The sequence below is a fragment of the Carcharodon carcharias genome, chromosome 3 (assembly GCF_017639515.1).
Source record: "Carcharodon carcharias isolate sCarCar2 chromosome 3, sCarCar2.pri, whole genome shotgun sequence".
In the NCBI taxonomy this organism is placed as follows: domain Eukaryota; kingdom Metazoa; phylum Chordata; class Chondrichthyes; order Lamniformes; family Lamnidae; genus Carcharodon; species Carcharodon carcharias.
The window spans coordinates 92,211,391-92,283,479 of NC_054469.1; positions in this window are offsets into that span (position 1 = coordinate 92,211,391).

The window sequence follows — 72,089 nt, forward strand, 5'->3', positions numbered from 1 at the left end:
TGGTCAATCAGTGGATGCCCTTTGGCCCATTAGGAGTGTCACATGTGGTGAACATGTGACAGGCCTTCATTAATGGAATGTCATATATGATACAGCTGTGCCTCCTTCACTTTTCCTGCAATCCCAAATTCTACATTCCTATGTGTTATTCTTGAATTGCAGTGACTGTGATGTGAAGCCACTGAGTTCTGAATAGCCCTTTAACAGTGCAAATGAAGCCATTGGTTTTCAGTGGCTTTCATCGCAAGGAGGTCTTCCTCCTTTCTTTCCAGGCAGGCTCCTGTTCACTGCTGTGGCAACAAAAGATTAGAGGGTGACCCCAGGAAGGCTTACTTGTGTTCGCCATTTCCCCTCACTGCCATTCCACAGCCTTCCCTCCTCGTTGCCCCCCTTGTGTTCATCAACCCCACCCTTCCCTCACAGCCCACCCCTGGTTGAAGTGCTAGTTTCTGAAAGTGGAGGCCTGCATGAGTGCCACGGCACAATTATGTTCTTCAGGACAACGTAGACAAGGAGCAGAAGCAGACCAGCTCTACAGCCCCAGCAGTGCAGCGTTCATCGCAACAAGCCAGGCGCAGTGCTCTGGCAGGTAGGCTTATTATGTTCCACTCACCTCGAGGTTACCAGTGAACTGAAGTCTGACTTGTCTGCGCCACCCCTTTTCAAATGGGTTTGAGACCGACATAATTTCCCGCTGGCATGACACCAGATCGGAAGGCCTGACAAGATTCTGGCGAGCAGCTGTTTTAATGGGCACTTATGACATGTTAATGAATGTAAATAGTGTTCACGTCACAAGTCAATGGGATAACCAGCATGCTATAAACCCACCAGCAGGAGAACTACAAACTGTTCTTACACTGGCGGATTTGTGACTTTTTTGTCTGCCGCTGGATTCTCCGCTCCCGCCCGCCATGAAACCCGCTGCAGGCAGGATGGGAAAATTCCGCCCCTGCAGTGGGACCTGAACCCACAATCTTTGGGCTCTGAGCTACATTGAGATGCAGTACTGATGCAGGGAGTAAATGTAAGGCATGGGCATCTGGAAAATATTTAAAATGATTAAAAAAAGCTTTTTTATTTCCATGGAATAGGAGGAGAAGAATAAGTGGTGTTGAAATAGATAGTGGAAGTGGGAGGGGAAAGAATTCATGCAGAAAACACTTCAAGGTCCTGAGGCTGAGATTAAAGTGGAGACTTGCATATACAATAGGATTTGCACAAAATAATTAAAAAATATGGCTTAAGAATAGCAAAAGAACATTGTGAATTAAGTTCTTTAACTTGTAATTTATTATATTTACAAATAAAAGAAAAACACGTTTCTCAGAAACTAAGATACTAAGCATTGATAAAGAAAAACTTTGGACCAGGCTGATTGTCTTTTCTGGCCCTCTCCAATCCTCAGGTATTCACTTTTTTCAATGCTAGTAGATGCAGAATTTCACATAAGAGGCGAGAGGTGTACTCCACCTGGAGATTATTTACCGCAGGCAACTAACCTTTTGTGACAAAGAAGATTGGCGTTACTCCAGCTAATGCACGAGCTTTGGCAAAATGGCCTAATGGCAATTGGCAAACAGTCATGGTCCACTCCTAAGTTTTGAGAACATTTTTCTCCTCTTTAACTTGACAACAAATCTTTCTTTTCAGTCAACCTTTACCCTTCTCACAAGGATCCTTTATATATTTTATATTTAAAGCCTTTACACCAAAAGTCATATATTCAATATTATTTATATATAAAGTACTAGTAAAATAGATAAATTGCAAAATAAATACAAGTAGTCATTAACCTTTTTTGATGCAACAGAGTTGTGATTCTAAAAGGCAGAAGTTTCTTAAGCAAGTGGCTTTCTTCCCATCTAAAATAAATATTAGCCTTACCCCCTACTCCTTATGTAGAACTGGTCTGCTCTCAGGTATCAACTCATGAATTAAAAGATGGACTTGAAGACTAAAGGGCCTTTGAAAGATCAATAAACCATGTATTCTGACTGGAACAAAACTTTACACAGATATAGTGTGCCTCTGAAGAACTTTTAATGTTGTTAATGTCTTGCAGAAATTCATTAGTAGCCAAGAGGGAATTGCAGCAGCTTCTAACAACCAAGACTGGATTTTTGCACAAGGACTTCACAAATGCTTATTATATTTTCACTTGTTTTTATTTCCTTGAAAACTATACATGCTGAGTTCTGTGTTTATCAGAGTGCATTTGTTTTGGAAAAACATAAATATATCAGCCTTTTTAGTAATTTCTGACAAAAGAAAAGCAGAACAAAAACATTTTGACAGCAGCGGGACTGGTTTAAACTAGTTGTCAGAATGAAGTTTTAGTTCTGAGATTTGATTTGAGTGATGTAATATGCTGAAAAAGACAATGATGCAACGCACATCTTGGAAGAAATCACAGCTCCCCGCTCCGAACCAAACTGTACAAGTCCTGTCACTTTATTTCAACAAATATTGAAAGAACTAAATAACCAAGAATAAGGACTCCGTGCCAACATAAATCTGTCAACCATTTATCAATGTTTAAGCGTTGGCGCCACAAAGGCATGTGCAAAGGATTAATTTATTTTTCAGTTTAATTTTTTTGTTGAGTATATAAGTAGCAATGAGCTACACCTTTAATGAGAAAGGTGAATGGAAGGATTGTATTAAATATAAAGTCTTGGGATGTGTTCTCAATGTCACATCTGTATAACCTCAAATAGATCTGCATGGGAATTTGTCACATAAAGACTCAACGTTATTTTAATGACTTGGAGGATCCAGAGGAAGGTCCAAAAGAAGTTATATTATTTGCAAAACATGTCAGCAGACACAAGATCGCAAGGAATAGGAACAGAAACAGACCATTTGGCCCATCAAGCCTGCTCCATCAATCAATATGATCATGGCTGGCCTTGGGCTTCAGTTCTATTTTCCTGCCCACTCCTCAAACCCCTTGCAACTTAATCTTTTGCTAAAGCACTATCTGTCATCATCCTCACTTGAAGCAGACACCGGGACAGGAATAAACACTCTTTCAAAGAATTTCTGGTGTGTAACGACCACGTAAGGGGAAGTGAAATGACTCCCCTATTCTCCCACTCTAACCGTAATAGGGTTCTTTTTGTGAATTTAGAGAGGACGTGCTTTTCCAACTGCAAGAGCCAAGATAAGTATGCTCTCAGTTTATAAAAAAAAATAGTCAGGCAGGTTTTCTTATGTTAAACAAAGAACATGATAAGTTTATTGAAACTATTTCCTGAATTTAAAAAAAAGACCAAGTAAGACACACCACCATTCACATTTCACGCACATTCGCATTGACACACACAGACACACACAAACTCACACATTGCAGAACAAGAGGATAGACTTAAGGGTTTTTTATGGTTTGTGAAAAAGATAAAACAATGGAGTATAGGGTTAGCCGTTCTTTCGATGAAGTGATTGCGCGTTGCAGCCATTTTGTTCAGTTGTCTTTCTGGGTGCTGTTGTATGAAGCAGATTTCCATGTTTTATTCTAAAAAGACCTCACTTTTCAATACATTTCCCTTCACAGGATGGTGACTTTGCAAACCCGGGCACAATACTTACAAGAGAGATAGAGAGAGAGCAAACGTCTTCACAGCCTGTTTCAGTACAGCATGGCTTTCATCTCTTTCCTGCATTGTAAACAGCCCCTTCCCGTACCCCACTGGCTGTATATTCCAGAGAAATTCCATTAGTCCATGCCTGCTGCAATCATTGTTTTAGAACAGGTAATAGCATTTTGATGCCTCTTCTCAGGAATATTGTAAAGCCAACAAGAGATGGGGTCTTTCATTCTCCTCAGGGGATGAGTGCCTTTTATTCCCATTTGCAGTAATGCAAGTTGTACAATGTAGCTGTCTGGAGAGCCTCTATTGTCTTTAGAAGGTTTCAGTTTTTAAAAAAAATTCAGCCAGAAGAAGAAAAATTAGAAATTGCATCTTTAAAAAAAAAAAAATTCTTGTAAAAGATGATGTGAACAAGAAAGCACAGTGAGTAATGATGGCACTTGAAGAGAAACAAGGTAGAAATTAATTTGCTGAATGTCCAACAAAGGTGTTTGAAAATAAGCCTTGTCGACCTCTTTGCAGGCACTTGGTTCCTTGCATCATAGGAGGTGGTCTGGTTACTATGGATGAATCAAATTCCCAGACTTGCCCATCCATCTTTTCTGAGGCAATAATAATCGACCAAAGGCCTGAATTTTATCTTTGGTGGGCACCCACAATCAGCGGGCCTGGGTGCGGTCGAGAAATGAGCCCCCTACTGAAAAACTCACTGCTGCCGGGGTGGGGGCAGGCAGACGGCAGACATGGGTGAGCGCGATGAGAAAGCTCCCTGAATGCAGACAGCTGCCTCAGGGAGCTGCAGACCTGAAAATGCTAAGATCTCTGAAGGCAGAGGGGCATGTTAGTGGGGTGATGAAAAAGGCATATGGGACACTTGCCTTTATCAATTGAGGCATAGATTACAAAAGTAGGAAGATCATGTTGGAGTTGTATAGAACCTTGGTGAGGCCACAGCTGGTGTACTGTGTGCAGTTCTGGTCGCCACATTATAGGAAGGATGTGATTGAACTGGAGGGGGTGCAGAGGCAATTCACCAAGATGTTGCCTGGGATGAAGCATTTAAGTTATGAAGAGAGGTTGTATAGACTTGGGTTGTTTTTGTTGGAGCAGAGAAGACTGAGGGGTGACCTGATTGAGCTGTACAAGATTATGAGGGGCATGGACAGGGTGGATAGGGAGCAGCTGTTTCCCATCTTTGAAGGGACAGTCGTGAGGGGACATACGTTCTTTGTGAGGGGCAGGAGGTTTAGGGGGAATGTGAGGAAAAACTTTTTTACCCAGAGGGTGGTGACGGTCTGGAATGCACTGCCTGGGAAGGTGGTGGAGGTGGGTTGTCTCACATTCTTTAAAAAGTACCTGGATGAGCACTTGGCAGATCATAACATTCAAGGCTATGGGCTAACTGCTGGTAAATGGGATTAGGTAGGTAGGTCAGGTGTTTCTCACATGTCAGTGCAGACTCGATGTGCTGAAGGGCCTCTTCTGCACTGTGATTCTGTGATTCTGTGAAAATAAAGGTTTAAAAAGCTGCAAAAAAAATGTCCATGCATCACAATCATTTGAAAATATAGCTGATGAAAACAATGTCCACAGATACTTTTATTTTATTTCATAATGGAAATTTTATCCCACCCTTGGATGAGGATTGATGAAAAATGCAAAAGCCGTCTGGCCGATTCACCCATCCACCTTCCATAAGGTTTGATAGGACATGAAAACCAGAGTCAATTGCACCATTAATGGGCTTGATTGCCCTCTTAGGTGTCAGCGAACATGTCTCCATCTTTTGTGCGCACCCACTGAGATAAATATCGCGTGAGTGCACTGTGATGTCAGGACGCTTGCCTGACATTTATCACATGATTTTACGCCCGAATAGATTGGGCGCATGCCCAACTACAGAACATAAAATTCAGCCCATTAAAGTCCAACACTGAGGGCCAGCCAGTGTGAAATTGCAGTCAGGGGCCAATCGCGGTCAGGAGCCCGCTTCACTCCCAGGCCTGCCAATCGCGTGCGTCCACCAAAGGTAAAATTCAGGCTGAGGACATAGAAATAACAATCATTCTTGCAGCTGAGTCCTCATATGTCAGAGCTGCCATAGGATCATCTCTTATGAATGCTTCCAGTAACTGTACAGAAGCTTTGGTTTCCAGATTCTAAGGTATGATTCTGGCCAACTTCCGATCACTTGGTACAGATATAGAGAGTCACAAAAGTGAGACAGGGTGCTCACTCTTTTTCACTCAGTTATCAGTGGGCATGCTAAGGAGTTGGCCTATATTTTAGAGTTGATTTTCCAGGCAACTTTTCTTGGTGGAAACATTGAACTTTATTTACAAGGTAGTAGCAGCAAACTACATTTGTGCATCTCACTCTATAACTAAAGAAGAACTCCCTCCTAGAGGTTTCCCACGCTACAGACTGATTGGTTTACATACATCATGTAATCTTACAGCACAGGATTAATCTTAAAGCTACAGTCCTACCTTTATCAAAACTATAATTACTACAGCCTACAAAAGTTGCATGGGTATATTATCACCCAGTTTGACATTCAAATAAGCAGCAGTCCTAGGATATCCTAAACAAGTGACAGTAGGTGCTACCTCTGAAAGAATAAAGTCCCATAATAATTCAAACAAAGTGAATTTCTTGCTCTGATTTTCATACACCAGGGTCATTTGTATCTGCCATTCATCAGAACTACTCCTTTAATGAATGGAACACTTACTATTGTATTTTTTAAAAAAGCACAGATAAATTCAGGAGATAAACACATGCACCACTGTCACTGCACAACTGAATGGCATTAATTTACTTCTGGTTTCTTTCAATGTGCTGTAAATAAAGATACTGAAATTCCAGCTGGGACTATAGGCAGGAAATGGAAGGATTATGTGACAGCATCCAGAATTAGGGATTAAACAGAAATCTGATGGAATTCCACTAATTTCTTGAAGTTTCTTATTTTCCAGTGTAAGGGGGAAATAACTGAAACCGATGCTCCTCCCCCTATCAAGGTTATGTATTTGGGGAGCTCCCAGGCTATTTGGAATTCTGCCCTATGCAACCATTTAAGACTTGGACAGAATTTGAAAATTGTCTGCAGAAATGGCACCAAAAGTGTTCCAGACTAGGGTCATTGATCTCAGAAGACAATGGTTACTTTTGTCACCTGCCAGCAAATGGTGTTGAGAATATTGGGAGAATACCTTTCTCCTTGGCTTGAGAAGGGCCTCCCAAGGATGGATAGGAGTGGACTCCACTGAAGCACCCTTCAAATGTTAACGGCCTGCCCCAAACTTGTATGATTTCAGCCCTGAAATTGGTCTACATCTGTGGACATAAGCAGACAGGAGTTCCACTCGACAGAACTTCTACCGGCAATGTGCAACTTCTAGATTTTTCTCCCCAAGTGTCATATAAATGACTTGGATGAGGAAGCCAAATGCAACATTTCCAAGTTCGCTGGTGACACAAAACTGGGCAGGGTTGTGAGGAAGATGCAAGGAGGCTTCAGGGTAACTTAGGCAAGTTGTGTATGTGGGCAAACACATGGCAGTTGCAGTTTAACATGGATAAATGTGAAGTTATATGCTTTGATGTGAAAAACAGAAAGTCAGAGTATTATTTAAATTGTGATATATTGGGAAATTAGATGTACAAAGGAACCTGGGTGTCCTTGTACACCAGTCAATGAAAGTAAGCAGGCAGGTGCAACAAGCAATTAGGAAGGCAAATGGTATGTCGGCCTTCATTGCAAAGGGATTTGAGTTCAGAAGTAGGAATGTCTTACTGTAGTTATACAAGGCCTTGGTGAGACCACACCTGGAGTATTGTGTGCAGTTTTGTGATCTCCCTATCTACGAAAGAATATACTTGCCATAGAGGGAGTACAGCGAAGGTCCTCTAGGCTGATACCAAGGATGGCAGGACTCTCGTATAAGGAGAGATTGGTTCGACAGGGCCTCTATTCACTAGAGTTTAGAAGAATGAGAGGGGATCTGATTGAAACATATAAAATTCTAACAGGACTAGACAGACTAGATGCAGGGAGGATGTTTCCCCTGGTTGGGGAAGTCTAGAACTAGGGGCCACAGTCTCAGGATATGGGCAGGCCATTTAGGACTGAGATGAGGAAAGATTTCTCCATTCAGAGGGTCATCAACCTGTGGACTTCTCTACCACAGAAGGCTGTGGAGGCCAGGTCACTGAATATATTCGAGAAATAAATTGATAATTTTTTGGATAATAGGGGCCTCAAAGAGTGTGGAGAGAAAGCAGAAATAGGGCACTGAGATAGAGGATCAGCCATGATCATATTGAATGACAGAGCAGGTTCGAAGGGCCAAATGGCCTACTCCTGCTCCTAGTTTCTATGTTTCAATGTTTCAAAAGCTGAATTAAACCAAAGGGGTGTATTTTCTTCCAGCTATCAATGTGAAAAAGAAAGTTGATGCAAGTTTGAAACAAGTTTCCTTATTTTGTATTCATGCCAAGTTTTTCTCTCACTTTTATGGCCAGAGGAAGATAAAGTTGAAAGTAGTTGACTACAGAGATACTCCCTTTTGGTGTCTGGCAGAACCCTGTAGCATTGAAGTCCAAGAAACTAGTGAGATGAACTGTCACTGGTAATATATTGCAAGCGGTTGATTTTTCCTACTTGAGCACAATCCCCCCACCTTACTTGGGATTGCAAGTGTTTGGGGTGCAAATTGCAGCAAATAAACCCTGGCTTTTACAAGAAGTCATACTGTGCTAAATGGAACTGAGATGCTGAAACACACACCATCCTGGACTCTCAAACTTTGGATTCCCCAAGGATGTGAAAGGTACCAAAACAAATAAACCCTTTTTCTTTTTATAACTTTCTTTTCAGTGTGGTGTTTGAAATCACATGGTATTTGTATGATGTTTTGAGTGAATAATTCATCCAACTCTATTCTGCGCAAAATACAAGAACCTAAAAGTTGAGATCATGGTCCGTCACTATCAGGAGTGCAGTATTGTAAGATTTTTACCTGCCCATTTGTCACTTGTCCTCCAATCCTGGAGTTGGGGACATTTAAATAATAGTGATTGGTGTTCCAGTAGCACAACTCCTGGCTCGAGTGGCTGCTCTGTTTCCCAGTAGTCTGTTAAACATTCCACTCCATTGAGGGTTAACATACGAGTTAACATAAGGAGCATCTGGTACTGATGTAACTATGATGCAATGTCACATGACTAAAAGACTGATGTCTGGGAGAAAGCAGAAGTACAATCTCGTGTTGAGTACTGTGATGTGTATTGATGTAAATAAATGAAAATTATTCTTCAGAGTAACAGTCTATGGTAGCACATGTTGGGTAACAGACAGACCCAAGACAAAACATGATGGCAGCAAACAGGGCATGAAGATCTAGAAAAACCCCATGAGAAGACTGCAGACCTGAAATGCCTACAAATCCTTGAATAAAGGACAAGAAGAAAAAGGATTGAAGACTCCCCTGAGAACAGAGGATCATGGGTGCAACAGGTGCAAGCAGACACACAAAACTAGAGTCCAGATAGCAGTGCATACAGTTCATAATTTGCAAGTCAAACTATTGAAGTAGCAACAGATCCGGAACTTATGGTAAGTTTGGAGTTGACATTGCCTCTCCCAGAAATGTTCTGAAGCATTGAAGGCTTGCAACAGGCTCAGCACTGGGACAATTGGAGAAAGAGATTCTCTAGATACAGAACAGATTCAAGTTTGCATAAGAAAGACCAGAAGGATCAGGTGAGTTCTTTAAGGGGGGTGGGGGGCATAGCAGACAATGTTATTGCAAGACAGGGCATCAATAAGGTTTCAAGCTCATATGAGAAAGTCCTCCAGGCATTCGGTTCGTACATCAGTGTTCAAAAAAATCTGATCATTGATTGAGTGAAATTTAATAAGAGGCAAATATCAGAATCCATGGATACATTTATAAGGGACCTGCGCAGACATGCAGAGAATTGCGACTCTGAGATTCTCAGAGATGAATTAATATGCGATCGTATAGTGTTTGGGGTCTTAAATAAAAGCCTATCAGATCTTTTGCAAATGAGGGAAGATTTAACTCTCACAAAGGCAGTACAATAGTGTGACAGACTGAGCTTAGGAAGCAAAATGGAATGGTTGTTCATGGGGAAAGTGATGTCCCTTGGAAAAGAAATGAGTGAAGACATTCATTATATTGGACAAAAAAGACAAAGTGCAGCAAAGCAAAAGCCTGTGAAATTGGGGAGAAAAGCACGCCAACTGCCATCATGAGATGCTCTTGATGTGGCAGTAAAATCCTACACAAGCTGGAAGAATTCCCAGCAGGGGGAGCCGAATGTGGGATGTTAGAACATATTAAAATAGCCTGCAAATCCAAAGTACCATTTTGGTCATAGGAAGAAAAAGATAACAACGAAACCAAGTAAAATCCAAGACATGGAAGAGCCACAGGACAAACAAACAGCCTTCTTTGGAGAAGTTAACAAAACAGAAAATAATTATTTTAGCATTAAATTAGAAGTTGATGGTCACCTCACAGAATTCAAGCTAGATACTGGGGCAGATACTGACGTTGAATGGCTTAAATATACACATTACAGGCATCCTCCATCAGTTGCAACGTGCAAGAGAGACATCATTACAATTAATAGGCCAATACTTGACAAGATTAAGATACAAGGATAAAGAAATTGTGGAACCTCTGTACATTATACAGAACCAGGAGACATCATTACTGAGCAGAAAAACATGTTTGCAGCTGAGGCTTATTTACAAGGTTGGTGAAATTGCTGATGAGCAGTCCAGTAATGTATTCAGGAATGAATTTCCATCCCTATTTTCAGACTTAGAAAAGCTGAAAACAGAATATCACATAAACCCAAGCCAATATGTGTCTTCACAGCATGGAAGGTCCCTCACCCACTCTTAGACAAAGTCAAGAGCGCGAGTGAACACGTTACAAAAAGGGGTAATCTCTCCAGCAACCATACTGACAAAGTGGTGTTCTGGAATGGTCACAGTCCCAAAGTCAAACGTTTCAATTAGAAGCTGTGTGAATTTGACTCAACTAAACAAGTCAGTTGAGTGCAAGATCCACCCGACATCAATGGATGAAAATCTCACCAAATTAGCAAAAAGCATCCCCTTCACAAAATTTGACACTAACAGCAACTTTTGGCAATTGCCTCTGGACAAAAAAATCCAGATAGCTAACAACTTTTATCATCCCATTTAGTCACCATTGTTTTAACAGATTACTATTTAGAATTGCTTCTGCACCTGACAAAGAACAATGTCTCAGACCCTGGATGCATGGAAGGAGTAATGTGCCATGTGGACAACATTCTTGTACACAGTTCATCGGGGCAATAACATCACTGTTGGGTGAGAGCAGTCCTCAAATTCCTACAGCTGACCTGCAGGAAACCAAAGTCATTAGTAAATATCCACAGCCTCAAAACATCACAGAATTATACTATGAACACCATTATGTAGAGTGCAATGTGTCAAAAAATTGGCTTGAACAAATATAACCCATTGATAACTGTCTCCTATGCTTAAAAAAAAAGTCTGGACAAGCTAATAGAAGTGCCAATCATTCAGGCCCTTTGAAGTTTCAAAAACCACAAACCACAAACTCTTGAGGCCACTTTACTTGTGTCCACAAGCATTGTGAAATTGACCGCAGAGTTCAGAAAGCCTGAACTGTCAATCAAACAATGTTTCCTCCAGGGAGTAGCTGTTCTAGTATTCTAATAGCTGTATGGGTTCTCAGTCAAGTATATAAAATAAGGCATAGGGGCATGAGGGGGGTGACTGAAGGGCATAGCTTGGCATGGGGGCATGGGGAGGACCTTTTGAACTTACCGTTTAAAAGGTCCCCTCATACCAACCAGGGTTCAATCCCTCTAAGGTGTTGTGAATCATGATTCTTTAAAAACCTGACCCGACCCCAAGAAAATTTCTGAGGAGGAAGACAAGCCTGTCTCCGCAATGGAGCTGGCCAGGTCAGGGGGCTTTTGGCATGAACCAGCCGCACCCTTTAAAGGAACTCCTGAAAATTAGACAGCCTGGGAATGGGATTGGGAATCCTGGAATTGGGATTCACCCCGCCGCCCCTCCATTTTTAAAGGGTTCCCGAGTCAACCCAATTTATTGAAAATACAGGCCAAAGTATTCATTGTAGCACCCCAGTACCAGAGGATTTCTCAGATTTCTGAGAGGCATCATTGGCCATGTTTTAAATGGATATCCCTTGTCTCTGGTATGTCTACTCTGAGATGCAAAGAGATCAGGGAGGGTGGGCTGCTGCAAGATGGAAGCAAAATGGAAACTGCCAGGAGATCCTACACATGCTTACATGAATATGGTTTTGTGTTTGCTGCAAATCGATGGAGTGCAAGCCTTCATGGTTGCTGGATATTCCTGGATGATTTACAGAACCCTGAACTGCCACATGTGTGCAGTCAGTGATACCCTGTACATGGGGGAAGTCAGGCAGCACTGAAAAGCTGAGTGCCACTCATTCTGACTGCCACCATCACAGGCAAAGTTGGCATAATTGCTGGCCCTGTCAAACAAGCATTTGTGTGTTGCCAACTGTGAGATGCTGAAAATGTGTTTGGCAGATTCCTGGAAGGATCCAGAATCAAAAAGGTTGCAAGTTGTGGTGTCTTTGACTGTTGCTGTTAAATTGTGGCCACCAGCTCCATTTGGCAGTAGGACGTGTTCCAAAAGGTTGCAAATATCTGGCACAAGCTGATGTGACATATAAACTAGGAACAGAAATAGACCACTCGGCCCCTCAAGCCTGCTCCACCATTTAATAAGATAATGGCTGATCTGATTGTAACCTCCCGCCTATCCCCGATAAGCTTTCACCCCCTTGTTAATCAAGACTCCATCAAACTCTGCCTTAAAAAATATTCAAAGACTCTGATACCTCCACCTTTTGAGAAAGAGAATTCAAAAGGCTCACGCCCCTCTGAGAGAAAAGAAATTCTCCTCGTCTCTGTCTTAAATGAGTGACTCCTAGTTCCAGATTCTCCCACAAGAGGAAACTTGCTCTCCACATCCACTCTGTCAAGACCCCTCAGAATCTTAAAGGTTTTGATCAAGTCACCTCTTACTCTTCTAAACTCCAGCTGATACAAGCCTAGCCTGTCCTTTCCTCATAATACAATCCACACATTCCTGGCATTAGCCTAGTAACCCTTCTCTGAACTGCTTCTAACACATTTACATCTTTCCTTAAATACGGAGATCAGTACTGTACTAAGTACTCCAGATGTGGTCTCACCTATGCCCTGTACAACAGAAGCATAACCTCCCTACTTGTGTATTCAATTCCCTTCAGCCCCTCCAGATACTGAGGTATCTAGGAAGCTTATCCTCTTCCTCTGTGCTGGTTATGGCCTCCTGCCACTGTATTTTCCTGCTAAACCCCACACTCCTGTGAAGCTACACATCTCTGAGCTGAAAGCTGCTGCTGGCTCAAGTCCTGCTGTTGGTATTTGTCATGTTCTTCATCTGAGGTCCAAAGTAACACCCAGCAAGCAGTGTCTATGGTGAGCTAATAGATCAGAGCCTCAAAAATGCAGATCATACCCTGAAACTCCAAATTGCAGAAAATGCCTACAAAGTGTGTAACGCAACCTCTCAGCACACATAGTGTGAAGTAACCCCTTCACACAAATAGGCAAAATAGTAGCTGTGACTACTGAGTATTGGCATATTTCCCCTTCATGGCTTCAGTTCCCTTCATTTGCAGTTGTCTTCTTGCCTTGCTGTCACTGGTGAGTTTCAAGGAGCCTTGAAAACCATGCAAAGAATTTTCAGGTCAGCGAGTGGGAGTGGGGCCCACTCGCCAACATGTAAAATGATGTACAGTGATGTCAGGTGTGCGTCTTGATGTCACCATGCATCATTTAGATTGTCAATTTGGCGGGCGCACAGCCGCCAAACTGTCAAAGGCCTATTAAGGCCATTAAGAAAGATTGTTTAGAATGCTGCCCATCCAACCTTAAGGTTGGCAGGTAGGCAAAGAGCCCAGGCAGCCTTTGCATTTTTCATGAAACCTCACCGACAGGCGGGATGAGGTTTCATGAAGGGTTTATTAATTAAATAAAAAATTTTGAAAAAGTTAACGGACATGTGCCAGCTCTTGTAACAGTTTCACCTGAGGACACATGTCCTTAAATATTTATTTTACCTTTCTTCAATGTTTCATAAGTGAATGTAATCTCCCTGAGGCTCCGAGTCATGGAACCCCACCCCCCACACCCCACACCCCCACTGCCCGTACAGGGAGTGCTCAGCACTTCTGGGTGCACGTCACACTGGGCGGGCCTTAATTAGCCCACCCACGTTAAATGGTATGATTGGGGGTACCGATCGGGTTCAGGCCCGCCCCCACACAACACCACCCCCTCATTGGGAGGAAATTTTTGCCCAATGAAATCAAAGTAAAGGCAAATCTGGTTTGTGGCACTGCAAGTGGCTCGGTTGTGCAGGAGGGGAGGAAGAAGAAAGAAAAAGCAGTAGTGATAAGGGACTCATTGGTAGGGGAGCAGAGGGGCATTTCTTTGGCCATAGGCATAACTCCGGGATGGTATATTGCGGAGCTTGAGCACTGCATTGACCCTGGTCACCGAGCGCACTGTCTCCTCCATTGAGAAACTGGCGACTGTCATGGGGAAGCAGCTCCAGGAACAGAGTCAGGGGTCTCTGGGGTTGCGCTCGGACCTGCAAGACCTCACACAGGCAATGACTTCAGGCGGTCACTGCCAGTGTGAGAGATGGATGAGGCATCTAGTATCTCTGCGAGGTGCCCGTTCATCAATGGTGAGCAGGAAGGTCCTGACCTGACCTCACATTGGAGGACGAGCTTTGCGCCAACTCTGTGGGCTCCTTTCAGGATGCTCTGCATGGCAGCAGAGCTCCTCCACCCCTCTGCCAGTGACTCTGCCATCTGATGAGGCCATGATGACTTAGGAACTCTCGGCCATGGCACAGGGCGCTCCTTCACAGGCACTGGCCACACACAATTTGCCAGCCAAAGGACGACCACCGACTTTGTGCCAATACGTCAGCCGAGTCAGTATTCTGCCTTCAATGCCACTGACAGCAAAGGGGTGGGGGGCACCAAGATGCAGCACTCACAAACATTTGTTTAAATTAACGTGAGCACAAGAGTCTTTTCGTGGGTGGTCTTCCAATCTGCCATTATTTGTTAAGTTGTTTTTTGGTGTGACTGGTAACACATTATAATGTTATGTTCTTTGTTTGCAAGTGCCAAGAACATATAAATTTTGCTTTTGTGTTAATAGCCTGAGTATGCTTCACTTGTTTTATAGGTGCAGGGCACACCAGTATCTTAGGCTCTAAACTTTACTGCACAGGAAACGAGTGAACTTTGGGTTCAATGGAATGTTTCACTGCAAACATCTGGTAAGGAGGCGGCGTCCCTGGCATGAGCTGGAAGACGATCTTTGGCAGCCGAGCTGAAGGTGCATTGGATCAAGGCCTTGCTGGTGTCCTGCCTCCCTGAAGGATACAGACATCTGCCTGCACGTCTGAACATGCTTCTCACTGGGCTCCTTTTCTGATCTACCACTAGAGTCATCATCTGTGGCCTGTGAAGCTGCCTTGAAATCCTCATTCTCCATGGGGCCCCCTTTGCCAGAGCCAGATTATGGAGGCAGTCCATGCACTGACTGTAAGAGACACACACACTCTGGGGGTTATTGCAGTGCTCCTGAATGATCCAGACATCTGAATCCTATCTTCAGCAGACCAATGGTCCTTTCTATCACTGCCCTTGTGGAGGCATGACTCCTATTATACTTTGCTCTGCTTCTGCTTTTGGGTGTCAGAGAGGTGTCATAAGACACCTTTTCAATGGATAGCCCTTGTCACCAAGCAGCCATCCATCCAGCCCAGCTGGAGAGGCCAACAGCCTTGGCACCTACGAATGTCAGAGGATGTATGCATCATAGGAGCTGCCAGGCTACCTTGTACAGACTTGCAGAATCTGCGTCTTGTGGTCACAAACTATCTGGATATTCATGGAGTGGAAGCCCTTCCGGCTCATGAAGGCATCTGGCATAGCCACTGGCACCTTGATGGCCACATGAGTGCAGTCGATGGCACCCAGGATGGTGGTGGAGGGGGGGGGGTGGAATCCAGCAATCATCTCGGGCTCGCTCAGCCTCACTGGCCTTGTCCATCTGGTAAAGGATAAATGTCATGACCCACCTGAATAGACCGTCAGCTTGACACAACTGTGGCCAGCTGATTGGGACATTCCACACAGATCCCCCACCGACCACTGGAAAGAGCCAGGGGATAGAAGTTGAGGGCCACTGTGACCTTCAGAGTCACTGGCATGGCGTGACCACCCACACAGTTGGAGGTGATCTCCGGCCCAACCATCTAACATATGGAGGTCACAGTCTCCCTGGAGAGCCTCCTTCAGCACAGCACCTCTGACGTGCTGAGGTAGCTCTGGCAGCAGGATAGTGGTGCCTTCTGCGGCCCCTTCCGCCTTGGACTCTCTGCTGGCCCTGCACCCACTATGCCTGTGCCTCTCCTCCCACAGATTGTTCTCTTGGACACTGCCTGTGGATACTGGCCTCCTCTCCCTTTTTCCCTTCTCTTCCTCCTCAGAAGAGGTGCCACCAGTGGAGACCATGGCCTGAATTTTTCCTGGGTCCAGCAGGCTCGGCGGGAGCGGGCAGAGACGGCCGTGGAGCTGACCACCAGGCGTGATTGACTCGGCACTGCGATTTCATGCCGGTGGGCCAATTAAGGCCCACTCAGCGTGGATCGCGAGCGGTAGCGCTGACCACTACCTGTGCGGATGAGGGGAGGAGGGATAAGCAGGTCCAGTGCTCTTTCGTGCATGTGCGAAAGAGCGTTTCAATCTCCCTGAGGTACGGAGCTGCCTCAGGGAGATTGAAGCGCTTTTTAAAGAAATTATTAAAAACATTAAAAATTTAATGAAACATGTCCCCTCATGACTGTGTCACATGGGACAGAGATGTTTTATTTTTCAAACAAAGTTTTTATTCAATTTGTAAAAATTTTAGGAAACATCATCCCGCTCGTGGATGAGGATTCCTAAAAATTATAAAGGCTGCTTGGCCTTTTTGCCTGCCAGCCAACCATTAGGTTGGACGGGCAGCATAAATTTCAAGTTAATGAAGTTGCTAATGGCCTTAATAGGCCTTTTAACTACTGGTGGGCATGCAGCTGACTCCGGCTGCGCGCCGGCTGAACGAAACATTGCAAGACTGCGCAATGATGTCGGAATGCACGCCTGTCATTTTACGTTCTGGCGTGTTGTACCCGACCCTGCACGCCGAACGTAAAATCCTGGCCCAAAATCCCAATTACCAGAGAAACAGAAGGCTACCTGGTGACCGGAAGGATGCACACAGTATAAATCCTCCAGAGTCCTTGGAGACACCAATGAGTCTTGAAATGAAGGCTAGCAAAGCAAAGACTGAAACTAAAACAGAGATAAAGTTTCACTAAGCCACCAGCAGCAAACTATCTCCTAAACTCCTCATTATTCACAATGGCAATGCCCCAGACTCATTTTATCCGGCCCTTGGATGACAATTTGATAAAAATGTGCTGCCCGCCTACACCTTTTGCCCATGTGACAAGCACAAAATTGCACTGGTAACGTAAAATGTCGGTCAATAGACTTTTTAATGGCCTTAATTGGCCCTTTAATTATCAACAGGCAACGCTCTGACTCCTGCATGGGCTAGCCGATCTCAATAATGCACACCCGATATCATTTTGCGCATTCAGATCTGGCACGTGCGCAAGCTCGAAATGTAAAATTCAGGCCCTCATTTCTGACCTGTGTGCATATGTGTTGCTTTTTTTATTATTTTTTAGTAACTAATAAACTTATTTTCTTTGACTCAAGAAAGCCTGGTTAAATTGGCTTCTTCTAAAACATGGATACATTTGGACGGGAAAAAGATATCCATGAGGGAAGGGATCAATTTTAAATTAACCTTGTTGCGACCAACTGAGGGGGATGAATAAAGAAGGGGAGCCAACTCATTCCTCCTCACCTCAGAGAATAACAAAATTGGGGTCCCATTTGGGAAGTTAACAATTTGGATACATCATTCGGGATCATAACAAACTGGGGGACCTCGAGCCGGGACTGTTCATAGCAAATGTGAGATTCCTATACTCTCTGTCCTCCTGAATGCTTTCTTCTGTTCCTTATGCTGCTGCCCTGCAAGCCCTTGGGCATAAATCCACGCAGTGCTTATTGCTATGATGATACTGTGAATCTTCTCTTTGTTAAACTTATTGACAATAAGTCTGACTTGAAGTTAAACTCTCATGATTGGCCTTCAACAAGGCCTTAAACCATAAGACCATAAGGCGGAGGAGTAGAAGTAGGCCATTCAGCCCATTGAGTCTGCTCCACCATTCAATGAGAACATGGCTGACCTGATAATCCTCAAGTCCACTTTCCTGCCTTGCCCCCATAACCCTTGATTCCCTTACTGATTAAAAATCTGTCTATCTCAGCCTTGAATATACTTAATGACCCAGCCTCTAGAGCCCTCTGCGGTAAAGGATTCCACAGATTAACTACCCCCTCAGAGAAGAAAATCCTCCTCATTTTCATCTTAAATGGGCGGCCCCTTCCTCTGAGATTGTGCCCCCTGGCCCTAGACTCTCCCACAAGGGGAAACAAACTCTCAGCCTCTACTCTGTCAAGTCCCCTAAGAATCTTATATGTTTCAATAAGGTTGCCTCTCATTCTTCTAAACTCCAATGAGTACAGCCCTAACCTACTTAACCACTCCTCATAAGAAAATCCCTCCATACCTGGGATCAACCTGGAGAACGACTGCATAATTCTGAGGTGCAGAGGGATCTAGGTGTTCTAGTACATGAGGCAGCAAAAGTTAGTGTACAGGTACAGCAAGTGATTAAGAAGGCTAACGGAATGCTATCCTTTATTACGAGAGAGATTGAACATAAAAGTAAGAATGCTATGCTTCAGCTTTACTGGGCATTGGTGAGACCGCACTGCAAATACTGTGTGCAGTTTTGGTCTCCTTATTTAAGGAAGGAGGTAAATGCATTGGAGGCGGTTCAAAGGAGGTTTACTACATTGATACATGGAATGAGTGGTTATTTTATGAGGAAAGGTTGGACAAAACTGGGCTTGTTTCCACTGGAGTTTAGAAGAGTGAGAGGTGACTTGATTGAAGCATGTAAGATGCTAAACAGCTTTGACAAGGTGGATGTGGAAAGGATGCTTTCTCTTGTGGGTGAGTCCAGAACTAGGGGGCACTGTTTTAAAATCAGGGGTTGCCCTTTTAGGACAGAGATGAGAAGAATGAGTGTTGTGTGGCTTTGGAATTCTCTGCCTCAGAAGGCAGAGGCCAGGTCAATGAATATTTTTAAGGCAGAGGTAGATAGATCCTTGTTAGACAAGGGAATCAAAGGTTATCGGGGTTGGATGAGAATGTGGAAATCCAAACAAAATCAGATCAGCCATGATCTTATTGAATGGCAGAGCAGGCTGGAAGGGTGGAGTGGTCTACTCCTCTTCCTATTTCTTATGTTCTTATGAATCTTCACTGGACTGCCTCGAATGTCAGTATATTTTTTCTTAGATAAGGGGACCAAAACTGTTCACAGTATTCTAGGTATGGTCAAATTAGTGCCTTGTATAGTTTTAGCAAGACTTCCTTATTTTTACACTCCATTCCCTTTGAAATAAAAGCAAACATTCCATTTGCCTTCCCTATTACCTGCTGAACTTGTATGCTAGCTTTTTGGGATTCATGCACGAGGACCCCCAAATCCCTCTGCACTGTAGCTTTCTGCAGTCTTTATCCATTTAAATAATATTCAGCTCCTCTGTTCTTCCTGCCAAAATACATAACATCACATCTTCCCACACTATAGTCCATCTGTCAAGTTTTTGCCCACTCACTTAACCTGTCTATATCCCTCTGAAGCCTCTTTGTGTCATCCTCACCATTTGCCTTCCCACCTATTTTTGTGTCATCCGCAAACTTGCCAATAGCATATTTACTTCCCTCATCTATGTGATTAATATATATTTTAAATAATTAAAGGCCTCGTTAAGGCCCTTAACTTGCCAATTGTCAATGATTTTGAGGTGCCTGTATGAACTTCGGCTCAGCGCACAGGCCCAACGGGCAGGCAGGCGGGTAGGAGATTTTTTATTCAAACTCATGCACTGTGACCGCAAGCATGACCCAGACCTCCCTGTCGCTTGCCATTTCAATACGCCACCCTGCTCTCATGCCCACATGTCCGTCCTTGGCCTGCTGCATTATTCTAGTGAAGCTCAACGCAAACTGGAGGAACAGCACCTCATCCTCCGACTGGGCACTTTACAGCCTTCTGGACTTAATATTGAGTTCAACAATTTTAGATAATGAACTCCCTCCTCCATCCCCACCCCCTTTCTGATTCCCCCCCATTTTTTTTCAATAATTTATATAGATTTTTCTTTTCCCACCTATTTCCATTATTTTAAATGTATTTCCATCCATTGTTTTATCTCTACCTTGTAGCCTATTTCAATTCCTTCACCCCACCCCACCCCCACTAGTGCTATCTGTACCTTGCTTGTCCTGCTTTCTACCCTTAATTAGCACATTCTTTAGATAATATCACCACCTTCAACACCTCTTTGTCCTTTTGTCTGTGACATCTTTTGGTTATCTCCACCTATCACTGGCCCTCTATCCAGCTCTACTTGTCCCACCACCCCCACCACCCCCTACCAACGCCCCCCCCCCCCAAGCCCCTTAAACCAGCTTATATTTCACTTCTTATCTATTTTTACTTAGTTCTGTTGAAGGGTCATTTGGACTCGAAACATTAACTGTGTTCCTCTCTGCAGATGCTGCCAGATCTGCTGAGTTTATGTTTTTGTACTGGTGGGATATGTGGGCTCAGAGGGGTTGTTCATGTTTTTCATGAAGTATTTAGTGCAGAAAATATTTTAAACTTGCCTATGTGATTGTTAGCCGTTCACATCGATTTCCACGAGCTTTTTGTGTACTTTGAAACCAGTCTGCAGACAGTTATCTTTATGGGGCCTGCAGCTTTCCGGAGACCTCCATTTAGCCTGGGTCTGGGTTCTGACATCTCTACTGGAGGCAGCTCCTCTAAGGAGGAAGGGAAGGATAGAATAAAGAGGAGGCCAGGACTAGACAATCAGCCTCCAGGGGAGCCACCTTTGGGAGACCAGACGCAGACACAATGGGCACAGGGCCAAGAGGTTGTCCAAGGCGGAAGGGGGCGCAGAAGATGCCACTATCCTGCTGCCAGGGTATACAGGCAGTGAAGCAGCTACCTCAATATGACTGAGGTGCAGTGCCAAAGGAGGCTTCATCTGTCAAAGTAAACAGTCAACTATTTCTGTCAGATGATTGGCCCTGAGATCTCTCCTAACTGTGTGGGTGGACACCCCATGCTAGTGGCTCTGAGGTTCACAGTTGCCCTCCACTTCTATGCCTCTGGCTCCTTCCAGGGGTCGGAGGGTGATCTTTGCGGTGTCTCCCAATCAGCTGTCAACACTTGTGTCAAACAGGTTACAGATGCTCTGTTCAGGCAATGTACGTCATTCACTTCCGCTGCGACCAGGCAAGTCAGGCACATCGAGCCAGAGGCTTTGTGGCCATTGCTGGCTTCCCCCACGTCCAGGGTGCTATAGACTGCACACATGTGGCCATCAAGGCGCCAGCAGGTGAGGCCGGTGACTTCGTCAACAGGAAGAGCTTCCACTCCATGAATGTGCAGTTAGTGTGTGATCACAGGATGCTGATCTTACAAGTCTGTGCAAGGTACCCAGGCAGCTCCCACAACGCCTACATCCTCAGACACTCCCAGGTGCCTGGGCTCTTCAGTGCTCCAGCTCGGCTGGATGGGTTGGCTGCTGGGTGACAAGGGCTATCCCCTCAGAAGGTGGCTCATGACGTTTCTCCGCCATCCAAGAACAGAAGCTGAGCAGCGGTACAATAGGAGCCATGCCTCCACAAGGGCTGTGGTGGAGAGAGCCATTGGTCTTCTCAAGATGCATTTCCATTGCCTGGACTGCTCAGGGGGCACACCCCTGTAGCCCCCAGATCGCATCTCTCTGATAGTGGTAGCATGCTGCACCCTGCACAATCTTGCACTGGAAAGGGGGGATTCAGTTGACGATGAAGACTTTGACGCCCTGGGTGAGGCTGCACATGACGAGACCAGCTGTGACACAGAGGATGAGGAAGCACAGGGCGATGATGAGGGGCAGCACGCCAACCTGCTATTACACCAAGGAGGCAGGGACGCCTGGGACAATATAATCCAATTATCCTTCAGCTAGCTCCACACACATGGATCAGCAGGACCAGCATTGCCTGATGCTTCCACACGTGGCACTTAGGTGCTACATCTTCCACCTCATCAGCTGCAACTAAGGGCTTAGTACAGAAACAACAATGTCCACTCAAACACTCATGATATGTCTGTGAGAAATACTAATGCAGCACAAAGGAAACACCCTCAGTCATGGTCAGAAAAGTGGACTTTATTCTGTCCAACATAAAACAGAAACAGCTCCATGGCAAACATAATTATTTGTTCCCTAATCTAAGACCAACACAACATCACCAGTGACATACCCATGGAGTGCCTAACGTGCCTTATACTTTTGTTTGCTGGTACCACGTCTAGGTGCCACCCCATCAGTCGGAGTGGCTTGTGAGACAGCCTGCTGACTCTGCTGTCCTGTTGGCCTCGATTACTTTGGCGGGCATCCTCCGGCCTGTGGAGCCTGTGATGGCCCCACCTGGGAGGGAGTGGCCAGTTCCAGAACTGGCACCTCCCCAGTTGTCGCAGCCTCAACGGATGCAACGGTCACTGGCAGAGGGGCGGAGGAGCTGCTGCCCTCAACCGGAACATCCTGAGAGGAGCTTGCAGCGGCGACAGGCAGCTGCTGCGCTGACGTGAGGTCACATTGGACCTCCCTGCTCACCGCAGATGCATGGGCACTGAGTGCTGACACTTGGTGCCCAGAACATCTCCCACAATGGGAATGACCACCCGTGGCCATTACTGCTGTGAGGACTTGCAGGTCAGAGCGTAACCCAATCAGGAAAGTCTCCATCCGATAGAAGCCCCTCTCCATGAGAGACACCAATCTCTCAGTGGCGGAAGTGCGAAGCTCTGTCCTGAGGTTCATGCCCTCACTTGCACTCTGCCTGGAGTCCTCCATCGCAGAGACCAACTGAAGCACATCCTCATGCAACCCTGCCAGAGGCAAACACGATTCCTGCCACTTGTCCTGCAGTTGCTGCATTGGTGACACATCATCAATGCCAGACTCAGCATGTGCCTCATCCCCTGCAGCCCTCCGGCTGCTGGCGCCATCGGCAATCTCTGTCCCTACCATCTCCTCCAGCGATTGTGAAGTGCCCTCTCCACTGTGACCCGGGACACTAGCCGACGGTAAATTCCCCACCGCTGGTGCCTGGCTGGCTGAAATGATGTGCCGCAAGTTGCACATGTTGGGCCTCAGGTGTGGAGGGGGGGCTGCAGTGTCTTTGACCGCAGCCATGTGGTGGTGATGCTGAAATTAACAACAAGGACAGTGCATCAGTTAGCATACAGTCAGTTCAACCTTTCATCCCTTTCCCCCACAGCCTCATAAGTCACTCATCCTTCAAGACCCTAAGGAGACGAATATTGGTGGAGCAGAAGATAGTCAAGAGGAGGCCCAAACATTAGCTGCACATACAGACAGGCTGGTCAGATGGCCTCAGGAATGCCACATGGCATGTTATGTACCATAGGAGTGGAGAGAGTGCAGAGGTACCTGACCTGGATGCATTGTGGCCTGGATAGTTGCGGTGCTGAGGAAACATTGCAAACACTTGCAACATTTGCCGTGGAGCACAGGAGATTGAGAGGTCACATTATTGACCTTCATTCCATTAGGAGAGACATAGAACGGGTGGGCAGAAGGCAACATTTCCCCTTGGCACAGGGATGAGTAACTTGGTGGCATTTATTTAAGTTGAGTGCCATGATGTTCACAGCTGAGGTGCTGAGGACCTTTCGGACAGAGTAATGTGGGGCTCACTGGCAGAAAGGGTGGTGGAGGTACCAACCCCGCTAAGATGCAAAACGTCTTTGGCTGTACAGCAGCGATGCCATGGCATGTTAGACCATGGGGATATTGGTCACAAATGGGAAAAGGCAACTTTGGAAGGTGATGGAGAGGTGATTCCTCAAGAGGATGAGGGACCTTTGTGTATGACCCACACATCAGAGTGTCTCAGTCTGTGAATGAGCAGAGTTGCAGCATTAACGATTGCAGCAACCATGGTGTGCAGACAGAGTGGATGGGACTGTGGACCTCAAATACCTGGCCGCTGGACCCCAGCCTCACCGACACCTGCCGCCCTGGCCTCCTGACTCCTGCCCAACTCCATGGCCTGCTCCTCGAAGGTGGTGAGGCGCTGGAGCAGGATGTGCCCACCACCAGTCCTCTGGCTCTCCCTTTGATTGTGCTCAGTTTTTGCCTGCAGAACAGAGAAGAGGATTTATTGGGGCTGCTCGCTCATGTACTCTGCACGCGCACGCTGCACCCCAACCACAGTGGCCCATCTGAGGCCTCCAGCGGCTCCTGTCCACAATAGTGGTGATCAGTCCCCAGAAGATAGTACGGCTGCTCCCAGCCCCCTCCCCCAAAGTCCATCACATTGAATAACACACAGGGCTTAGTGCGCATGACAAGGAAGTGCAACTAGGTGTGGCACCGAGGCCAGCAGATGGCTCTTGGCCATGACACCTTGAGGCTCCCCTTCCACCATCTCATCACCATCAATATGACATGTGCTGGAGTTCTGAGTATGTGTCCAGCTGCCTCCCCTGCAGGTTGCCCCCAGACTACTCAAATGCCACAAACACCAACATATGCTGCAGGGAGAATCCATCTTCTCCTCAACCACTAAGGCTGATGTAAGCATGGTCACTATCTGTTTGCCCACCCAGCGTGCGCCAAATGCCCAATGCAGTAACAACAATAAGACGGGGGAGGCGGGGCTCAAAGGCTAAGGCTACCTGCTGGGTCAAATGGCCAAGGCTGACATGGTACTCACCCTTCCAGAGCGCAACAAATCATTGTATCGGTTGTGGCCCTGGCTGCCCGTGCACCGCACATTATCATGGGCGATTACTGCGTCACCCACCTCCTCCCACGCCTGGCTGGTTTCATGGGGGGCCCTCCTCCTTCCATCCTCCGGATACAAAATATCCTGCCAGCTGGACACGTCTTGGAAGAGGACAGCAAGGCATGCATCAGAGAAGCGAGGGGCACACTGGCCCCCCGCTGGCCTATCCTGCAGCCTGCCCTCCTCCTCCTGCTCCTGCTCTCTGACAGCAACCCCTCTCCCTCTTCTAGTGGCCGTGCTGCAGTGCCTCAACGACACTGCCTGGCCACTCTTTATACAGGCTGCCCGCCCGCAGCTGAGTCGGTTGGGCCTGCCCGCCCATCAAGGGCAAAATTCTGCCCCTTGACTTTATTTACCCTATGCCAGTTTGCCTGTAGCTCAGGTAGTATTCCCAAGATTATTACCTTAGAGGTTCTGCTTTTAAATTTAGCTCCTAACTGATCAAATTCTTTCAGCAGAACCTCCTTTCTAGTCCTATCAATGTCATTGGTACCAATGTGGACGACAACAACTGGTTCCCCCCCCTCCCACTCCAATTTCCTCCCTAGCCCTGAGGAGATGTCCTTAACTCTGGCACCAGGCAGGCAACACAGCCTTCGGGACTCAAGCTCATGGCTGCAGAGAACAGTATCTATCCCTCTAATTATACTGTCCCCTACCATGAGTACATTCTTGCCCCCACTTGAATGGCTCCCTGTAACAAGGTGCCGTGGTCAGTTCACTCATCCTCCTGTAGTCCCCGCTCTCATCCACACAGCTTGCAAGAACCTTGTAACTGTTGGACAGTTGCAGGGGCTGAGGTTCCTCGAATGCTTCCCCCTGGGTCTCCATACCTGCTTCACCTGCAGTCACACCCGCCTGCCCCTAATCACAGACCAAATTTGAAAGACCTAATCTGAGGTGTGTGACCGCCTCCTGGAGCAACGTGTCCAGGTAGCTTTCTTGCTCCCTGTTGTGGCGCAACATCTGCAGCAAAATGAGCAACACAAGAGTTTTTACTGAACTTTTTTAATGTTTGGTTATCCACCTTTAAGGGATAGGAATGTTCAAAGCTAAAATTACTGAACAGGGGTAAATGTAACATTCAAGGCTGAGTTTGATAGATTTTTGATCTTCAATGGAATAAGGGTTATGGGGGACAGGAGCAGGGGTGGGGGTGTTTTGCAGACAGGAAGGTGAAGTTAAGGACAGAGTCAAATCAGCCATGATCTTATTGAATAGTGGATTGGGCTTGATCGGCTGAATGGCCTACTCCTGCTCCTATTTCTTACGATCTTGTGATCTTTTGATTCTCTTTCTTTGAGTAACTGTAAAATATATGAAACAGTATTTAATCATATGTATGAAAGCAACATACATTATGGGTTACCTTTCTGCCGGTGAACTAGTTTATAATGTAGCCCAATAAATGAAAAGCAATAAATTATGCTAAAAATGCAAAAATAAATGGCATCATTGAAGGATTTCAGCTACTATATGGCCCATAAGCACTTACTGAAGGCTTGGACACCCACAGAAGCGATTTATAACATCTAATGGGATTGAATACAAATCCTCCTTACGGGGAAAGGACTGGTGAATGAGCAAAAGGAAAGCCAAAGCAAAATCAAGCTAAAGGTTGAGGTTTGGCAAAACTGGAAATGTAATGACTGACAGTGATGTGGAAGTAATTAATTGTCTTGGTGTTCAAACAGAACTAAGAAATTATGTTTCTACACATCGGTCTGAAATTGGATGCTATATAGATGAAAAACAATATTTGCCACAAGGATGACTCACATCCATTTGGTTAGCTCAGGAAGCTTAACCAGAATCCCATTAGATAGTTCATAGCTTAAAGGAGTAACCGCAATAATTTTCCTATGCCACATTAACATGCCCACTGTCTAGAACTAAATGTTTTTTTAATGTGAGCAAATGCCCATTGTTCATACCGATTTATTAAATGTGAGAGGAAGCAGCGATGTGAATGGGAAGGAGAGATTGGTAGAAATAAGTTCAGAAACAATGAAAGAAGCATTAGCAATTGTTTTTTTCATCCAATAAATTATGTATTTCTGCCATATATTATAATTTCATAAATAAATACATTTATTCATATAGGCATGGAGTGTTTTGTTGTTACAGTCCATTTGTTTACAATCTGTCTATACTGACATTCAAGAATTATAAAACTTAAGAAGATATTAAACTAATTCACACTTTTTGGTTTATTATACTTTTCCAACAACAGTTAATCTTACTGAAAGATGCCACCAAAATCAAAACATATTTAAATTCAGGACTTTAGTTCAAACTCCCATCCAGACTTGAATAATGCCATAGTTACTTTTAGAATGTCTACTGCTTATTGTTATAGCTTGTATTGACAAGTTTTTTTCAGTTTGGATATAAAAATAAAGCAAATGCAGAAAGTATAAGTATTTGGGGTACATTACCAAGAAACATGTAGATAGTTTTGCTACTCCTAAAAATAGACTTCCCTTGGGTTTTCATCAGTATTTTCCAGTGAAATAAATGACAGCATAGTGTTTTTAACAGAACAGCAATATTTGGCACACCTTGTGAACTGTGAATTTTGCTATTGATCATTTTTAAAAACTGGAAATTTGGAACTTTAATACACAATTAAGTCATATCAACCGACAGTGCTCCCTGCTTTAAGCTCCAAAAACTCAAGGTATTTGCATAGAAACGCCTCCAACAGAAACATTGTTTGACAGATAAAATGCTACTATGGAGAATAGAAAGAATTTTAATTCTGTTTTCAGTGTAATTTCAACAACTCATTAGCAGAAGTTCTCCAAGTGACATAGTCAGCACCAAATAAGTGCACCCTTTCCAATATGAATAACAAAGACAATGTCAGTGCAAATAGTGGTTTATTTATTAAAAACACAGTGAACATAAGCCAAATCAACATTTCTTGATGCTGCGCTTTCCCTGTGTGAGTGCACAAGCCTGTTCTAGTCATTCTCTTGGGTGCAACCTGTGGACCAGTATCACCAGAAGTGGCTAGCTGCTCATGTTCTACAAAAGGCTCATGGGACTGAGGTGACCCTTCTGTTTTGTGACAATTCTCAAAGCAGAGGGTTGTTGCTGACTGCACCTCTGGAACATGTTTCTGGGCAACTTGGCTTATAGGCTTAAAAAACAAAAAACTGCGGATGCTGGAAATCCAAAACAAAAACAGAATTACCTGGAAAACCTCAGCAGGTCTAGCAGCATCGGCGGAGAAGAAAAGAGTTGACGTTTCGAGTCCTCATGACCCTTCAACAGAACTAGGTGAATCTAAGGAAGGGGTGAAATATAAGCTGGTTTAAGGTGTGTGTGTAGGGGGGTGTTGGGTGGGGGGAGAGAAGTGGAGAGGGGGGTGTGGTTGTAGGGACATGCAAGCAGTGATAGAAGCAGATCATCAAAAGATGTCACAGACGGCAGAACAAAAGAACACATAGGTGTTGAAGTTGGTGATATATATCTAAACGAATGTGCTAATTAAGAATGGATGGTAGGGCACTCAAGGTATAGCTCTAGTGGGGGTGGGGGGAGCATAAAAGATTTAAAAATATTTTAAAATAATGGAAATAGGTGGGAAAAGAAAAATCTATATAATTTATTGGAAAAAACAAAAGGAAGGGGGAAGAAACAGAAAGGGGGTGGGGATAGAGGAGGGAGTGCAGGACCTAAAGTTGTTGAATTCAATATTCAGTCCAGAAGGCTGTAAAGTGCCTAGTCGGAAGATGAGGTGTTGTTCCTCCAGTTTGCGTTGGGCTTCACTGGAACAATGTAGCAAGCCAAGGACAGACATGTGGGCAAGAGAGCAGGGTGGAGTGTTAAAATGGCAAGCGACAAGGAGGTTTGGGTGATTTTTGCAGACAGACCACAGGTGTTCTGCAAAGCAGTCGCCCAGTTTACGTTTGGTCTCTCCAATGTAGAGGAGACCACATTGGGAGCAACAAATACAGTAGACTAAGTTGGGGGAAATGCAATTGAAATGTTGCTTCACTTGAAAGGAGTGTTTGGGTCCTTGGACGGTGAGGAGAGAGGAAGTGAAGGGGCAGGTGATACATCTTTTGCGTGGGTATGGGTTGGTGCCATAGGTGGGGGTTGGGGAGTAGGGGGTGATGGAGGAGTGGACCAGGGTGTCCCGGAGGGAACGATCCCTACGGAATGCCGACAGGGGGGGTGAAGGGAAGATCTGTTTGGTGGTGGCATCATGCTGGAGTTGGCGGAAATGGCGGAGGATGATCCTTTGAATCTGGAGGCTGGTGGGGTGATAAGTGAGGACAGGGGGACCCTATCATGTTTCTGGGAGAGAGGAGAAGGCGTGAGGGTGGATGCGCGGGAGATGGGCCGGACACGGTTAAGGGCCCTGTCAACGACCGTGGGTGGAAAACCTCGGTTAAGGAAGAAGGAGGACATGTCAGAGGAACTGTTTTTGAAGGTAGCATCATCGGAACAGATGCGACGGAGGTGAAGGAACTGAGAGAATGGGATGGGGTCCTTACAGGAAGCGGGGTGTGAGGAGCTGTAGTCAAGGTAGCTGTGGGAGTCGGTAGGCTTGTAATGGATATTGGTGGGCAGTCTATCACCAGAGATTGAGACAGAGAGGTCAAGGAAGGGAAGGGAAGTGTCAGAGATGGACCACGTGAAAATGATGGAGGGGTGGAGATTGGAAGCAAAATTAATAAATTTTTCCAAGTCCCGACGAGAGCATGAAGCAGCACCGAAGTACTCATCGATGTACCGGAGAAAGAGTTGTGGAAGGGGGCCGGAGTAGGACTGGAACAAGGAATGTTTACTTCGGTGCAGATTTTACTAGTTTGCATATTTTTTGTAACTTTTGATGGCAGCTCATTACTGTACCATTGGTGGGCTGAGGTAATTGCTAATTGTTCGCATTCCTACTAAATTTCTTCTTGGAAGAAAATGTTCCTTGCTTTGTGCCTGGTTTTCGATTTTTCCAACTTTTTGTGATTTGTTACAGTTTTTATGAATTGAAGAATAAGGCCATTTGATTAAATGTATCATGTAATAGGCATTTTTATCATTACCCATGAGTTGTGACACCTGAAGTGTGATTGGCACAGGCATGTGATGGATGCAACACTTAATATGCATCAGTTGATCAAACGTGGCATTGTTCACATTGCATCAGATGTAGGGCTGGATTATACATCCCTCCACCAGGCGTGTTTTCTGAGGGCAGGGGTGGGGGGAGGGGGGACGGTGGTGGGCATGTAAAATAGGCCATGTGCCCACCCCACCTCTTTCCACTCACCCCTGAACTCACCCCCATAACATGGTAGGGGCAGCTGCCAATATCGGCAGCCTGCTTACCAGATTTAAATAAATAATCAAGGGTCAATTGAACTTGTTAACAAGCCAACTGACCCTGAAAACATTGCTGCACACGCCATAATATGGTTAGCATGGGCAGTTGGGTGGGAGTGGGCAGGCCTTTTTTAAAAAAGGTTTTAAAAGAGCAGGAAAGTAGGGGTACTTTCTTCTGGCGGGGGGGTAGAGGGGATGTCCTTTGTGCATTGGAGGCCATCCCCCTAAGATGATGCCCCTGCTTCCTTCCTAACCACCTCCTCTCCTAATTCACCACCCACCACCCCCTGCCCCCTCCCTGAACTGAATGAACCCTTCTCGCCCAATACCACAGACTCACTCACTCTGGGATCCATTGAGCCTTCTTTTTTGGGACAGGTTGCAGTTCCGGCAGCACCCACCTCATAGCTCTTGGTGCTGCCGAGACTGCTGGAGCTGATGATCAACAAGGGCCGGAAGTCTTACTGGCAGGCAATTTAGGCTGCCCACAGTGCATTATGGCTGTGGGGCAGGCTGGGGTGGAGTGAGTTGGCTTCCCACCAACTTTGCTTCTGGGGGATTGGGGGGAGTGGGGTGAGCTATCCGTCCGCCACCCCCACCGCCACCACCCCCCTCCACCCGGTAATATGCAGCCTGTTGTATTTTCACAGCAATTTTGTGGTTTATTTTATTAATTCATGGAATCTGGCAAGGTCAGCATTTATTGCCCATCCTAATTGTCCTTGAGAAGGTGTGGGTTAGTCATTTTATTGAAACGCTGCAGTCCTCATGGTGTAAGTGCACCCACAGTGCTGAAATTCCAAGGTTTTGACCCAATGACAACGAACAAATGGAAATATATTGCCAAGTCAGGATGGTGTGTCACTTGAGGAAAACTTGCAAGTGGTGGTGTTCCCATGTGTCTGCTGGCCCTCCTTCTAGGTGGTAGGCATCATAGGTTCAGAAGGTGGTGTCAAAGAAAACTTGGTGAGTTGCTGCAGTGCATCTTGTAGACGGTACACACTGCTGCTGCTATGCATCAGTGGTGGATGGAGTGAATATTTAAAGTGGTGGATGGGTGCAAATAAAGTGGGCTGCTTTGCGCTGGATGATGCCAAGCTTCTTGAGTGTAGTTGGAGCTGCACTCATTCAGGCAAGTAGAAAGTATCCCATCACACTACTCACCTGTGCCTTGTCGATGGTGGATAGCTTTTAGGGAGTCAGGAGGTAAGATATTTGCTGCAGAGATCCTAGCCTCTGGGATCTGCTTTCTTGCATTTATATGTTAGATTCAGTTCAGTTTGTGGCCAATGGTAATCCTCCAGAATGTTGACGTTGAGGGATTCAGCAATGGTAATGCCATTGAATGTCAAGGAGCGATGGTTAGATTCACTCTTGTTGGAGATGGTCATTGCCATGTGTGTGAAGTGTATGTTACTTGCCACTTATCAGCCCAAGCCTGAATGTTGTCCACGTCTTGCTGCATGTGCAAATGAACTGATTCAGTACCTGAGGAGTTGCAGATGATGCTGAACATTGTGCAATCATCAGCAAACACTTCTGACCTTATGATGGAGGGAAGGTCATTGATGAAGCAGCTGAATGTGGTTGGGCTTCGGACACTTCCCTGACAAACTCCTGCACAATATCTTTGGGCTGAATTGATTGGTCTCCAACAACAGCAACCATCTTCTGTGCTAGCTATGACTCAGACCAGTGGAGTGTTTTCCTCCTGATTCCCATTGACTTCAATTTTGCCAGGGCTCCTTAATGCCATACTTGGTTTTATAGGACAGGCCTGCCATCCCAGGAACAAGTCTGGTGAGTCTTTGCTGCACTGTCTCTATGGCAATAATATCCTTCTTAAGGTAAGGGGACCAAAAACCGCACACAGTACTCCAAGTGCAATATAAGCAATTTATACAATTGAAGCAATATTTTGCCAATCCTGTACTCAAATCCTCTTGTGATAAAGGCTAACATACCACTAGCCTTCCTAACTGCTTGCTGTACCTGCATGTTAGCTTTCAGTGACTTATTGACAAGGACACCCAGGTGCCTCTGTACATTTACACTTCCTAATCTCTTACCATTTAAGATATACTCTGCACATCTGTTCCTCCTGCCAAAGTAGATAATTTCACATTTTTCCACATTATATTCCATCTGTTCTTGCCCACTCATTAAGTCTGTCTGAGTCCCCTTAAAGCTGCTTTGCATCTTCCTCACAACACATATTCCCACCCAGCTTTGTGTCATCTGCTAACTTAGAAATATTACATTTGGAACCCACACCCAAATCATTGATATATATTGTGAACAGCTGGGGCCCAAGTAGTGATCTTTGCAGTAGCCCACTAGTCACAGCCTGCCAACACAAGAATGACACATTTATTCCTACTCTGTTTCTAGATTGTTAACCAACCCTTAATTCATGCCTGTGTATTACCTCCTACCTATGTGCTTTAATTTTGCTAACCAACCTCCTGTGGGGGACTTTATCACAGGCCTTCTGAAAATCCAAGTACACCTTGGCTTGAATTTTGCCGTCAGTGTGTGGGGGTGGGCCCAACACGCCGATGTGCAAAATAATGCGCGATGATGTCGGGCGTGCATCCTGACGGCATCATGTGCCATTTTGATCTTTGTTCGGTGGACGCATGCCAGAGGCAGCTGCGAGCCCACCGAACTGTCAATGGCCTATTAAGCATTAAAAAACCAATTAAAGTCCATTTTATATTTTTTGCTAGTTTACATCCATATTCTATTCTCTCTTTCTTTATCAGTGTCTTGGTCCTCCTTTGCTGTATTCAAAATGCTCCCAAACCTCAGGTTTACTACTATTTCTGGCAACTTTGTAGGCTTTTTTTTTTATTCATATACAATCCTTCATTTCCTTTGTTGGCCACAGTTGACTGACTTTTCTTTTGGAGTTTTTGTGTCTTGAAGGAATGTACAATTACTGTAAACTATGTAATAATTCTTTAAAGAATACCCATTGCCTGTGTACCATCAGAATATTTCATGTATCTTCCCAACCCACCTCAGCTAATTTTCCCAATACCTCCATAGTTTCCTTTGTTCAAATTTAATACCCTGGGTTCAGATTGAAATACCTCACTTTCAAATAGAATGTAACATTCTATAGTATCATGGTCACTCATCCCTAACACACTCCAGAAACACACCCTCCATAGCCTTAGTGCTCATTAGATTTACCCAGTCTATATGCAGATCGAAGTCACCCATGATTATTATATTACCCATGCTACTTGCTTCTCTAATCTCCTGATTGATACCATGCCCCACACTACCAGTACTGTTTGGTGGCCTATAAACAACTCCTACCAATGTTTGCTGCCCCTTGCTGTTTCTTAGTTCCACTGAAACAGATTCCACATTTTGTTTTTTCTGATCTGAGATCCTCCCTTACAGATCCACTGATCCCATCCCTTATTATCAGCACAACACCACCTCCTTTTCCTTTTTGCCTGTCCTTCCTAAATGACGAATATCCTTCAATATTCAGTTCCCAGCCTTGGTCACCCTGCAGCCATGCTTCCGTAATGGCAATTAGATCAGACCCATTTACCTCCATTTGTGCCTTTAAATCACCTACCTTGTTGCGAATGTTGCATTCACTCAGGTAGAGTGCCCTTAACTTAGTCTTTTGAACATTATTCCACATTCTAAGCCGAGTTGATGCTCACCTTTATTTTGCCTGCCTTCTCATTTCACTTGCAACTTTTTTATTTTCTGTTTCCAGCTTTGCTTCTGTCCAGTCTGAGATATCTCTCAGGTTCTCATCCTCTGACAAGCTAATTTAAACCCACCCCAACAGCACTAACCAGTCTCTCTGCAAGGATATAACCCATCCATTTTGTGCAGGTCCCATCTGCCCGAGAACCAGTCCCAATGCTTCAGAAATCTGATGCCCTCCCTCCTACATTAGTTCTCCAGCCATATATTTACTCAATCAATTCCTATGCTCACTGGCACGTGATACTGGGAGAAATCCTAAGAGTACTGCTTAAGGTCCTGCTTTTGAATTTCCTTCCTAACTCCCTTAAGTCTGCTTCCAGGACGTCATTCCTCTTCCTACCTTTATCATTGGTACCAATGTGGACCACGACCTCTGGCTGCCCACTCTCCCCAGAAGGATGCCCTGCATCTGTTCCATGATATCCTCGACCCTGGCAACAGTAAGGCAACACATCAATCAGGAGTCACATTTACAGCCACAGAAAATCCTTGCTGATCCCTTGACTATCAAATCCCTATCACTATTGCTCTTCCATTCTTCTTCCTTCCCTCTTCTACAGCTGAGCCACCTGTGGTGCCGCAGACTAGCTCTGCCCTCACCAGTATCCAAAATGGAAGACCGATTAGTAAGCAAGATAGACTCAAGGGATTCCTGCACTAGCTGCCTGGTTCACTTAGACTGCCTGGCCGTCACCCATTCCCTCTTTGCCTGACCGTTCCTAACCTGCGGTGTGACCACCTCCTTAAATGTGCTATCCACATAGCACTCTGCATCGTGGATGCACCAGTGACTCTAGCCAGCACTCAAACCCTGAACCCGGAGCTCAAGCTTCAGCTTTTTGCACCTCCAATTTTTTAAAGAAACATTGGCCAGAATTTTACGTTCCCCCGGGCGGATCCTGAGGCAGAGTTGGGGTGGGGGGTGGGGGGTGGGGGGTGGCGGGGGGGTGGGGATGGGGGGGTGAGGGGGGGCGGTAGCGGAAGCGTTAAATTGCAAGGATGGGATTCCCTCCATGTCCCCGGCCTGTCGCAGCCTGATCGCAATTTTATGCTGGGGTGGGCAGGGCCTCGGATGGGAAATCCGCTCTTGCCCCCTTACATGCCTTTGCCCTCCCAGTCTCAATTTTTAGGCCGGCAGGCAGATGATAGACTTGGTGGGGGGGGGTGACCCAAAATTGAACAAAGTTCAAGCTTGGGCTGGAAGGGGTGTGCGATGCCTCCATTAGAAGTTCCCCTCTGACTGGGGGTGACCTCCCCTTCGGGCCCAGTGACATCCCCACCATGACCCCTCTGCCCTCCCAACCTATCCCCTGACAACCTCCCTCACACTCCCCAGGCCTTCCCTACCCCACCTCCCCTAACCGCACCTTGATCCCTGCCACTTACCTCTCCTCCAGATCCTGGCACTTTGTGACAGCCAGCTAGTTGTAATGCCTTTTCCAGCCGCTGCAGTGCTATTCCTGGAATGACTGGAGAGCTGCCAGTCAATCTGATTGGCCAGCAGCTCTCCAAGGTGGGTCTTCTCTGCGTGATGGTGGAAGTTCCACCTTCTGCCAATCAATACTCATTAGAGGGTGTTCATATAAGGCAGAGGTGGATAGAGTCTTGGTAGGCAAGGGAGGTGATAGATTATTGGGGGTAGGTGGGATGCAGATTTCAGGTTACTATCAGATTTTATTAAATGGTGGAGCAGGCTCGAGGGGCTGAATGGCCTGCTCCTTGTTCGTATGTGCATATGAAATGGCATTGGGGCTGCTGGAGCCAAGCCCCTGCCACCCTGAAAATTCCAGCCTTAGAGCCATTGCTGTTCTGAACAATTTAATTCCAATTCAATTTTTTGGCAAATGCAAAGAATTTCAATCTATCAAAGTCCTAGATGGAGCTTCAAAGACCAAAAGACCATCATAGCAACTTTGCATCCATAAGAATTTGAATGCAATACTGCTTTAGATCAAAGTGTAGAAATTTTATTTTACCTCCCTCCATCTGACAGAAATCAGTTAATGAAAATGAAGAGGGGCCATATTTAACCCCAATTTGGTTGCCTTTACAGGGGTGAAACTAATAAAGAAGAAAAGTGATCAACGTTTGTGACAGACGCATATGCCTGAATTTTACTCTTGGCGGCGCGTGCGATTGGCGGGCCTGGAGCGGCTGGGAAACAGGCCACCAATCGCGATGGGCCCCTGACCACGATTTCACGCCAGCCAGTGTAAAACGCATGCTGAAAAGCTCAGCGCTGTCAGGGTGGGGGCGGAAAGAAAGTAAGCGATGATGTCACCATTGGCGCAGGTGAGCGCTGCGAGAGAGCTCCCTGAAAGCAGACAGCTGCCTCAGGGAGCTGCAGACCTGCAAATAATGGAATAAAGCTGTAAAAAGCTGCAAAAAAATGTCCATGTATCACAATCAAGCACCTGAAAGCATGCCAAATAAAACTGCTGGCCCCAGATAATTATTTATATTTTATTTCCTAACAGAGATTTCATCCCTCCCTTGGATGAGGTTTGATGGAAAATGCAAAGGCCGCCTGGTCAATTGGCCCGTCTGCCAGCCGCAAGGTTGGACGAGCCATGAAAAATCACGGACAATTGCGCAATTAATTGACTTAATTGCCCTCTTAGTTGCCGGCAAGTGTGCTTCCGACTTTTACGCATGCCCGCAAAGTGAAATATTGCACAATGACATCAGGACGCATGCCTGATGTCATCTCACGCAATCTCACACCTGATCAAATTGGGTGCAAACTCGCCCGCAAGATATAAAATTCTGGCCAAAATTTATTATATCGCTATTAATAAAACATACCCCGGTCATCACCTTGTTCTAGTTAACTGTTGCTGGATCAAAATCCAGCTCCCTCCCTAACAGCAATGTGGCTATACCTACACCACATGGACTGCAGTGTTTCAAGAATGCAGCACACCACCACCTTCTCAAGGGCAATTAGGGATGAGCACTAAATGCTGGCCTAGTCAGAGATCTGAAAGCCAATAAACAAAAAAAAACTACTAACTGAAGTCTGAGTAACATGGCACTGTTGTGGCAGTCTACTGAACAATCTACTTTGCCCAGTATACTTTATTCAATACAGTTAGAAATTAAACCAAATCATGACCTTGAAGTCTTGCTGTTAGCAATGCTTTTGGAATCAATTCCACTCCAGATCCAGGCACACTCCAAGCACTTTCCAAAAGTACCCATGTATTATTGCACCAGATTATTGAGAATTTTAATATAGGCCCATTATGAGCTAATATTTCCTGCACGGTGAGTTTAATTCAGCCGTTCTGTCTGCTGCACAATTTCAGAGATTGCGCTTTGGAGGGTGTCCAACATTCTGGTTGCATAGTGCAAATTCGTCAGCACATATCTCCTGCTGCTTTACCTTGAAGAGGGGCAGGAAAATTTCAGAACCAGCTCATCCTCGACACACATCTCAAATCCACAATGATGATGGTTCAGAACAGGTTTCTCTGATTTCCCTTCTGGTCCTTGAACTGCCACAATCTCTGTGATACTGTGTTCTTACTGGTTACTGATGTATGATGCAGGCTCAATGATTTCTGGGTTGGATTTTGCCAGTCCTGTGGCGGCTGGAAGGCTGGCAATATTTTGGGGCGGGGATGTGGGTGGGGGGAAAGGCCTCCTGAGAGGAGCTCGAAGGCTCGAAGCCTCCCCATCAAGACATATTGCCATTGTTGGGAACCTCAGCATTGTGGCCACGTACTGGGTGACTAACTGAGGCAATTGATTTCCCAATTAAGGGCCACCACTGGCATTTTACTGACATCGGGAGGGACTGCCAATGAATGGGGAAACTTCCAGCTAAAACATTGGTGGGATCCTGAGGGGAAAGGGAGCCTCTTTGATGGGTGCTTCATGACCCACTGAGGGGCCCCTGGCAGCAATGGTCGCAGCCAGAACAGCCACACCACTAACCCCACCGCCCCCCCTCCCCCCACCAGAATCCAACACCCCCTTTGGCTTCCCCAAAAATCTGATTAGTCTTCGAGGGCGTTGAGGCTCCCTCTCCCTCCTGCTGCAGCCTCAGCAGTAGCCCTCTGATTGGACCGGCAGTTCAGCTATGGATATGGTCAGTCTTTGGTGAATGGAGGACCTACATTTCTGCCCATGAATAACAAAATTCAGAATCCTTGAAAATGGTGCTCTGTGGGACGCTAATGATAAAAAAAACATCTTCAATTTATAGCACTATTCATAACTTCAGGATGTTCCAAAGTACTTCACAGGCAATTAAATATTTTTTGAAGTGCAGTCACTGATAAGTTGTAAGCAAATACAACAGTCAATCTGCACATAGCAAGGCCTCAAAGACAACAATAAGATAAATAACTGGATAGTCAGTTTTATTGATGTTGGTTGAGGCATAAATATTGATCAAAACACCAAGGATAATTCGACTGTTCTTCCTCAAGTAGTGCTATGGGATCTTTTATGTGCATCTGAGATGGCAGGCAGGAGTCTTGGTTTAATGTTTTTTTTTATTCATTCACAGGATGTGGGCTTTGCTGCCTAGCTGAGCCAGCATTAATTGCCCATCCCTCATTGCGCTTGGAAGACAGCATCTCCAACAGTGCAGTACTCCCCCAGTATGGCACTGATGTATCGGCCCAGTTTATATGCTCAAGTCTCTGGAGTCAGAGTGGAACTTTTAGCCTTTTGATTCAGAGGTAAGAGTGCTCAAGTCAAGCTGATGGTATGCACGCTGATAAATTATCTAACATATCTTAACTATTGCCCAAAATTGAGCTGCTTTATAATGTATTTTTAGCTGTAAGTTAAACCAACAAAGAAGTTATAATAAAGTTCAAAGAAAAGCATTGTGCATCTTTTGGAATGCTGACTTCCTGAGGAATGATACTGTAAGATGGAAGTTAACAACAGTATCAAACAGCTTACAAGAATAATCACATTGCTCAGCCAAATGTAGCAATCACATTGCAATCAATGGATAGAATGCTTGTTTAGGTATAGTTCACTTAATGTTGTTGATGTAACCACAACCGCTTCACTTGCCTTTCTCTGAAGCAAAAGATGTCCATAGTCAAATAGATTACTTATGTCCATGTGTTTCTAATTTTGCGGTTGATCATTGTAAAACTAAAGTCCGCCAATTGTTGTATAAATATATTTATGATCCTTCAAATAACCAGTCAAAGAAAACAGATGCCACATTACGAACTAAACAGTTGAGTGATCTTTTCCAATGCTTGTCAAAAATAATAATGGGATCAGCAAATCATCTGGAACATGATAGTTCAGCCCTTTCAGTCACTTTTATGCTATTTATTTAATATAAGTTATATAATCCTCAAGAAAAAGATGTTTGAATCTGTAACTAAACTCAGGATTGCTTCCTGTAATATTTTGGCAGAACTGCCCCTTTCCACAAGGTAAATGTAATCAAGCTGGAGAATTTAAATTATTCAGGTGCTGAATTTCCTTCTCACTATTTTCTAGCATGAAAATATGCCAGTTATCCAACAGGGCTTTTCAGGCCATGCAGCAAATGAGGACAGGGAGATTATTAAATCAAAGCAGAGAAGGGGAGAATGGGCAGATGGGAGAGGGAGAAAGGAGATGAGGGAGGAACAGGAGGAGCATGAGGAAGTAAAATTGGGGGAGGTGGGCTGTGGAGATTGGGTGGGAGGATGAGAGAGAGGCGATAGGGAGAGGAGGAGGCAAATGGGAGAGAGGAAGTTGATGGTGAGTTACTAGTGAGGGGCTGGAAATTGGTTGAAGGAAAGGAAGGGAGCAGGAAAGGTGAAAGAAGAGGGAGCAGAGGGAGGAGGAGATAGAAGGGAGAGAAGAGAGGAGGTATGACACACAGAGAGAAGAGGATGACGATATGAGAGATATAAGAGAAGAAGATGGGACAGGGAGAGTATGGAGATAAAGAGGAGGGAGAAGATGAGAGAATAAATAATGGACAAAGAAGGGTGAAAGAAAAGTACAAGAGACGAAGATAGGGAGGGGGCAGGAGAGAAAGGAAGGAAGGAGAGAGAATGGAAAGGGAGGATAAAGAAATGAAGGTGCCTTCGGGGCATATTGTATTGCATGGGGATGCAATGTTTATAACTTTGTTTCCGTGAACCATGAAGCTAGGTGTAGGTTTAGCCAAAGAAGTACAGTTATTAAAGTATGAAGATGTGAGGAGAGGGTGCTTGATTTAAGTCGAGCTTTAGCAAGAGGGAGGTGTTTTGGTGTTTTTTTCCATTAGTTGGTTAAGTATATTTGCTTTAGTTAGTCCGGTCATATAACAGTATGTCACATAAAATAATGCTCACAACATCACTTTCAAATGCAATAATTTTAGACTATTGCATTAATGAGCTGTGTTTAATATGTAATAGATACAAGTCAATCTCCTATTGTATTGCAACAGGTAATTAAGACCAATTTCTGTCAACAGTTTTGGTTTCCTCACATATGGATATACTTTCCCTCCGTGGATTGTAACAAAGGTTCACCAGATCTCTCAGATGAGGGGATTGTCCTGTATAGAGAAATTATGTACACTGGGCCTGTATTCCTTAGACTGTAGAAAAATGAAAGATGATCTCTTTGAAACCTGTAAAATTCTTAAGATGCTTGGCAGGGTAGATGCTGGGAGAACGTTTTCCCTAGAATCTTAGATCCATAGGATAGTTGCAATGCAGAGAGAGGCTATTCAGCTTGTCGAGTCCGCACTGGCTCACTACAAGAGTAATTCAGCTCATTGGACTTCCACACCCTTTTTCCATAACACTGCATTTTTTTTCCCTTCAGGTGCTTATTCAATTTGCTTTTGGAATGTATTTGCCATGGGGGGCAGTATAGTTAGGGGGATAGACACTTTCCCCTGCAGCCAAGAGCATGAGTCCTGAGGACTGCATTGCCTGGCCAGTGCCAGGGTTAAGGACATCACCTCAGGGCTGGAGAGGAGCTTGGAGTGGGAGGGAAAATGTCCAGTTGTCGTGGACCATGTGGGTACCAAAGACATAGGTAGAACTAAGAAAGAAGTTCTGCTGAGGGAGTATGAGCAGCTAGGGACTAAATTAAAAAGCAGGGCCACAAAGTTAATAATCTCTGGATTATTTCCTGAGCCACGAGCAAATTGTCATAGGGTAAATAAGATCAGACAGTTGAAGGCATAGCTCAAAAGCTATTGTGGGAGAAATGGGTTTCGATTCATATGCACAGGCACCAGTACTGGGGAAAGTGGGGTCTGTTCAATTGGGATAGCCTTCACCTGAACCGCATTGGGACCAATGCACTGGCAATTGTATAATACTGGTAGAGAAGGCTTTAAACTAAATAATGGGGTTGGGGAGGATTCACATGAGGAGACATTTGTAAGGTTAAAGAGAAAGGACAAGGCAATAGTGCAGGGTAGCAGGACGGGTAATGGTAACCAGAAGGTGACAGGGAGGTATAGAGCGTACAAACATAAGAGTGCACCAGTAAGTAAGGTCAGAGTAGGGAAAGATAGTAAATGGAGTGAATTAAAGGCTCTTTATCTGAATGCATGCATTATTGGTAACAAGATGGATGAATTGTTAGCCCAGATAGGAATAGATGATTGTGATATGATAGCCACTGCAAAGACAGGGGCTGGAACAATATGACATGATGACGGGTGTTGGAAATTTGGTGTTATCACGCCAGTCTCCTATATTACGGAAGATGAGCAGGTATGGAAATCAGAAGCCTGCCCATCATTTTAGAAATAGTCAATTAAAAAGCTATTGAGCTTGTTAAAGACCCAATTGTATGGAACATTTTGTTGCGACCTCCATTTTTTGGGCATCGGATGGGAAAAAGTTTGTGAATGCTTTCCGTCAGGGATAAACAAGCAGCCCAAGGGCAGAAGGAAAGGCCTGTAAATGGGACCATGATTGCATATAGCAGGAGAGTCTACTGGTGAAGGCAGCAGTGTTTGCATGTTTTTTTACTTCATTTTTTCACTCTTTTGAGCCTGCCATAAGAATAAGGAAAAGTTGAGATGGCAGAGGGCTTTAAATTTGTTGTTGTGATTGACTTCCTGTTCATGGCATAACCCCTCTCCCACCTGACATCCTGGCCTCAACTTCAGATTGGGCATGGAGCCCCCTTTCCAAAACAAATTGGCTGCCTTCCCACCTGGCAGCGCTAATTGGCTGTATATTATTTGATTCACTGTGCTGTTCTGCCTCCCTTGCACCGCCAAAACTGTAAAATCCAGCCCATGGTTACAAATGACCATGACTGGGACCTGAATATTCAAGGGTATTTGACTTTTTCAGAAAGATAGGAAGAAAGGAAAAGGAGGTGAGGTAGCTCTGTTAATAAAGAATAAGTTCAGTACTGGAGTGAGCTATGACCTTTGTTTGGAGGATCAAAATGGAGAATCATTTTATATGGAATAGGAAATAGCAAAAGAAAGAAGTCATTGATAGGAGATATTTATAGACCCCCTGACAGTAGCTACACGGTAGGACACAGTATAAATCAAGAAATAATGGGGGCATTAACCTTCCTCTAGATTGGATGAATCAAATTGGCAAAGGCAGCCCGGAGAACGAGTTCATAGAGTGTATTTGGGATAGTTTCTTAGAACAATACATTCCGGAATACTCCAATGTGGTGTATTTGGATTTCAAAACATATTTGATAAAGTGCCAGTAAAAGGTTACTGCAGAAGTTCATGCTGTTGGGGGTAATATGTTAGCATGGATAGAGGATTTTTCTTCATTATTCATTCACGAGATGTGAGCATCGCTGGCTAGGCAGCATTTATTGCCCTTCCCCAACTGCCCTTGAGAAGGTGGTGGTAAGCTGCCTTCTTGAACTGTTGCAAACCATCTGGTGTAGATACACTCATAATGTTGTTAGGAGAGGAGTTTCAGGAATTTGACTAACGACAGGGAATGAACGGCGATATAGTTCGAAGTAGGGATGCTATGCGGCTTGGAGGGGAACTTGCAGGTGGTGTTCCCATGTGTTTGCTGCCCTTGTCCTTCTCGATAGTAGTGGTCATGGGTTTGGAAGGTGCTGTCTATGGAGCCTTGGTGTCTAAGATGAGTTCCTGCAGTGCATCTTGCAGATGGTACACGTGCTGCCACTGTGCATTGGTGGTAGAGGGAGTGAATGTTTGTGGAGGAGGTACCAATTAAGTGGGCTGCTTTGTCCTGCATGGTGTCAAGCTTCTTGTGTGTTGTTCATCCAGTCAAGTAGAGAGTATTCCATCACACTCCTGACCTGTGCCTTGTAGATGGTGACACAAACTGAGTGTCAGTGAGCAGGATTTTTCTGAGTCAATGCCACTTGATAGCACTGTTGATGACACCTTCCATCACTTTGCTGATGATCGAGAGTAGGCTGATTGAACGGTAATTGGCTGGGTTGGATTTGTCCTCCTTTTTGTATACAGGGCATACCTGGGCAATTTTCCACATTGTCGGGTAGATGCCAGTGTTGTAGCAATACTGGAAGACCTTGGCTGGGATGTGGCTAGTTCTAGAGCACAAGTCTTCAGTATTATTGCTGGAAAATTTTAAGGACCCATAGCCATTTCAGTATCCAGTACCTTCAACCATTTCTTCCTATCACATGGATTGAATTGGATTGGCTGAAGTATATATACCTATGACTTACTTCTGTATAATTAAGGTTCATGGGGATAGGCAGGAAAGTGAAGTTAAGGTCAAAATCAAATCAGCCATTATCTTATCGAATGGTAGACCAAGCTCGATGGGCCAAATGGTCTACTTCTGCCCCTATTTATTACCATCATATGATCTTATTATGATTGGCCTGCAGCTCTCAGGGTGGAATTTCTTCCCTAATGGGAAGTTCTCCAATTAAACATCCCCTGTGGAGCCGGGAGCCCTGACGGCAGAGCTCTTGCCTGCAATTAGGGACTTTATTCCCTCAGGGCTCCTGGAGATCAGGTCAGCAGGGGGTGCTGCCAGTTTTGGTTGTGGATGTTTAACCCCCTGCTGCCCATAATTAATTAGCCCATTTAAGCAAGATCATACTTCTGTCCAATGCTTCCAAAAACTTTAAAACAAATACTGCGTTGCTGCAGTATCAGATTGAGCCAGTTTATTGAGATCTTCTGCATCCAGACTTTCGGAGAATATCAGGGTATCACACATATAACAGAGAAGGAATAGTATATTTAGAATAATCATATTTGTCCTACAACTTAATTGTCTTCAAAGAAAACTAACAGCTGAGTAGAAAAATACTAAAGTGTGCTATTTTCTGCATTTAAAATATCATTACCAGCTTCCTTTTTAATAGAGGGATACATAGTTCAGAGAGGATTTTGTTTGAAAGAAACAATTGAAATTTATTATTTTTAATTTAAATAGGTTTAGGTTTCCCTTTAACAGCAAGCTGTCTGGGTCATAATAGTCTGAATCGTTATTACAAACTTGCAGCAGTGTCCATGTAAATCAAACATGTGTTTCTGCTTTTTTGTTTAGACAGCTGCTTCTACCTGTATCAAAGACAAGGTGCTGAGATTATCAAGTCAGACCTTGTTGCCACGTATTGCTTAGGCATAACAGGTAGGTGGTCTTTTTAGACTGAGAACAATGCTTTGCTTGTTTTCAGCCCTCGCTAGTTGATATTTCCAGGATGTCTAATCATTCTGTTATATTAGTCATTGTGAAATTTCACAATGTTTTACCTGTGGTTATTCATCTCCCTCAGGAGATTAAGTAAATTGGAACATGACAATGGCAGTGCAAATTGTAGATGGATTATCAGAAGAAGCAGGTTCAAATGGCGCTTCATTATTTTATATTTTATCTTTGAAAGGTTCAAAGGAAAATCATTCTAAGTAAATCATGAATGAATTTTTACTTTCCAAGTTAATGATACAATAGTTGTGACATTAAAAGCTGTTCTTGGGGTTTTCCTGATGGAGTAATCCCAACAAATTGTGTGGTACTGAGTCATATCTTCTATCCTGCGTGAAAACTACTTTTTATGTTCCCAGGCTAAGCAAAGGTCTTTACTATACAGAGACCCTCTACTGGAATGTATGGTTGTTTGGATCAGATGTAGTCTGCTGGCCCCTAATAGTTCAGTGACACACTAACAATCACAATCTAGGTTAACACATGAGGAATTTTCCTGACTAAGCTCACAGAGAGCTTCCAGAACATATAGAACTGTATCTTAGAATGGAACACTGTCTTCAGAGAGGGCCCAAAAGGAAAACAAAAACATAGGGGCTAAGGAAAGCAAAGCAATGATTTAAGTTTACATAAATATTAAATCAAGTTAATTAATAGGGTGGCTACAAGGCTTTTGGTTTTCTTAAATAAACATTGACACACTGATGTAATTTATTTTGAAAAATATTATCATGCCATTCTGATATCATCATGCAACATTTTCACTGTAGCTGTTGGATTTATAGGATTTGGAACATTAAACTATCAACAAATGACAAAGGGGTAAAATTTTCTCTCACACATGTGGGTTTGGCTTCTGGGTAAGGTAGTGGAGGTTAAAAACCCTTGAGTCAGTTAGCAGATGGATGCTAAGATGAGGGGCGATGGTTGGACATTTCTAGATGCATAAGCTCAGATAGCCTGAGGCCTGCACCTTCTGTATCTATCTTGTGATCTTGGAAGTGGTGACAATACTTTAAGGACATCTGTTAACCAGGCGAAAGGCCATATTAATTATAAAACCACCCAGTCACACTTTGACATGTCTGTTTTCATTAAACATGTATTGTTCTGGAGCTATCCAATTTTCATACTTCCAAGTACATCTGTCCTTTGAGGGCCCTAGTCTTGCTAAGAAGTTATGCATAAAAAGTTTTCGTCTTTGAATGATGACTGTTACTTATTAACTTCAGTATGTTACTTTAATTTATGCAGTGGGATTTCATTATTTAATACTTTCTCATGTTGTAACATTCCGTGTCTGAGCTCCCATGATGTGGTGCGGTGCACATGGGTCCAGTGCCACAAAAGACTCAATGATCTCCTGCACTCGGGGCGGGCCATGTTGCCTTAAGTCACTTAATGCAGATGTCACCCTTTCCCCCACACCCTCCCCTCCACACACCCCCCGCCAACTCTGAGTACAGTAACGGCATTGAATCCCTCACAGCATGTATCCCTCACTGGGTGTGCCAGCAGATATTGCCCATGCCCTGTTCACCCTGAGAGGGTTGAGCTAGGATGTGTTCTGTATCCACAGCATGTGTGACACTGACATACAGAGTATGGGGGGGGGGGGGGTGGTGGAAGTCAAGGATCTGCACCTAGGCAGAGTGCTGGAAGTAGGAAACATGTCAAAGTCAGGGTGTTAACATGCTGGGAGGGGAGCTTCCAGTTGGCAGGGCACCAATCCATCTTTTGGTGTTTACGCTCCACGTGCTTGTGCATCCTTGCTTAGCAAAGTGGCAAAGTGACACCTTGTGGTGCCATATGTGAAGGAGGCAGCATTTGGGCAATGGGTGGAGCGGGGGGGGTTGTGGGCGGGGGGGATCGCGGTCGGTGGGGGGGCGCGGTGGAGGAGGGGCTGGTCAGCCTTGGCTTGTTTGGGTGAGTGTGCGGCAGCTGGGGTGTAAAGAAGAACTGGAGCCCTGCAATGTCCCACTCTGGCTGGGTTGGCAGGGATGTGATGGGAATCCAGGTGCAGGCTGGACTAATGAATGCTCCTCTCTCCTTTTCAGGAGGAGATTGCACACAATGCATTGGAACGAATGCGGACTGGAGGAGGGCAGGCCCAGTTGGCCATCCTAACAGCTTTTGAGCAGCAGACCCATGGATCTGGAGAGGTGCCATGTGCCCAGGTCCACTGTTGGCAGTGAGGCTGGGGTGCCACGGGGAGGTATGTTTGGTGAGCATTCAGGTCATCATGTGTGTCACAGAAGCCATGCCACTGCTGAATGCTCCATGATTGAAGTTAACAACATGGGTTTACCCTTGATTATGGAAGGATGAGTGCATGATGATCCAGGGGAGCGGCATGTAAATTGGCATTGTCTGCACTTTAACTAATCAAATGTCCTTTTTCTTCCTTTCAGGATCACTGGAGCAGGGCCGGGAGGAGGAGGCAGAGGGCCCACCTCTCACCCCTGAAGCCCCTGAGCAAATGCACTCTCCATCGTCACACCATCTCTGCCAGGCAGGCACCAGCGCAGATATTAGCACCTCAGTGGGAATTAGTTTTTCGGCTAGTGTCCCGGGGCACAGCAGTGAGGGCACTTCACACTTGCTTGAGGTAAGGGCAGAGGCAGAGAGTGCCCATGGCGCCGGCAGTCGGAGGGCTGCTGGGGACCAGGTACTTGCTCAGTCGGTAAACAAAAACAGAAATACCTGGAAAAACTCAGCAGGTCTGGCAGCATCGGCAGAGAAGAGCAAAGTTGATGTTCGAGCTCTCATGACCCTTCAACAGAACTAAGTAGAAATAGGGCCTATTTCTACTTGGTTCTGTTGAAGGGTCATGAGGACTCGAAACATCAACTTTGCTCTTCTCTGCCGATGCTGCCAGACCTGCTGAGTTTTTCCAGGTATTTCTGTTTTTGTTTTGGATTTCCAGCATCCGCAGTTTTTTGTTTTTATAACTTGCTCAATCGGTGGCTGATGATGTGCCTTTGGAGTTGTTGGTAAGATAGCGAACGCTGGAAGTGCAGCAGGGTGTGTGGGATGATCTGGTGGAGATACATGAGGCAATGCGTGGCATGGGGCCCGTGCTGGAGGAGTGCACGTGGAGCATCACTGATGCAATGAGCCTCATGGCTGATCACCACGCTTCCTCCATGGAGAGAGTGGCGACTCTCATGGAGAGGCTCCTCCAGGAAAACACTCAGGTCCTCCTGGGTTGCGCTCAGACCTGCAAGCCCTCACAGCAGCATTGGCCACAGCTGGTCAGTGCTAGTGTGGGAGATGGTTTGGGCACCAAGTATACCAACTTGGTGCCCATCCATCTACAGTGAGCAGGGAAGTCCGAAGCGACTTCAGCTACAGCAGCTACCTGTCATCTCTGCGGGCTCCTCTCAGGGTGCTCCGGATGAGGGTAGCAGCTCCTCTGCCTGGGGGGAAGCCAACTGTGAAACTGGCCGCACCCTCCCAGGTGGGACCATCAAATGCTCCGTCGGCCAGAGGACGTCCGCCAAGCTCATCGAGGCTAACAGGATAGCGCAGTGAGCAGGCTGCCTTAGATGACAACGCGAGTGAGGGAACAGCTCCTAGACATAGCACACATAAGCGTAAATCTAAGGCACACCACAGGTTTCTCATTGGTGCTTTTATGTTGGCCCATAGTACTTAGGGGAAGACTTGGTGTGATGTTCAACACCGTTTTTGTTTTGTTTTATGAATTTACTTTTGTTCACTCAATAAACTTTGACATGTTGCCATGCCTCAGGGCGATTCCTTACTTCTGCATGTGTATGGAAAGCCATGATGTTATGAGTGAGTTGTTTGACATTGAGCTTTATTGATAAAGGCCTTAGTTAACGTTAATATTCAGGCTGACTTAGCACTCAGGTATCGAGTGTGGAGCCTACAGCCCTGGCGTGTGTTGAAGGTCCATCTGTGGTGTGCTAGCTGAAGGTTCTTTGGATTAAAGCCCCCCAGATATCCCTACCTCCCTGGAGTATGCCCAGGTCAGCATCTACCCCCTCAGCATTTCCCTGTGCATGCTCATCCTCGGACTCACTGCTGGACTCATTGTGTGCATCCGGAGCAACTGCATCCATGTCTTCCTTGCCCACTGCGTAGCCCCCCTTTCCAGTGCCAGATTGTGGAGAACACAGCATGCAACTACTATCAGTGACACATGATCTGTGGGGTATTGCTGTGCGCCCCCTGAGTGGTCCAGGCATCGGAAGCGCACCTTGAGAAGACCGATGGTTCTCTCCACTACAGCCCTTGTGGAGACATGGCTCCTATTGTACCACTGCTTAGCTTCTGTCCTTGGATGGCAGAGAGGCATCATGAGCCATCTTTTGAGGGGATAGCCCTTGTCACCCAGCAGCCATCCATCCAGCCAGGCTGGAGCACTGAAGAGCCTCAGCACCTGGGAGTGTCTGAGTATTTAAGCATCGTGGGAGCTGCCTGGGTACCTTGCACAGACTTGCAGAATCTGCATCCTGTGATCACACACTATCTGCACGTTCATGGAGTGGAAGCCCTTCCTTTGACAAAGGCACCGGGCTCACCTGCTGGTGCCTTGATGGCCACATGTGTGCAGTCTATTGCACCCTGGACACGGGTGAAGCCAGCAATTGCTGCAAAGCCTCTGGCTCACTCTGTCTGACTGGCATCATCCCAGCGGCAGTTAATGAAGTTCAATGCATGCCTGAACAGAGCGTCTGTCACCTACTTGACATAAGTGTGGATAGCTGATTGGGAGACTCTGCAGAGACCACCCACTGACTCATGGAAAGAGCCAAAGGAATAGAATTTGAAGGCAGCTGTGACCTTTAGAGCCACTGGCATGGGGTGTCCACCCATACAGTTTGTGGAGATCTCAGAGCCTATCATCTGACAGATGGAGGTGATTGTCTCCCTTGAGAGATGGAGCCTCCTTAGGCACTGCACCTCAGACATATTGAGGTAGCTGCTTCATTGCCCTTATACCCTGGCAGCAGGATATTGGCATCTTCTGCGGTCCAGTCTGCCTTGCACTTCCTGTTGGTCCTGTCCCCCTTGCACCTGCAAGTCCCCTCAATGGCGACTCTGCTGGAGGCTGAATGTGCACTCCTACCCTCATCCCCCTTCTGGCCCTCCCTTCCTCCTCAGAGGAAGTGCCTCCAGTGGAGAGCACAACTCCCATTCCCAGGGTAAGGGAAGGCTTCCTGAAAGCAGCAGGCCCCAGAAATTATCTTTACTGAGGAGTCTTGACCAAGGCTTTTGCTCCTATTCTAGCAGCTGCTATGAGTTTTGAAAGTCTCCCTGCTCACACAGGCAAGTAAAGGTTACTTTCACACTTAAATACCTCAAACATCATCCTTCTTATCCCGCCCGTGGATGAGGTTTATACAAATGTCTCCTACCCGCCTGCCCGTTGCGCCCATGCAATGTCCTGAAGATTGCACGAGCTACGAAAAATCGAAATCAATTGTTGCCTCAAGGGCTTTAACTGGCCTGGTAATTGATAGCAGGTGGGCACCCGAACGCGATGGTGCGCAGTGACGTCAGATGCTCGCCCGACGTCACCAAGAGTCATTTTACATGTTGGCGTGTGCCAATGGGAGAATTCTGGCCAGGGAATTGGTACCAACCTTATGGAAGGCTCTGGTGGTCTGGTCCCAAGGATTTTTTATTATGTTGACCAGACAGGAAATATGAGAAAATACGAAACAAAAAAATAATTTTACCTAATGAAGGCCATTCCTTCTGCAGATCGCATTCAGCTTGCCTACTTTTTGGCCAAGTAATTTATTGCAGCAAGTGCTTTGCCATCACTCAGCATTTTCAGTGCCTCAAGGACTTTTTATACAAAATTGCAGTGCACAGACACCAAATCACATTATGTGCAGCAGGTATAGAGATTTATGGGGCTTGTTGTGGGATTTCATTGCATGAAATCACATGTTCTACTTATAATGACTTTGCCTCATTTTTCTATTTTTTGAGGGTGGTGACAGATCACAGTTTTTAGAGAAAACCTCAACTATGTAATGTTCTCCCTGACAGCCAAAAACAAATCCATTATAGTCCATTTTATTTCTTAATCCTGATTGGTTGCATTCTACAGATCTCATCAGCATGGCCCCAGGCATTTTATTGGGCTTATTGAAGAAATCAGTGTATTCCTATAATTTTTAACCCTATTCCTGATCTGGTCTCTATTCACCTGTGTTTTCTTAGAATCAGTTAATAAACATAGTATAAAACATATTTTACTGGAAGCCTGTCTTATGCATTTATAACACTGCAGAGGGAAAACATCTAGGCCTGGAATTTCCTGCATCAGCACTATTGATAAGTTAAACCAGAATAAGCGCCATTCCCATGTCAATTCTTCCATTGTCAAGTTAGCCTCAAAATTCCTGCAAGTGATCACGACAAAATGCTAGTACGCAAAATGTGTGGAAATCAGCATGAGCAATTCAGGACTAAATAAAGCGCAGAACTTGCATGATATATTCCATCTTTAAATATAAAAATTAAATTTTCAACTAATTTAACCATCATTAAATTAGGTTTAATAAAAATATGTTCAAAGAAAATTAAATACAGTGCAGATCTCAGTAAGTATTAAAAAAAAGTTCAAACAATTGCAATAAAACACCAGAAAAATAATTTGGTTTCCTACTGAGCCTGAAAATCTGGTCATAATTTTGGTATAGCCTCTGAGCAAGTGCAATGCATGGGGAAACAAAGGTTTAGCAAGAATTGCAAAAATAAAGAAATCTTTGTAAATAACAAACTAGTATTGTAGAAATTAATAGAATGAAGTGGTGACAAATCCATTGGACCTGATGACCAATATCCTAGGGTTTTAAAAAGGTTAGCTGCTGTGATAGAGGATGCTAGTGATAGTGGTTTTGATCTTCCAGAATTCCTTAGATTTTAGAACAGTTTCCAAAGATTGGGAGGTAATAAACACAATTCCACTATTTAAGAAAGGAGGAAGCGAGAAAATGGGAAGCTATAGGCGAATTGGCCTGACATCAGTCACAGGCAAAATGCTAGAGTGTTAAGGGTGTATTAACAAGGTACTTAGAAATCATAGGCTGGGATTTTCTGTGCCCGTTGGTGTTGGGTGTGTTTGGTGGCGTGAGTGGACAATATGGCGAGAAGGCCAAAAATTGGTTTTATGATGTCATGAAACCAGTTTGCGATTGTACAATCCACCCGGAGATAGCGGGCTGTGTATCCCACCATTGGACGTCATTGTAATACATCTGCATTTCGTTATAAGGCCAGCCCGCCTGAATCGTTCCCCTCCCACTGGGTCATCTGTCCATGCCAGCAGGAAGACACACTGATGTATTTCACAATACAATCTATAAGGGGTACACTTGGCAGGCTGCACTTTGCTCAGGACTTCATGGTTTGTTTGCCCACCTTGCTTTGGTCAGCACCCGCAGTCATCAGCGCCAGGCTTCACAGGCAGCACCACATCTCTTTTAGAGGAGCTCACAGGTAGGTCTCTACCTACCAGGTCAGCCATAAGTGGGTGGCTTTTCACTGGCTGCAGGGCAAGGCCTTGCTAGGGGAAGGGAGAGAAGTGGCCTCTGGCAAGGGAAGAGGCTGCAGGACCAGGGCTATACTGGGTAAGGAGTGTATTGCAGGGTGTGTGGGGTCACATGTTGATCTGTGCCAGTGGCCTCAAAGTGGTGAGGGCTGAGGAGGCAGTCTCCAGAGATGAGGCCAGGTGGACATGTGAGGGTGTGTGTGAGAATGGGTGGTGATGTCCCTTGATCTGATAGTGAGTGAGATGCCAATGAATGTGTGATGGGCTTGAGTGTGTGAGTTTAGGGTGATGAGATGGTTGCCATACCCTGGCTGCACAGATGAGATCATTCATCCTCTATCTGCATTGGATGGCCAACCCTCTCTTCTGTGCAACATTGGCACTGATCACCACTGCCATCGCCTACCAAGTCAGAATGGTAATGTTGCTGCCTCTGCTGCGGCCAGAGCAGGGGTAAGGGATACCCCAACAGGCCACCACGGTGTCCAAAAGGCATTTGAGGGGCTGGAATCTTCTTGCCATTGAGGGCCATGACTCCTTTGCTGTAGTTTGGGGCTGGAAGCACTGAGCGCGACTGTACTTTAAATGTGGTGTCTGGCGTGATGAAATGGCGAGGTGATGGTGTGGTGGGCGAATGAGAGCCTACCCACCATGGAAATGGTGTGTTTTCCAGGAATGCATAAGTAATGCAGCGGGTTTGGGATGATATAGCATGAAAACCCACCATCACAGCTGGCAGTAAAATGTCGTTTTACCTGCCCACTACTGCACTTAGAGCAAATCTGGGAGGATTTTGCCCATAGTATAATTGAACAGAGCCAACACAGGTTTAAGAAAGAGAAATCATGTTTGACAAATCTGTTAGAAAGTTTTGAGATGTCATGGGTAAGGTAAGTAAGGGGGAAATCAGTGGATGTAACATATTTGGATAAAAAAAAAATCAATAAAGTGCCAACAGGAGGTTATTATACAAAATTAGGGTGGACCTGCATGGATTTCAGATGGGTTAACGGATAGAAAATGAAGTAACATTTACAAAGAGTTGCCCAAAATATGCACCTTATGTTTCCGTAAGTAAATACAGATTTTTGCCTCGTTATATCATTGCTTATTTAACAACATAAAACTAATGTACACTTGAGTCTGAAGATGCTCCAAAGCATCATGTTATATATTTATGTTTAGTTGGGACAGTAACTGGTATTGCTGTGAAGTTTACACTCAACAAAGAAAACATCATGGCTTACAGCAAGCATCCCTCCTGGCATCACAGATTAACCTTACTAGCGTTTGGCAAAATCTAAAAGACAATTAGAGAAATACCTGATAACTGTTAACTGTCTTGACTTCAAATGAAAGGAGGATGCATGAAAGCAAGAAGGTTTGTGGCAAAACTACACCTGGATATGGGCATGGATTACAGCATGAGAAACAATAATATCGCAAACACATCAACAGATAAGATTACCATTATCACTGTTAACCACAGCATGAACTGAGGCAATGCATTCAGTGGAGCTACAAGAGAGAACAAAGCCAATGTAACCTTTTTCCAAATACAAAAAAGCAGATAAAATAGCCCATAATTAAAAACCCATATCTAAAAACTACAGCATTCTGATGTAAGGACGCTGAGTACGTAAAAAGAAAATCTTCCTTTGGTAATCCAGTGGATGGGAGGAATGAAATTGGGAGTGCTGAGTAATGTAGTAATCAACACTGTTGGTAAATATGTAAAACAAGGCATCTGGTAGACAAGAAGAGTTTATTAGTGTGAGAAGGTATAGCTTAGTGGTAGAGCATTTACCTGCAAATCAAGAGGTTCCAAATTCAAATCCAGATGTCCCCTCATTAAATCTAACTGCATAAAGGACAGTAAAAGCTGCATGTGCCTTTCACATCAGCCATGGTCTTATTGATGGGCTGAATGGCTGCTCCATTACCTTATAATTTACTTTAAGCATTAAGGAACCAAGGTGACCAAGATGGCATCTGAAGCTGAAATTCTGTGAAGAGTTTGCACTCAAAAAAGAAAACAACACCATGGCTTACAACAAGTATCCCTCCTGACAGCACAGATTAACTTTACCAGCATTTGGCAGAATCTAAAAGAGAATTGGAGAAATACCTGATAACTGTTAACTGTCTTGACCATGTTTAACCCACATTTCGTGCAGCACACCATCTTATTCAAGAATTTGAAGCATATGCGAGGAACAGCTACTCGCAGGATGGCTAAACAGCTGCAACTTAAAATGTTTGCTAGTACTCATCAAGGAGGCTGCAGGGCATCTTAGTGGCTAGTGCTTGACTTAAAGTCCTCTCCTAACATCAACCAGCTGATTGGAGTAAACTAGACATTCACAGAATCACACAGTGCAGAAGAGGCCTTTCAGCCCATCAAGTCTGCACCGACATATGAGAAACACCTGATCTACCTACCTAATCCCATTTACCAGCACTTGGCCCATAGCCTTGAATGTTATGACATGCCAAGTGCTCATCCAGGTACATTGCAGAGGATTTCAAGCACCACAGGTAAATCATCTTTTACTGTCCACTTGTTGCTGAAGATTCGAAGAGGTTTTGAAACACACCTGAAGATTTTCTGGGACACTGTAAGACTTCACTAATACTCAAACAAGATTTACTTCCGAAAGTCTATGAGGATTGGGCAACTTTCAGAATCACCATGAGGAAAGGAAAGCTGCAGCAGGAGGGTGGGACAGGAGGATTCCTTTCCCTGCAGGTACAAGACACTCATCCTCCTCTGGTCCTACTCCACAAGAACCTCCAGTGTCATGTACAAGAACCTTCCCACCCTCTCATTCAATCACTGAGCCAACCTGAAACATGGTGCTCTATGTCAGAGAGCTGCCAACCAACCAGAGGCCGATTGCACTGCGGTACCAGCAGAGCCATTGGGAAAGAGCACTGCTGGTATGCACTTAGGCAATGAGGAGGGGAGCTGTGCTGGATCACATTGTAAGTGTTTGGGGGAGTCTTGCCGGGTGCCAAGCTGGCAAGCCCCAGGGACGGGTGTGAAGATTGGGGTTTGAGGTGCTGTGGGAGGAAGGAACATGAGGGGAGTAACACCTTGGGGAAGGCTCACCAATGGGCCTGGGGGGGGCTCCAGAAGTAGGGACCCACCCTGCTCACCAGTTAAATTCCAGTTAAGGGACTCAATTTTTTAAAAATTCATTTATGGGATGTGGACTTTGCTGGCTGGGGCAGCATTTTTTGAAGCTTGATACCATCTAAGACAAAACATCCCGCTTGATTGGCACCCCACCCAGAAATATTCACTCCCTCCACCACCAATGCACATGGCAGCAGTGTGTACCATCTACAAGATGCACTGCACAAATTCACCAAGGCCCTTCTAAACCCATGACCTCTGCCCTCCACGTTTAGCAGGGAGCACCAGCCAAAAAGGGCATGAACATGTACAGCTCTGATGAGAAGCGGGAAACAGCCACAGCTTACAGACAAATAAAAAGAAATGACTTAGCAGCGAAAACATGGAACAATGGTAACAAAGGTGGAAGCAGACAACCTTGTAATGAATTGAAGTTTAAAAAAATTGAATGTTTTTACTGTCATCGAAACAAACACCTTATGAGACATTACAAGGATAGAATCAGGCAGAATTTCAATCAAAAGAAAAACACCGTGAGATTCATAACATAGAGGAGCCTGCAGTAACAGATTCAGATATTTATGCATTATACTTTAAAGGTAGGAAGAACAGAACCAATCTATGTAACAGAAAGGGTGACTAATAGGTTTTCAGAATGGAGGTGGATACAAGAGGATCCACTACAGTGATAGGTGAGCATACTTTTATATACCTGATTCATGGCAAATGTAAATTAAATTTGGAAGAAACAGATGCCAAATTGAAAACTTACACAGGAGAAAATATCAAAATCAAAGGAAAAGCAGTTCCTTTGCTATGGTACAGTACGGAAGTCAATCAGTGAAATTACCCTTGATGATGGTAGCAGGTGAGGGGCCAAGTGTCCTTGGACAAAACTGGCTGAAAGAAATTGAATTGGACTGGACTGAGATCTTGCAATTGAGAGCCACTGGGTTACCTGAGCTACTACAAAAATACACCTGGGTTTTCCAAGATAAACTCGGGAAGATCCAAGGGCTACAAGCAAAAATTCATGTTGATTCAGACTCTACCCTCTGATTTATGAAGGCAAGACCAGTACCTTATGCAATGCTGGAAAAGGTAGATGCCGAATTGGATAGATTAGTGAAACTGGAAGTGACATGACCTGTTCTCAGAATGGGCAGCACCAATAGTCCCCATAAGCCTGACCAAAGTGTTCGAATTTGTGGAGACTACAATTGACTGTCAGTAAAATGGCAAAGCCGGACAGATTCCCTATACCAAAAATTGAAGACTTGTATGCTAAGCTGAAAGGTGGAACTGCCTACACAAAGCTTGATATGAAGCATGCTTATCAACAATTAGAATTAGAGAAGGCCTCCCTGAAATTTGTCATAATTAATACACACAAAAGGTTGTACCAATATACCCATTTACCTTTTGGTGTATCCTCTGCACGCGCCACATTCCAGAGAACAATGGAAAATTTACTACAGGGATTGACCTGTAGTTTATTTAGATGATGATCTATTGACAGGTCTCACTGAAAAGGAACATTTGGCAAACTTGGAAGAAGTTTTGAAATGTTCTTCACAGGTGGGACTGTGTTTAAAAAAAAAGTGCACATTCCAAGTGAAAGAGGTGATCTATTTAAGTCACAGGGTAGGTGCACAGGGCCTCCACTCAGTTGAAGAAAAAGTGAGAGCCATTAGAGAGGCACCAGCACCAAGAACCACCTCCGAACTAAAATCATTCCTTGAGGTGATCAATTAATATGGATTCTTTTTGCCTAATTTGTTGACAGAACTGGCACCCTTGTATTACTTACTTAAGAAAAACCAATGTTGGTCTTGGCAAACACCACAGAAAGAAGTTTTCACAAAAGTGAAACAGCTGTTGCATTCATCCACCCTATTGGTACATTTTGACCAAATAAAAGAGTTAGTTCTGATGTGTGGCATGTCTTCTTATGAAATGGGAGTAGCGCTCTCCCATCGAATGGATGATGGCTCAGAACGACCTATTGGATATGTATCTAGAATGCTCAACACAGAAACAGGACACTCAGAGATAGAGAAAGAAGGCTTGTCAATCATCTTTGGTGTCAAGAAATTTGACCAGTTTGTACACAATCATCATCATGTTACTATTGTTTTGGACCACAAGCCTTTGCTATGATTGTTCAGCAAGGACAAGGCTATACCACCCATAGCCTCAGCAAGAATACAGAGATGTGCGTTGATTCTGGCAGCATATGAGTATACTTTCATCCACAGGCCTGAAAATCAGATTGCAAACCCTGATGCACTTAGTTGTTTGCCTTTGAAAGGAAACAATGAGGATGTTCCAGTTCTTCAAGAAATTGTTTTATTATTGAACTTAGATTCATCACCAGTATGTGCTAGACAGATTAGAGATTGGACAAGTTGAGACCCAGTCTTATCCAAAGTACAAGAACAAGTTCTTCACAGTTGGTCACAAGAACAGGAATCTGATAAAATGAAACTATTTTCACAGAATACATGAGATAACCAGCCAGGATGGTATCTTATTGTGGGAAGCTAGAGTGATTGATCCTCCAAAAGGCTAAAAGTCTCTGTTAACTGAATTATATAGCGCATATCCGGGTATTTCCTGAATGAAGACCGTAGCATGCAGCTATCTATGGTAGCCTGGAATGGATGGGGAAATAGAGAGCTTAGTGAAAAGTTGTATGCAGTGTCAACAAGTGCAAAAGTTACCAGCTCCATTACACCCATGGGAGTGGCCTGGAAGGCCATGGGTGTGATTGCACATTGACTACATGGGACCTTTTATGGGATCAGTGTTTTTCCATATTGTTGATGCTCACTCAAAATGGATGGACGTATATGAAGTAAAGTCACCAACATCTTCTACTACAATTGACAAGCTACGACAAAGTTGCACCATCAATGGACTATTAGAAGTGGTTGTATCAGATAACAACACGGCATTTATGACTGTTGAGTTTCAATGGTTTATCTGCCTCAATGCTATTAATCATGTAAAATTTTGCCATATGGCCCTTCTTCAAATGGACTGGCTGAGCGAGCAGTTTAAATATTCAAAAATGGTATGAAGAAATTAACTGGAGACTCCATAGCGATTAAGTTAGCATGTTTTCTTTTCCATTATAGAACTGCCCCTCACATAACAACAGTTGTCGTACCTGCAGAATTGTTGATGAATCACGATCTCAGAACAAGATTGAGCTTGGTAACATCAAATTTAGGGGGGAAGGTGGAAAGGAATCAGGGAAGTCAGAAAATTGTACATGATTGGCATTGTCATGGCAGAAAGTTTACCATAGGAGAGACGGTAGATGTGAAAAGTTTTGGTGAAGGACCTAAGTGGTTATCAAGTGAAATAAGTGGAGTCACTGGACCTCTTTCTTAACATGTGAAAGTAAAAAACCGAATCATACAGAGACATATAGATGATTAAGGAAGAGAGAAACAAAATATTAGGAAAATGATTCCTCCTGTATTCATGACTGCGTCAACATCTCCCGTTGAAAGAACTCAGATGAGTACAGATGTGTCTGAAGGATCGGCTGTACCAGCAAGAATTGAAGAAACAGATTTGCAGATGCCCACCAAAGAACCTGATTTTCAGACAATACCAGAAAAGGAGGTTCCTGACAAAACATCTGAAGCTGTAGAGCTGAGGCATTCCACAAACATAAGGAAATCCCCAGAAAGACTGAATTTGTAAATTACTTATCTGTGGTAAATAATTTGATATTTTGAGAAGAATCATAATTGTATCTGTAAAATATATTTATGAGTAAAGAGGGAGGAATGTGGTAATCTGATATGTAATGTACCTTTAAGAAGAATGTTACAATAGAAGATCACATGATCTTATTATCCAATGACAGATCAGTGTGGGCTACATTTGTAACCTGTAGCCTGGAATCAATAGTGAGTAGCTTAGAGTAAGGGCTTGAGTTGTAAGCACACAAGTGTAGCTGCTGAGTTCCTTTGTAAATAAATAGAATGTGTTCTACATAAGAACTGTCTGCTAATCTGCTATGTTTATGGTATCAACTCAGTCATCTTGAAACAAGCGTGCAACCTTGATCCATTAGTCCAACTAAACTAGTGACAAGGATCCAACAATTCTGTGATCCAATACTCCCATGCTTGAAAGATTTCTTCTGTCTCTCCAGTTTGCTTCAAGTACAAACCTTAAATTTTTCCCTTAATAGCATTCAGTTTACTTTCTATGTTTATGGATGTAATATCGTATTGTTTAAATTACTTTTGTCTTTATTTACTCCACCTTTAGCCAAGAAACGCTACCCATACAGAACAATACATAGTTCATTTGGGAACGAGAGCAGTCCCATATTCAATCATGCTCATATCCATGACTGATACTTCTATTAGGGATTAGGATACATTCCCTTTCGGATCCTCCATGTCAATATAAAGCATTCTAAGTAGAACACAGTGTAAAAATAAGGGGTCTCCCTTTTAAGATGGAGATGAGGAGAATATTTTCCTCTCAGAGGACAATGAGCCTGTGGAACTCTCTCCCCCAGAGAGTGGTAGAGCCAGGGTCACTGAACATTTTTAAGGTAGCGATAGATAGATTCATGATCAACAAGGGAATCAAAGGGTATGGGGCATAGGCAGAATGTGGAGTTGAGACCACAATCAGATCAGCCATGAGTTTATCAAACGGTGGAGCAGGTTCAAAGGGGTGAACGGCCTCTCCTGCTCCTAATTTTTATGTTGATATGTTCATGTGTAGGCATGGCATGGTTACTTTCAAAGTAATTCTTTCTCTATTAAACTCCAATAATGAGCCTCAGTCCTTTCCTTAAAAGTAGCCACTACCATGTGGCAAGTTTCCAGTTCCCAAATCAGCCATCTCTTGTGATATTGCCAGCTTAGTAGAATTTTTTGCCAGATAGAGACAGTCTGTGCCATAGGCTATTCCTATCAGAGCAGGGTTAAGTCTACTTAAATGTGCTTCATACATGGCCAGTAGACAGAGAAAAGTTTCATCTCACTGGTCTTGTCTGAATTCAAATTCAGGTCCAAAAGCAGAGACTTATCCAATGAATCATTCAATCCATTTCACTTGTTAATTAAGACTCTCTTCAATTTTTTTCAGAGAGTATTGTTTTACAGGTTGCCTGCACCTTATTTCAGTCCTACAAAATGGATTGAATGATGGCCATGGCCATTGCACTGAAGAATAAAAACTGAGACAGTTGAAATCATTGTTTGTATTTGCAATGTTTGAACTGAGGAGGAGGCCAAGGCTCTATCTTCTACCTGGAACAGATCCATAGGTCTGTAATTACTTGCCCACTAAAAGATTCAGACTTACGACACAGGTTATTATATCTGTCTGCCCTGAGCTGTAGGAGCATTCGGAAACAAGAGTACTTAAATTTATAACCTTAACTTTTACTGTGAAAATTCCTACATTGCCCACTTCTACATTGCTGGCACCTTTCGAACTGTGTTTGCAGATTTTATTGGCACCATTTTATACATAATTTATGGGCTGCATCTTACCTATGTCAGGTGGGCTGGGCAGGAACAGGTGGGGGTGGACGTGGAGCCAATCGACGTCCGCGATCAACTGCGTGCTGCCATTTTAGGTAGCCGGGCTAATTAAGGTCCACCTAGTGTAACACGCTTAGTGAGCAATCTCGCTGAGGCACAGAGCTGCCTCAGGGAGATTGAGTTGTGAAAAATGTTTTCTTGCAAATAAAGTAAAAAATTATTTAACCAAGTCCCCTCATGTGACAGTGTCACATGAGCTGGGACATGTTTGTCAAGTTCACCAAATTTATTTATTAATTTTATAAAACCTTCAGGAAACCTCACCCCACCGTGGATAAGGTTTCCTGGAAAACGTGAAGGCCGCTTGGGCTCTTCGCCTGTGCGCCAACCTTAAGGTTGGACAGACAGCGGTGTTAAGGATCATAATGACTTTATGAATGACCTTAATAGGCCTTTGATAGTTCGGTGGGCGCACAGCCACCTCCGGCATGCACCCACCGAACACAATATCGGAATGACGCGTGATGGCACCGGGATGCACACCCAATATCATCTCACATCATTTTGTGCCTCGGCTTGTCAGGCCCACCCCCACACGCCAATGGCAATATTCTGGCCTATGTAACCAGGTAATCATTGCTTTAATGTAGACAAGAAACAGGGACATCCACTTCTATAGAAATGCTCAACAACAAAGAAAGACAACAGTTCTATGACACTGTTGAATTACCAACAGTCAGGGGCTATTGGTTTTATCAAATGAAAATAGAAAGTGCTGGAAATACTCAGCAGGTTAGGCAGCATATGTGAAGAGAGAAACAGGCTTAACGGCTGAGATTTTCCGGCCCCAACACCAGCGGGCATTATTATGGATGGGATGGGAAATTGTGGAGGGCCATTGGCTTTTAACAGCTCTCCAAATTTTCCTGTCATGCCCACAACATTGCCCACCAGTGTCGGAGCCAGAAAATCCCACCCACCAATTCAAATCAATGGCCTTTCATCAGAACTTTGTATTGGCTTTATTGATATAGATAATATTTTCATTCGTTTTGCGAATCATTAAAAGATCAGTGATATAATGCTAACTGGGTGCTCCTTCTTCTACCTTATTAACTATATCATGGTCATCAAATGCAGAACAGCCTCTCGGCAATAGCTATTTGACACATTAAGCTAGTAATCGATCCTGCAACACCTCCGTCGATATGCACTTCTTTTCTGTTTAAGCCTCTACTATCTTAAATGTCAAATATTTAGGTAATTGAAATTCCCAACGTGAATAATGCCTGGAGAACGTTCTACATGTTTGTGGATGATGTGAGCATTTGTGTCGTAGAGGAGACTAAATAATTGCAAGCACATCTGGATGTGTTGAAGAATAGGCTTGCATTTGACAAGTAGTTTTCCACTGAGTAGAGCAGTTTTTTAACTGTGGCAGGACCTACACTAAGCATACTTACACTTTACAAGGAATAAAACTGAACCCTGTGTTGAAAGAAAAAGATTGTGGTGTCATAGTTCATAATTTGCTGAAGATTCATGATCAATAATATAAAGTTATAACTAAAGCGAATAGTGTACAAGATTGCACAGACTGTTAAAAAACCTTTGTGAAGTCTCATTTAGAATATTGTGTCCAATTTTGGTCCCCTCAAATAATGGTGATGTTGAACTTTAACAAAATTTCAGAGGATGGGCACAAGATTGATTCCCAGTTTAAAGCACTTTAGTTATCCCAGTAAGCTACAAGGGTTGGGTCTACATACTTTAGAGAAATATAGACTCATAGGTAATTTGATTGATGTCTACAGTATAACACGAAAACTAGATTGTGTATCTACTGACACATTATTTCAATTAGATAGGTTGGAGAAGGTCACAAGGGAAGAAATAGGTGAGATGCCTAGCAATTCCTCTTTTCCCAGAGAATAGTCAACTTATGGAACAAATGGTTGGATTTTATGGTGAGTGATGATTTACTACATACCTTCAAGTGAGAGCTGACCTAATCTTATCTAAAATGCAGGTCACATCATACAATAGATTTGGGATTTATTTTTCCCCCAATTGATTATAGGTTTTTGAATTAGTTTATTACCTCTCATGAAGAGTACATTGGAACATAGGAAGCAAGGAATGTCTTGACATGATGTATAAATGATCACAACTTTGTGGGACAGGCTAGATGGACCAGCAGGTCTTTTCCTATCTGGCATTTTCATACGCTTGCATATCCATCTAAGGACTGCTAGTTTGATTTTCAATGCCTGAAAAAATGAGTCCAGCAAGTGTATCACCCGCTCTAGCCAATTCTAATTTAAAATTGTTCTACATATGGCCTCAATGTGCAGCTACTCAAGGTAGGAACTCAACATTCACAATTTAAACAGCTTCCCAATTGTTTGGTTTTAAATGCTAGCCACTCATTTAAAGGCCTGCCTTAAAATTCAATCAAGTGGGCAAGTGGGTGTATACAATCCTAACCAGGTTTTCCTCATCTGATCGGCTGGCTTCAAATGAGGAACTGGTGACAATTAGTAAAAAACTTCCCTCAATGTTTACATTAATCATGCTGCTGCCATCTGCTTGCCTTTTTCTTAGCTTCCATGGCTTTGAATTAACTCCTTGTGGGTTCAGTGTTCAATGGGGCCAGGAATGAGTGATAAGCTAATGAACTGAGTTCTGCTGAGATTTTAGCTCCCAGGCCTCATTTCCAAATTCAAGATCAGACTCATGCCCAGACCTGAGCTTGAACAATTACTCCCTATCTGGCAGACAAGAACAAGATTTCAGTGGCAGTGGAAGGCTGCCGGGAACCTGCGGGAACAGTCTCCAGCAGTCATGTAAATCTCAGAGGGAGGAACCATGTTCAGGGAAGGGCATGAGGCCAGGAGCTTTTGGCCCACAAAGAAATAGAAAAAAATGTTAATAAAAAACCTTGCACCTCTTTTGGCCCTACTTGGATCCTGGCAGGTTTGGCCAGGCAGGGAAACCACCACTGCTCAGCCACTTAGGCTGCACATTAAAATGACAAATCAGACCTTGACTAGAGCATTAAAACCCAGCCTGCAATTTAAGGATGACTCCATCTGTTTGGAGCTAGTATCCTTGCCAATTTAAAATTGCAGTCAGCCAAATTGGCAAGGGCCTAGTTTAAATGTCATCTTGGGTCAATAGTAGAACTTTTACCTCTGAGTCAGATCATAACTTCAGCACCATGCTAGGACTTGGTTGTATAGGCTGGACTAAACTTGCATGTGTCAGCCATGGCTCAGTTGGTAGCACACTAGCACGAGCTGGTGGAGTAGTGGTAATGTCACTGGACTATAATACAAAGACCCAAGCTAATACTGTGGTGTTTAAATCAGACCATGGCAGCTGGTGGAATTTAAGTTAAATTGATAAATCTGGAATTAAAAATAAAGCTGGTCTGGTAACGGTGACCATGAAACTATTGTTGATTGCCTTTTAGGGAAGGAAATCTGCTGTCCTTACCTGGTCTGGCCTACATGTCACTCCAAACCCACAGCAATGAGCTACTCATTGTATCAAACCGCTACAGAAACGTTGATAAGGAATTAAACCGGACAAAGCATCCAACATCGACCTAGGCAACGGTAATGGTAACAGCACACCCAGCCCTGTTGCCCCTGCAAAGTCCACCTTACAAATATCTGGGGTCTTGTGCCAACATTGGGAGAGCTGTCCCACAGGCTAGTCAAGCAACAAACTCACATAGTCATATTCACAGCATTATGCCTTCCAGCCAATCTCCCAGACATCTCCATCAAGATCCCTGGGTATGTCCTGTCCCACCGGCAGGACAAATCAACCAGAGATGGCAGCAAAGTAGTATACAGTCAAGAGCAAGTTGCCATTGGAGTACTCAACATCGAATCCAGACCCCATGAATTCTCATGGCATCAAGTCAAACATGGGCAAAGAAACCTCCTGCTGGTTTACCACCGACTGCCCCTCCCCCCGCCCCAAACCCAGCTGATGAACCAGTGCTCCTCCATGTTGAACACTACTTGGAGGAAGCACTGAGGGTAGCAAGGGCGCAGTTTGCACTCTGGGTGGGGGACTTCAATGTCCATCACCAAGAGTGGCTTGGTATACCCATTAACTGACTGAGCTGGCCATGCCCAAAAGGGCAAAGCTGCTAAACTGAGTCTGCAGCAGTTGGTGAGAGAACCAACAACAGGGAAAAATCTACTATGCCTCGTCCTCACCAAGCTATTTATCACAAATACATCGGCCCATGACATTATCAGGAGGGGTGACCATCTCAGTCCTTGTGGAAACAAAGTCCTGTCTTTACAGTGTGGATACCCACTATTATGATGCATAGCACTATCAGCATGCTAAACAGAGTAGATATCAAACAGATCTGGCAACTCAAAACTGGGCATCTCTGAGGTGCTCTAAGCCATCAGCAGCAGCAGTTTGGTATTCAACCACAATTTGTAACCTCACGACACAGCATATCCCCCCATTTTACCATTACCACAAAGCAAGGGGATCAACCCTGGTTCAATGAAGAGAGCAGGAGTGCGTGCCAGGAGCAGCAGCAGACATACCTAAAAATGAGGTGTCAACCTGGTAAAGTCAACTTGCATGCCAAAAACCATAAGCAGCATGCAATAGACAAAGCAAAGAGATCCCACAACCAACAAATCAGATCTAAGCTCTGCAGTCCTGTAGCATCCAGTCATGAATGGTTGTGAACAATTCAACAACTAATTGGAGGAGGAGGCTCCACAAATATCCCCATCCATAAGGCTGTAAGGCATGATGCTGTGAGTATGACTATGCCAGGCTGTTGCTTGACCAGTCAGTGGGACAGCTCTCCCTGTGTTGGCACAAGACCCCAGCATATCAGTGAAAAAGCTAAGTGTGAAGCATTTCAACTATTTTCAGCCAGAAGTGCCAAGTGGATGATCCAACCGTTTTTTTTTTTGTATTCTATTTTAATTCATTTACGGGATGAGGACAGTGCTGGCAATGCCAGCATTTATTATACATCCCTAATTGCCCTGGAGAAGGTGGTGGTGAGCTGCCTTCTTGAACTGCTGTAGTCCATGTGGTATAGGTACACCCATAGTGCTATTAGAAAGGGAGTTTCAGGATTTTGATCCAGTGACAGCGAAGGAACAGGAATATATTTCCAAGTCAGGATGGTGTGTCACTTGTAGGAGTAGTGTACAGGCCCCTTAATTGTAACTATACTTTAGGACAGAACATAAAAAAAGATAATGGGGGCTTGTCAGAAGGGTACAGCAATAATCATGGGGGGATTTTAATCTACTAAACACTGTAGAAATCAGATGGGCAAAGGTAGCATAGATGAAGTGTTCATATTTTCGGGATAGTTTCTTAGAACAGCATATTTTGGACCGAACCAGAGACCAGGCTACGCTAGACCTGCCATTGAGCAATGAGATAGGATTAATTGATAACTTCATAGTGAAGGCACCCCCAGGTAACAATGATCATAATATGATTGAATTTTACATTCATTTTGAGGGAGAAACGAGTGTGTCTAAAACTAGTATTTTAATCTTAAATAAGAGTAATTATGATGACATGAAGGCGGAGCTAGCTAAAGTGAACTGGTAAATTAGGTTAAGGGATAGATCAATAGAGATTTAGTGGCAAAGCTTTAAGGGGATATTTCAGAACACATGGAACAGATACATTCCGATGAGAAAGAAAGATTCCAAGGGGAGGCCCCACCATCTGTGGTTAACTAAAAAAGTTAAAGATATTATCAAACTTAAAGATAAAGCATTTAGACGGGTGGCAGGTCAGAAGATTGGAAAGAATATAAAGAACAGAAAAGAATGACAAAACGATTAATAGGAAGGAAAATTAGAGTACAAGAGAAAGCTAGCTAGTAATATAAAGACAGATAGTAAGAGTTTCTGTAGATATTTAAATAAGAAAAAAGTTAACAAAGTGAGCATTGGTCCAATATAAAGTGTGACTGGGGAATTGATAATGAAAGATAGGGAGATGGTGGTAAATTACACTGGTATTTTGCTTCACTCTTCACAATAGTGGACACAAGTAACTTCCCAAAAATAGCTCTAAATCAGGAAATGGAAGGGAGGGAGAAACTCAGGAAAATTACAGTCACCAGGGAAGTGGTAACAAGCAAATTGTTGGGGCTGCGGGCTGACAAATCCCCAGGTCCGAATGGACTTCAACCTAATGTCTTAAAAGAAGTGACTGGTGAGATAGTTGATGCATTGGTTTTAATTTTCCAAAATTGCCTAGATTTGTGGAAGGTTCCATTAGATTGGAAAATAGCAAATGTAACTCCTTTATCCAAAAAGGGAGGAAGACAGAAAGCAGGACTGGCCAGTTAGCCTAACATCTGTCATGGGGAAAATGTTAGAAGCTATTATTAAAGATAATATAGCAAGGCATTTAGAAAAATTCAATGCAATTCGGCAGAGTCAACATGGTTTTGTGAAAGGGAAATCATGTTAACCATTGTTATTGAAGTTCTTTGAAGGTGTCACATATGCTGTGGATAAAGGCGAACTGGTGGATGTCTGGAAGGCATTTAATAGAAGGTCTGGAAGGCATCTTAGATGTCTGGAAGGCATTTAATAAGGTGCCACATCAAAGGCTATTGTGGAAAATAAAAGCCCATGGTATAGAGGGTATCATACTGGCATGGGTAGAAGATTGGGTAACTAACAAGGAGCAGAGAGTTGATATCAATGGGTCTTTTCCTATTTGGCAGGATGTAACGTGTGGGTCACCACAGGGATCAGTGCTGGGGCCTCAACTTTTTACAATTTAAATAAATGACTTGGATGAAGGAACCAAAGGAATGGTTGCTACATTTGCTGTTGGCACAAAGATAGGTAGGAAAGTAAATTGGGAAGGCGATGTAAGGAGGCTACAAAGCGACATAGATAGGTTAAGTGGGTGGGCAAAAATCTGGCAAATGGAATATAATGTGGGCAGATGTGAAATCATTCATTTTGGCAGGAAGAATAAAAAAGAAGCTTATTACCTAAATGGTGAGAGATTGCAGTGCTCTGAGATTCAGAGGGATCTGGTGTCATTGTGGATAATGACAAAAAGCTAGTATGCAGGTACAGCTCGTAATTAGGAAAGTTAATAAAATGTTATCATTAATTGTGAGGAGAATTGATTACAAAAGTAGGGAGGCGGTGCTTCAGTTGTCCAGGCCACTAGTGAGGCCACACCTGAAGTATTGTGTATAGTATGGTCACCTTATTTAAGGAAGGATATAAATGTGTTGGAAGCAGTTCAGAGAAGATTTACCAGGCTAATAGCTGAAATGGGTGGGTTGTCTTATGAGGAAAGGTTGGGCAGGTTAGGCTTGTATCCACTGGAATTTAGAAGAGTAAGAGGCGACTTGATTGAAATTTTTAATATCCTGAGGGGTTTTGACAGGGTGGATGTGGAGAGGATGTTTCCCCTTGTTGGAAAATCTAGAACTAGGGATCACTGTTTAAAAATAAGGAATCACTCATTTAAGACAGAGATGAGGAAAAATGTTTTTCTCTTAGAGGGTTGTGAGTCTTTGGAAGTCTCTTCCTCAAAAAGCAATGTAAGCAGAGTCTTTGAATATTTTTAAGGCAGAACTAGATAGATTCTTGGTTAACAAAGTGGTGAAAGGATATCTGGGGTAGGCAGGAATGTGAGGTTCAGGTTACATTCAGATCAGCCATGATCTTATTGAATGGCACAGCAGCTCAACGGGCCAACTGGCCTTCTCCTGCTGCGAATTTGTAAGTTTGTATCGAAGACTGAAAAGGCATTGATCTGAGATTTCAACGAGCTTAGACGACGTAGGAAAAAGCAACCAACTTCCTGTAAGATTGTCATGAAAAGAAGAGATGATTTCTCAGTGATTTTTTTGGGAGGGATGTTTACTTTCTGTAGGCAGTCGTAAGAAAGCCAGAATTTTCTCTGTGTGATGTTGCTCTACTATGGGCAATGGGAAGAATTGCTGAGAATATGGAGACAAGACAGCCTAATCTTTTGTAACAAAAATAATTTCTTGTAGCCAATAAACTCTGGGACAAGATAGCGGTACAGGAATCTGCAGTTTCAGAAGTACTAAAGATACAGCCACAGATTCTGTGCTGACATCCAGCTTGGGAGGGAAGAAGACTTTCAGCTGGGACAGGTGTCAATTGAGTTTCACCCTGGGAAGGTACCGGATCTTTAGCAGTGTGATCCTCTATGGACTTTAAGCTGGTCTCAGGCAAGGCATTTTCTGTGGAAGGCTCTTCATGGACGAGAGGAGATAAAGTAGACAATACATTGATTTACTGGAATTAAGATCTGAATGCTGCTCAGCAACTAAAAGCACAGCTGACTTTTCTAAAATGGCAACAGAGACTTCATAAGATGTATCCATCGACACGAAAAATGAATCCTTTCTTGGACCACAAACTCCACGAGATCACTCAGCACTGCAAAGGATTCTTCTTCATCACTCTCTAGGAAAAGCTGATCTGGGTCCAGCAGATCTTCATAGGGATGTGACCATCTGCTGCAGTGCCTTCTGCATCTGTCACCTCTGGCCTGACTTCATGAAGAACTGAAAGATTCATAACTTTCTTGTCTGCCCAGGGTTGAGTGGATGGTGTCTCCGTGAAAGAAAGGAACTTACTGCTGATTGTATAAACTTCCTCAGCTTCTGAAGGCTGAATATCACTGCTTCTGACTAAAAGATTTAAGATTATTGCATGAAAGACAGTGAGACATTCAATTGATGAGCATTATCTGGTTTATCTAGCATTCTTGGATGTATGGCAACGTCACAGAATCACAGAATGTTAATGGCACAGAAGGAGGGCATTTGGCCCATCCTGTCTGTCCCGGCTCTCCAAATGAGCATTATGATCTAGTGCCATTGCCCTGCCTTTTCCCCGTACCTCTGCACATTGTTTCTATTCAAATAATCATCTAATGCCCTCTTGAATCCCTTGACTGAACCTGCCTCCACCACATTTCTAGACAGTGCATTCCATACCCAAACCACTTCTTGTGTGAAAAAGTATTCTCTCACACCACATTTCCTTCTTTTGCAAATCACCTTAAACCTGTGCCTTCTCATTCTTGATCCCTTTACAAGCAGGAACAGCTCTCCATATCTAGTCTGTCCAGCCCCCTCATGATTTTGAACATCTCTATCAAATCTCTTCTTAACCTCCTTCTCTCCAAAAAGAACAGTCCCAACCTCTCCAAGCTATCTTCACAACTTGAAGTTTCTCAACACTGGGACCATTCTTGTAAACTTCTTCTGCACTCTCTCCAATGTGTTCACATCCTCATATAATGTGACACCCAGAACTGTACACAATTCTCCAGCTAAGGTCTAATAAGTGGCTGATATAAATTCAGCATAACCCCCCTGCTCTTGTACTCCATGCCTCTATTAATAAAGCTCAGCATACAAAATGCTTTAATAACTGCTCTCTCCACCTGTCCTGCCACCTTCAATGATCTATACACATATACACCCAAGTCTTTCTGCTCCTGTACCCTCTTCAAAATTTCACCCCTTATTTTGTATTGTCCATCCATGCTCTTCCTACCAAAATGCATCACCTCACACTTCCCGGCATTGAACTTCATCTGCCACCTATCTGCCCACTCCACCAACTTGTCTATGTCCTTTTGAAGTTCCACAGTGTCCACCTCACAGTTTACAACATTCCCAAACTTCGTATCATCCATAAACTTTGAAATTGTGCCCTGCGCTCCAAGATCTAGATCATTAATATATATCAGGAAAAGCAAGGGTCCCAATACCGACCCCTGGGGAACTCCACTACAAACCTTCCTCCAGTCTGAAAAACACCCATTGACCATTACTATCTGCTTCATATTTTTAAGCCAATTTTGTATCCATGTTACTGCTATCCCTTTTATTCCATGAGCAATAACTTTTCTCAAGTCTGTTGTGTGGCACTGTATCAAATGCCTTTTGAAAGTCTATGTACACCATATCAACAGCATTACCCTAATCAACCTTTTCGGTTACCTCTTCAAAAAGCCCCAGCAAGTTAGTTAAACATGATTTCCCCTTTAGAAATCCATGCGGGCTCTTCCTTATCATACTTTTCCATGTGACTACTAATTATATCTCGAATAATTGTTTCTAGAATCTTTCCCACCACTCAATAAGGATGTGCATTGATTGTGAAGAACATAGCAGCAATCACCAAACTGTTGCCCCATATAGCCAAGAGGAGCAATAATCCTGTCTTTGATTGGAAGGTCTTTGACGCCTGAGTCTTGTAACTTAATGTCTGATTGATAGAGTGTCATTAGCTGAAGCTAGTCAAGGTCATCTGCTAACATGTTAACAACTGCTCCAGTATCAATGTAACTGACCAGTAGTCTGGATTAAGACTGTCCACCTGCCCTAAGAGCACTGAATGGTCACCTTTTTCTAGGCTTTCCACTTCCGGGAAAAAATGTGTTTCATAAAAAATTGCTGGTGTGCGACTTTGATTAAAATTGCTGCGTTTGCAGAAACACTTGAAATGTCAGTTTTGCCATATTGGAAGCATTCTGTACACCCTGTCCTGGTGTCTATGGTGGGTTTTCGTGCTACAACACAAGCAAAGAGTCATTTGAAGCCCTATTGAATGCCCTAACTTGGCCTGCCTTTCATACAGGACCACTTGAACTAATGTAAGATCACCTTTGGTGTGCAGAAAGTAAGGGAACATTTCATCCCGGACACCCATGACTATGCAACCATGGATTTGCTCATCCTTCAGTACCAATGCCTGCAAGAACTAGCTAGGCAATTTAGATCTGTTAGGAATAATTCAATCAATTCCCCAGGTCATTGCGACCGCTGGTTAAAACTTACTCGTTCAATTATTAAATTTTGCTTCATGCTAAAATAAGTGTCAATGGCTTTAATAATGGAATCAAAATCTGGGATGGACTCCTGCACACCCTGCTTTAGGAGAATGTCATCTGCTACAGGATCTACTGCATAAAGAGAAAAGAACTAAATTGAGGCTTTAGATCTTTTTTGTGAAGGACTGATACTGTTCAGGGCTGCAGTATCTCCCACTGCTGGTTTCTCTACAGGCCCTCAAGACAGTCTAATGAGTGGGGCAAAGACAGGGACTGCCCACCAGTATAACCATCATTACCACTCTCCTGCGTGCCTCTCTATTTCACAAAAATTTCTCAAGCTGCTTTCAAAGGTTTCTTCATATTGTGTTTCCTTCGATAAAACCGATGTGTTTTTTACATCATTGTCTTCGTCGCTGCCACCATGTTCTGAGATTAGACAGACGG